This window comes from Primulina tabacum, chromosome 9 (genome assembly GCF_025594145.1).
Source record: "Primulina tabacum isolate GXHZ01 chromosome 9, ASM2559414v2, whole genome shotgun sequence".
Classification (NCBI taxonomy): Eukaryota; Viridiplantae; Streptophyta; class Magnoliopsida; order Lamiales; family Gesneriaceae; genus Primulina; species Primulina tabacum.
Genome location: NC_134558.1, coordinates 27,751,980 through 27,817,496, shown reverse-complemented (window position 1 = coordinate 27,817,496; position 65,517 = coordinate 27,751,980). Strand labels below are relative to the sequence as shown.

The window sequence follows — 65,517 nt, the reverse complement described above, 5'->3', positions numbered from 1 at the left end:
GTCTTTGCATATGAGACATTAAACAATATGCTGATTGTGAGGTGATGCCTACAATCTTGAGTGCTAGGAGTTCAGTTTAGGCTAGTGGGTAAGTCCTAGGTGAATGGGTTTGTACAAGTTGTTGTATAAATCAAAGTTTTTTAGTGAATCATTCCCAAGGGGTAGAAGGGGTGACGTATGAGGGTTTGAAATCTCCGAATATCCATAAACAAATTCGTGTCTATTTGTTTATTGCATTTACTTATCATTTTCATAGTTTTAAAGAAGCATTCTTGAAGCATTTTATATGTTCTTTAAATACCAAAATATTGCATACCAAGTGTTCGATAAAATGCTTCAACCAAAATTATTTTTACTCATTCAACTTGCATATATTTTAAATGCTTTACAAAATATTTAATCGGTTTCTACGAAGATTATTTCGAGTATTTTCCGCTTGGTTTTTAAACCAAACTCGATTTAATTCATCGATATTGAATATTTCAAGAATCGAGCTATTGTAGCTCAACGGTAATCCCCCTAATCGATCCTATCATACATGTATAATCAAAATTGATTACTAATTTTACATAAATTTTTAACATAATAAAAATCTCAAAGAATATGATTTGATTCAACTTTATAACTAAAATTTTACCTAATTGATGCATTTAATTTTATCACTTTTTCATATAAACATACATTTAAATTTTCTTAAGTATTAATATTAAATTTAGCATTTCTTTTTTGAAATTCAATTATTTCAAAATAACTCGAAAAATTTATTTTATGAAATAAAAATTAAGCATTTTCTATTTTGGTTTTTAATATTAACATGAAATAATTGATTGAAATATAAAATAAAAATTATGGATATAAACATTTTTTTTTACCCAAAACGTGTTGATTAAATATTTATACACTATCTTATATTGATTTTTAAATTTTGGTGATAACAAACAACAGTCGAGTTGTTTCAAAATTCATCTTGTATTTCTTTGTAATTAGAGATTTCGAGTTATATATTCTGAACTCAAGCCGGACCACCTAATTCTTCGAGAACCGGATAAAAATTCAAGTCCCAAAGTAATAAAACTATAAAAACCCCAAAAACATAAATAATAATAATAATAATAATAATAATAATAATAAATAAATAAATAAATAAAAATTTAAAAAATCATGAATTTAATTTAAAATTATACCAAAATTTATTTCAAAAATATTAATTAGAATGTAAGGTCTAGAAATTCAAACAATGTAACCTAACTATATACAAATCTAGGGTATTATTAGAAATACTTAATTAAATGTTTTAAATGCATTTAATGAATGGTTTGACCTGATTTTATAATTATATGGCATGATTTACTAGAATTGCATAAATTAGGACTTTTGTAGTATTCAATACTCGAACGAATAACGGAGACAGTTTAAGGAAAATATTTTTATTAAATAATTAATTTAATTATTTAATCTATGATGTATTTATTATATAATTTTTGAAAATGAGCTCTTTGTGGTATTTTTACTTGATGAGAAACGATAGTCAATTTTTAGCAAAACGGTGGACTTTTCGAGGATTTTGGTAATATTTTTGAAAACGTACCAAAATGAAATATTTTACGTGCGTGTTATTGGGCCTAATGAGCTTGTGTTAGTAGATTTTTGGGTCAAACCCATAACACCTAAATATTTTAAAAACCTAGGCCCAAATACTCAGTCATTTTATTATCAAATATTCACACAAACCCTAGCCTCCCTCACCCACCCCTCCCTCTTGGCTACACACCTCCATCTTCAGCAGGTTGTGACGTTTTGTTCCAAGAAAAATCGCTAGGGTTGTGGTCTCGTCCCTCCGGTGTTCGTCCCTCGCTCCGTTAGTTGGATTTTTCGAACATTTCATCACCAAGGCACGCCCGAAAACTTTCGTTTCATCATATTACATATTTTGATCGATCTTGCATGCCATGTTATAGATTTACTAATATACAATTGTTCCACATAGTTTATACATGAAAATATTGAATTTTTCCCACTTGCCTCTCACGTTTCTTTGGCATGGTTGAAGGGCTGCCAGATTGTCGGTTAGGGGACTATCTACAGTAGGTTTATCATGGATTTAGGTGGAAACATCCGAGCTGGAACACGTTCTTGTAGGTGGCCGATCGGATCTTCATGTTTTGGGAAAAGAGTTGACTCGATCGAATTACATGAGAGGTGCAGCGGTGCAAGGGTCGTTCCAGGCCTTGGATTAGACCCTGGTGGGTCTGATCGTGGCCTAGGGTCGCTCGTGTACAGCTGGTCATGGGCTAGGAGAAGATCGAGGAAGCTAGGCGTGGTGGTGGCGCGGTTTTGGGGTGTTCGGGTGAATTGCGCACGACCACATGCATGGGGGTAGGGGCCATGTCTAGGTCAGTACAAGAGGGTCCAGTGGTGGTCTAGGAAGGGCTCGTTGGGGTCTGGTCCAAGCTGGTTTGGTCTAGGATCAAGAGTTTGAGGCAGGGCAATGCTAGGGTTTCGGCCCTTTAAGTGCAGAAAATTCCAGCAACTTCCAAGTGCATTTCGAGGGTCTTAAAAGGTTTGGTGTAGGTTTTTTAAGTTCTGGTAGGGCGTGGTTAAGTCATAGGTTTAAGTTTGGGAATGTATGGTTGCGTTTCGGTTTGATTCAAGTTAAAACCGGGACTCCGGTCCAAGTTTTAAACAAATTATTGAATTTAGTGTATGTGCTCGAGTTTACGTCTAAGAAATGATTATAAGTATGTTTTGAGGTGTTTTGATAAGTTTGGATGGATTCGGGTTTAAGTTTTAAGATCCATGGGTCAAATGGTCAAGTTAGGGTTTCAGAGGCAAAATAGGTCATTTTACACAGGAATCGACTTAGCAGTCCTGATAGTGCCCTAACAACTGTAAATGCACATTTAAAATGTTTATTTGACATGAATATGGAAATTTTTTATATGCTTAATAATTTTTTAAGTTTTAATTTTATATGTATTATTTCATTTCTTATTATAATATTTTGTATTGACTTATTTTTTTGGCAACTTATTTCAGAATGACAGAAAACCGAGACTCAAAAAATCTCAGTGTTCTCTAATTATAAGCAACACATGTCATCAACAATTTCAAAAAAACTGTTGATGATATCATAAGAGTTAATCGATCAGACATTCTGTTTTGGATGTTATATGTTGAAAATTATTTACACAATCATGTCCTTGCATATTTAAATCATATGGAATTTTATGGGGTTTACAATGTGATTTTCGAGTATTTGACAAATCATTTGATTACTGCTCTTGTTGAATGATGGGCGACGCGAGACACACACATTTCATTTTAAATGTGCTGAAACAATTGTGCATTACGAGATGTTTCGATAATTTAGGGTCTAACAATTTATTGTGATCTGGTGACTGGAATAGATGTTTCACATACAGTTGGTCAATGACAACATATATGTTTTGACTTGTTGGGATTTACGACATCATCATGGTATTTTAAAGATGGTCATTTGTCTATGACTGCACTACACGACCATTATATTTATTCCCTTGTTGATGATAATAGTTCGGAATTAGATGTCGTGAAATATATCCGTTGTGTAACATTGATAATTATTGGAGGAATATTGTTCTCGGATTATCAAAGAGGTTTGTCTTGGCTCATGTTTTTATAATGCTGCATGATATTGATAGTGTAAAATCATACAGTTGGAGAATTGTCGTTTTAGCATTCTTATACCGCGAGCTGTGCAATGCAACGCATATAGGAAAATCTAGCTTTATATATCTTGTAGGTATAAATAATATATTTTCATTATTTAATACAACATATGTTTTTTAATTATTTTTATATTATTAGTAGATTCCAGTCACTCCATATGGTTCAGTACTAGCTGTTGCGCCTACAAATCTTATTAATGTTGGTTTGCAACAACTTGTTCGTGATATGCGACCCGAGAGAAATATTATTTCACCTTTCATTTTTTCAGGTTATTCAGATGAGGAAAATTTTATTAATCAAGATATTAGATTGCGTAGAGGGAAGAGAAAATGTAATCCACCTCAGTGTAGAACTAGAAGTCATCTCTATCATTGTAATTTTGATGATGATTCTTCTGATTAAAATTTTATAATTGAGATGTTTCTGATTGGAACTGAAATTCATTTGTATCATTGTATCAATTAAATTTTATGTTACACTAAAATTTCATAATTAAGGTTTTTATATTTTTGAATTATATAAGATATTGATTTATTTTTAAAAAGTCAAATGCAATACTTTTGTATATCAACAACAAAATTTAATATTTGACATGAATATTCATTATAAATAACTTTAAACCAATATCAATACAAAATACATATTCATTGATAAGAAGTTAATTTTGTTGTCATTTCTGTATTCTTCAATTATTGGTATTATTCTGTTATCACATTCATCTTGTTCCTGAAATAAAATTACGAATTAAACAATTATTTCTTGATAAAAATAGAATAAGCAAAAATGTACGTGATAAATTAAAATTAAAGGTATTTTTACATATGCATAGTTCGTTGTTGTTTCTCTCTAACTACTGGCATGTCCATCTTATTTCTCAATCGAGTTGTTCTGTCCCTGCCAATTCTTCTTCTTTCATATCTAACTAGGTTGTAGTGCAACTCAAACGTGGATGGATCCTAGTATTGTCATCTGCAAGAGATTGAAATCCTCCATCGTACGTTGCTAGGTACTCAAACATGTTGTACCACGGATGCACAAGTGTTGTGGTATATAACGAGTACCACTTAATGGTACAAATAGCATGGGAATATGAGATGCCAAAAATCGTCCATTTACCACATGTACAATCGCTGGTTGATATTTTTACCACCTGCATATTTTGGCCACGAATTGGCCTTCATCCAGTCACAACCGAAGCAGTTTGCTCCCGTATATCATATTTGGAACACGATATTCACTACATTCTCTCGCTCATTCCTCATACTTCCGAGATGCATAATCCAACCATAGCTGATTTTTCTGAATCATACGACTACATCTTGTCATACCTTCAACGAAGTATTGTACGCACCTCAGAAGGGTCAAGTGTACTACTGCAGATATAGGAAGTCTACAAGCTCCCTTTAACATAATGTTTTAACACTGCGACATATTAGTTGTCATCACCCCACGATGCTGACCATCGTCATGTGTCATGTGTCATGCTCCATTTCTCTTTCGCAACTCCATCCAAATAATTGTGCGCCAAAAATTTATTGGTCTTGATTGTCTCTATTGTTGCTTCAAACTTACAAATTTGATTTTGTGTGCTTGCTTCCCATCATAAATATTTCAGATGCACATCTTTGAGCATACATGTCTCAAACAAGAACAACACACACTGTGAGGAAGTTGAAAATATGGTAGATCCTAAGCTGCTCGCAAAATTCCTTTATGCATGTTAGAAATTACGCACACACTATTTGCACCACAAACAATATGTCAACCAAGATTTTCCAAGAACAATTTCTAGGAATCAAATGTTTCTTCGTACACAATGGAGAATGCTAGTGATAGAACCTGATTGTTCACATCGAGTGACAACGATCAACATTTTATATATGTATTTTGTGTATAAATTAATGTGTACCATCGATATTAATATTTTTACAATAGTGTCAAATCCCATTTATGCACGGCTTGAATGTCCAGAAAACATAATTCAATGTCTTCATTGCTTCAGTGTTTGATCTGAGATGCTTCCACTCCATAGTTGTTCTCTTATTAAATTTGGACATGACACACATATTTTAAAAGTAATTGCACCGAGCTCTCCCATGTACCGTAAGTAATTTCCAACATACGTTTCAAATTTTGCCATGCTTTGGTATACGGGATTTGATATCAATATTTATCTCTCACATTTTTCATTATATACTTAATCTTGTACGAAGGATCACATCGTACAACTCCCAATAGCGTTTGTGCCGCCATTTCAATGTTCAAGTTGTGATGATCTATATCGACAGAAGGTACACTGACAAAATAAAGAGGCTCTTACTCGAAAAATTTATGGAAAAATAATGGCATTTCTGAAGTAATAGAAAGAAATTATACTACTTGTCTTCGCAAAGTTTCACAAGGTGGTTGATGAGATGATGTCCCCTCATCAGGATTAGCATGTGTATTTACATTTTCATTGACAGTCATATCTTCTTCTTCATAATCGCTATGTGAAATCTCCGATTTCGTATCACTCCTAGAAACTTCATCATTAGTGGTAATATCCGGACAACGAGCCCCCGTATCTAAGCCAGCATTGTTTGCTACACAATTATGTCTTTTTGGATTTCAACTTGATCTATCAACATTTAGGTCCCAACCTAGTGTGGGGGCCCGTGCTCCTAATTAACGTTTAATGACCAAACAAAAGAGCAGAAAACTGTGAAGTATATTCCACCACTGATTTATTGCCCTGCACCAACTGATTGAACTCTTCTTCTTTAGCAGCATAATATGATGGTGGTGCATATTCTTGGGTAAAGTGAGCACGAAAAGCATCCCAAGTAATAATTTCACCAGAGTCCTTCATTGCTTCCTCTGTGGCTTCCCACCAGAGTTGTTCTCGGTCTTTAAGTTGGTAGATGGCAAGGTTCAGTCTAATATCTTGGGAATATTCCAACAAACTAAATAGATGATTTATACTTTTCAGCCAGCCTGCTGTTTTTTCTCCGCTCTCGTTGCCAAACAATTTTGGAGGACGTAATTCTTGGAACTGAGAAATTATAACTACATTCCTCCAACTTTCTGTGTCATCTGTTCCACTTCTTGCTCAATCGCTACCTGTCTAGCTCCAGGTCTTTCATGTCGAGGAGGTTCTTGGTTTACTTCTTCTTCAACATTTTGAGCGACTTGTCCTCGAGGTCGACCACGTCTACCTCTAATGATAACTGCAAGTCCTCGAACATTTTGCGCCTCAGATTCTTGCGCTATTTCTTTTCCTTTTCTACCTCTTCCTCCAGGTGCCATTCTACAAGACACGATGATTAAATCCACAGGCAGATAACAGGTAAAAGAAAGTTATAAACAATTTCTAGACTACATACCATGTCTAATCAGCTAGTCGTTCTAACGCAGGTAAATTCAAGCGAATCACACCAAATAATTCAAATAAGAGCTAACAGTCAGACACATGCACAATCATGTTATATGTGTGTCTAGACTCAAGTGCCCTAGACTCTAATTCGAGCATATCCCAGTTACGCTCTGATACCAACAGTGGGGGCCCGTGCTCCTAATTAACGTTTAATGACCAAACAAACAGGATTTGTTAATGTAAACATCGAAAGCGGTTAAAATATGTTCCTTTTGGGCCAATAAAATTTCGGCATGACCTACCCGTAAGTAGGACATCCCAAAAATTTTCAAACAACACAAACAACATTTATATACTCGAAATAAAGTCATAACTTCAATTCACAAACCTATAGCCGCACTGGCCAGGACTAGCATATACAGAGCCGACAAGGCTCGCTCACACAACAACAATCCAAAACATCGTAAAAATAACAGTACAACTACACATGGCATTCCTGGCAAAAGTATGACTCCATAATATAATATATGGGAACTCTCAATCACAATCCAACTACTGGGCACCGCTACCCGACGCTCCACCAGACGCGTCAAATCCTCCTAGATAACCTGCTATGACATCAAAAACAACCACAACATAAAAAAAAACGAGGGGTCGGGCCCCAGTACGACGAACCAGTAATATCACGACAAATATAACTGACATGAAATAAAATCAAGTAAAATGCGATGCAATGCAATGTAATGCAATGCGTGAAAGGTAACAACCGATAACGGATACCAAACGGAGTCCAAATGAATCGCATCAACAACAGTAACAGTGGCCACCCGTGCCAGGAACGTAGCAACGCAATATCAAGTCGCCACTCATCTATTCACGTAGCATCGAGGGTACGGGAGCTACCCGCTCAGCCCTCATGCAAGTCATCAGGAGTGCTAATCCTACCCACCCGCTCCATCGATGACGCAACAACTCGATAGATCAATAGCAATCAAAGGAGTCAAGGCTCGAAATGCTATGCACTAATAGTATCAACTCAAATAAATGCATGAATGCAATCACGTATTCACAGAAGCACATAAGGCACACCACAACTCATTACAAAGTACTTAACTTCATTTCACATCATATAGACGTCATAATAAAACAGTTCATGCGTACCTCAACTGATACTTAATTTACCACCGAAATATCTTAAGGATTTCTCGTAGAATCCAATCCTGTGACAAATAATACATTTCATATCAAGTTCCATTTATTTTACCAATATTTGACAATTTAGCCTAAAATTCCAAATATTCATAATTTAGGCTTTAATATTTCTAAAATTAATGTACGACAATTTTATAGTAGCTAAACACCTAATTATTGAACACTAAAATTCGAAAATCCAATTATATAAATCTGAATTTTCGAAATTATTCCAAATAAATTCCGAAAATCTGGTAGATACCTCTAATCGGCTCAATTCTTGTACCTACAATCAATAATATAACAAATATTAATTGTTGGAACTCAAATTAATCAAAATACCTAAAATTCGAAACCCTAAAATCTGAATTTTTACCTCAAACGCTTCAAATTTCGAGTACAACTATACAATCAGTTGTCCAAGCTTGAAATAACACGAAATCAAGGCAAAAGAGAAAAATTCGACGACCCAAGGTTCACGGGTTCGAACGGAATCACGATAAAACCTTGCAAAATAGGTATCAATAGATAGCTCTCGTCACGGGCTTTTCGAATATATATTTACTTTAATTTTTGGATGATCGAAACGGCCACAATCGATGAAAAGAGTTACGAAATGGAAGAAGAAGAAAGAAAACGCAGCTTTCGGTTCTTACGGGAAAGAGAAAAGGAAGATTCACGATTTTCTCATTTTTTTTATTTATTTAACTTATTACTGAAATGGGATGAGCTTTGGGGTTTTGTGTTTGGGCTCTCACACCTAGTGTCATATTCGATCAACATGTAGCATGATTTGGTTCAGACGGGCCGGTGATAAATTGATCCCACGATCCACCTCTATTTTCTAAATATATATTACTCAATCCTTCGGTGACCTGTGCAACATATGATTCTGGCTCATGAAAACCCCCATATGAAGAAGTACCGGGTTGGTTATTGAACCTTGAGTCAGATATGTGTGGAACGTATGATTCAGGTTTACCAAAACCAACATGATGATCACTTGGATTTGTTTCCACATATAATTTCAATATATTCATATCGGGACATTGCATTGTAGATTCTAAAGAGTCATCATCAACAAGAATGAATTGAACTTCATGCCAAGACGATCTCTTCGTAAATGAATATTTTGTTGACAACTTCATAATAAACTTCATTAGATCGATTCCTAATATTTTATGCACAACTTGAACAAACTCCAACAAAATAATAGATCGTAATACATTGGTCTAATATAATAAATATTATATTTGACCGATCAATTTCCGACAATAATCTGACCAACAAAATATAAAGGCACATCGATAGTAGCCATTTGGAAGAAGAAATTTCGGATACAAGGAAAATTTAAATAAACTGACGGGATAATTATAGATTGAAGAAGTGTAAGAAATAAACAAACACGAGACAAATAAGTTTATAAATTGTGAATGTTTTGAATATAAGAAACAAACTAAGAATACATTATTTATAGACGAATATAATGCATTTGGTTTTGGATTCGCGCTGGCGGATGCTGCCCACATTGCCACATAGGTAGCATATTGGCAGCGAACGTTGCAAAATACTTTGGCAGCGTCTGCTATTCCCCCAGTGGTGTTTTGCGGGTATTACTGTAAAACGCCACCACCTACACTATTTTTAAAATTATTAATAAAAAACCTCATATACATAATTTATTTCCGATCACTTGAAATTTGAGAAATATTTTCTCGGATTCCAGCTATTTAATTTTTTTGGTTGAATCGGCCAAATTTGAACCGTGACCGATTCACCCATAAAATGAAGAAATTATTTTCTCTTCAAATTCGAGGAATGTCTCGGATTTTTCCGAGCTTTTATTCCTCAAATTCTCTTAATTTGTCACATTTTGATAATATTTAATTTAAAAACCATGAAATCGGGAATTTTGAAATTTTCTTAAAAATAAAATTATGAAAATTTGAGATAATGAGCTTTTTTATGGCCAAATAATATATATTTTAGTAAGAAGTGGCTTTAACTAGGTTACAAGCAAATCAAGTGCGTTCGCACATTTTTAAGCTGATTTGAAAAATATTTAATTTGTATTTGCATTTTTCGAGGTCGAGTTAAACTTGAAATGCTCGAATTTTTTTCGAGTCGGATTCGATTCAAAATTATACTTAGTTCGCAAGCCGTCCGCGAACCTTAATATTTCATTAATATGATGTAAATATATATTAAAAAAATATATTTGGAGACTTTTAAATATGACAGAAACTTGTGTGAGACAGTCTCACGAGTTCATATTTTGTGAGACATATCTCTTATTTGGGTTATCCATGAAAAAATATTATTTTTTCGTTAAGAATATTACTTTTTTATTGTGAATATTGATATGGTTGATACGTCTCACAAATAAAGATTCGTGAGACTATCTCACAAGAGACCTACAGTTTAAATATTTATTTTCACGGAATAGTTCGAATAGCTCCCAAATATATTTGAATCTTTTGAGCCAAATTCTATCTCGAACCCTGATTCCGATCCAGATTCGAATATGTTTTTTTTACATCTTTCAGCTCCGAATAAAGATCTAGATGAATATATCTATCTTTATCTGAACTCAACCTTAAAATTTAATCATATTTGGCCAAACTTGATTCATTTACACACGTAGTTTAACCAAATGATAAAAATATGCAATACTATTTTAATTATATTGTAACATTGATGCAATGTGAAACTATTTTGTTTTTCGTTTATTATATTATTGAGGTGACGTAGTGGTTGTTTGAACCTATGCTTCTATAATGAGGGCGATTTATGTCATTTTACAATATTCTTTTCATTTTTATGCTACTTCATAAGAAATGTATTTTTATTCAAAATAAATGTTTTTTTTAAACATGATAGGAAATCTTTTTGCGTCATAATATATTGTGAAATTATTGTTTTGATTTTCCATTGTGAAAAAATAAATTAAAAGATTTTTTAATTGCATACTATTGACGTTTTTTCGATATCATCTGAAATCGAACTTAAATATATTCTCGGATCAAAAAGAGGTTTATGCACATATACTACACGAGTGACCAAAAGTAAAAAAATTTCAACGTTAAGAATTTATAAATTTTACTATATTTTATATTTGAGTGGATCTCATGTGAGACCGTCTCACGGATCTTAATCTGTGAGACGGGTCAATCCTACCGATATTCACAATAAAAAGCAATACTCTTAGCATAAAAAGTAATACTTTTTTATAGATGACCCAAATAAAGATCCATCACACAAAATACGAACCGTGAGATCGTCTCACAAAAATTTTACCTTTATATTTTTATGCAAACACAAAAAAATAAAAGTATAATTGTTTTGCATCTAAAAAATATTGGCGGGAATTAAAATATTTTTAATTTCGCTTTTCCCTCCAATTACAACCCTAGTTTCTCGGGCACACCTCAATCCATTCCCACCTGCTGGACTTCTATATATACGGAATATATAAACCCTAATTGCCAAACTTACATTTCTATTTCAATTTCCCGCACGAATTTGGTCGGGAAGCTCATTTCCTACTCCCAACAGTGAGAATTCGGGAAGGATTTTTCATATTGATTTCCTTAAAATGTTGGAGCTCAGACTGGTGCAGGGGAGCTTGTTGAAGAAGGTGATGGAGGCGATTAAAGATCTGGTAACGGAAGCGAATTTCGACTGCTCCGCAACTGGGTTCTCTCTGCAGGCCATGGATTCGAGTCACGTGGCGCTGGTGGCGCTTCTGCTTAGATCCGAGGGCTTCGAGCACTACCGATGCGACCGCAACCTGTCCATGGGGATGAACCTCAATAACATGGGAAAGATGTTGAAGTGCGCCGGGAATGATGACATCATAACCATAAAAGCTGATGACGGTAGCGATACCGTCACCTTCATGTTTGAGAGCCCCAGTATGTTTCCTTTCTTCTTCTTCTTCAGGTTTTAATGGGCTGCAGTTTTCTTGTAGATTTAGTTGGTGAACAGTTTTGAGTTTTTTTTTTAAAAAAACTTTTTTCTGGTATATTTTTGGTGACTCAGGTTGCATTCTTTCTCCTTTTTTTTTGGTAAATGAATATATGAAGAGCAGATCAAGTTGTTATAATTTATAACATTTGAAGCTCAAAAACTGATGTATGTTTGGTAAGATCTTGTAATACAATATATGCGTTAATTCATTGACAGTCGAGCCTTGCATACGGGTTTTGATTTTCTTGATAATTTAGTGATGGGAAGCCAGAATCTAATAAAAAATGAAGGAAAAGTCTCCTTTACCTATTTGTACAAAGGACATAAAGATGAATATACGAATAGTATAAACTTTTTAATTGGCTATTGCAACCCAAATCATTAACTTGTTGAATGTTGGATGATGAAATGAAAGGGGAAGTATAAGTAAGACATATGAGTGGCAGAATAAAGTCCACATTTTCTGTTGTAATTCTGAGGTATCATTGTTGGGTTTGAGTGAAGGGATCTGGTTTTATGCAGGTCGACTACGGTGAGTGGCCTTTGGATAGCTGAAGCTCTTAAATTATTCGACTTGTCCAATTTTAGATCATATTTAACACTGTTTTCTTCTCTCCTTTCTGATTTCCTTGTTCAACTTTTTAAGTTAATCCTTTTTAGTATGTTGTCCCTTTTGTTTTTTTCCATCGCAGCACAAGATAAAATTGCAGATTTTGAGATGAAGCTTATGGACATTGACAGCGAGCATCTTGGAATCCCTGAAGCTGAGTACCATGCTATAGTTCGGATGCCATCTTCCGAGTTTGCGAGAATCTGTAAAGATCTTAGTAGCATTGGTGACACAGGTTTGTTGTTTATGTTCTCCAATGCAATAACAAATGTTAGATTGTAAGCTATTTAGTACTTAAATATGGCCTTTGGTTTGACTTCTGAATGCAGTTGTGATCTCTGTCACAAAGGAAGGTGTAAAATTCTCAACAAGAGGTGACATCGGTACTGCAAATGTTGTTTGCAGGCAGAACACGACTGTTGATAAGGCTAGTTCTATCTTTTTCTCCTTGGAGTAAAATAACTAGCTTAACACCCTTTCAGCCATCTTTAGAAAATAGATTAATTTCCCTTGTATCTTCTCCTATGTCATGCAGCCTGAAGATGCAACGGTCATTGAGATGAACGAGCCAGTTTCATTAACGTTTGCTCTTAGGTATTTGAATTCTTTTACCAAGGCAACTCCATTGTCCAGCACTGTCACTGTAAGCTTGTCTTCGGAGCTTCCTGTTGTTGTGGAGTACAAGATAGCAGAGATGGGCTATATACGGTTCTACTTGGCTCCCAAAATAGAAGAGGATGAAGAGAACAACACCTAGTTTTATCAGCATGAACTTTTATAATTTTATTAGGCTACTAGTTACTTTCCAAGCCACAGATCGAGATTTCTCTCCTCAAGTCTCTTTTCTTGATAATGACTGGAATTATGTGAATTTTCTTCTCCTTTCTCATTGCATCTTGTTTTGAATCCATGTATGCGCATCATTTTAAGTACTAGCTTTTACCTTCTTGACATATCTTCCCATGTTCTTTAATTCAAATTGTAACGATGTTTTGTTGAATGGCAATTTCTAGAGGATGGAAATGGGGGCACAGCTGTTGCAGTAAATTCTTTATTATAAAAATTTTCTGTTGAATACATCAGTGATCCAGTGTAGATTAAGAATAGATCAAGGATTTGATTATTTGACCATGAGGCCATAATACTTTCTTATGTAGCACCTTGTATTTGTTGCATTTGGTGCAAAGGTGAGTTAAAAGTTTGTTAACATCAGTCGCCTGTTGCATATTTTACGTGCTTGTACATGCTTTACACTCTTGTGTGAAATTTTTTTTTTATTTCAAAGTTTATCTATCAAGTAATTATTAAAATTGACTAAGGGATAAAATGGTACTTGTAATATTGCTAAGGTTAAAATATAATTACTTAAAATTGCTGAAGTTGTATTTGTTAAAATAGTTTAGTTCAAAATGAATAGATGTGATTTTGCAATTTTTTAAAAAAATACCTAACTTCCAAAATTTTCTCTATTAGGCTAATACTTTATGTATAGGAATAGATTTCACGCTTGAATTTGATAGGATTGCCTTAAAATTTGGATGTGAGTTTAATTTTGGTTTTGATTGATATTGTTTTTGTGTTATATTTTGTTAGTATTTGTAAATGTTTTTTAAAAAAATGATAACAATTTTTACTTTACTAAGTTTTTCAAATTTTCAAAGGAGAAGCCCATAATTGTTATTTTAAATATATTTGTAAACATTATCTAAATATATATGTTTTAATTGAGATTGATAATCATTCCGGACGCTCACCACTTCCATTCAGGATTTCGGTTGGATGGATGCCGTAATAATTTTAGATAATGACATAACAAGTGTTCTGCGTCTATATTTATATCTATATGCTTATAAAAGTGTGGATATTTCAAATGTTTTCAAATTGTGAATGAACGTCATTATTCTTCACATTTTTTATTTATTTCAATTATCAATCAAGTAACCTATCTATATCTATATACCTATAAAAGTGTGGATATTTCAAATGTTTTTCAATTGTGAATGGACGTCATTATCCTTCACATTTTTTACTTATTTCAATTATCAATCAAGTAACCTGTGAAGTAGATTTACATTTAGTCTATTAATTAATAATTAATACTAATTAAACATGTTTTATGGTTATTACCTTTCACATTTTTTAAAGTCCATAAGTTGATTGATTTTTAGTTTATTATACCTTATACTTGATGTTCGGATATATATTTTTTAAAAATCTATATATACCTATAAAAGTGTGGATATTTCAAATGTTTTCCAATTGTGAATGGACGTCATTATCCTTCACATTTTTTACTTATTTCAATTATCAATCAAGTAACCTATGAAGTAAATTCACATTTAGTCTATTAATTAATAATTAATACTAATTAAACATGTTTTATGGTTATTACCCTTCACATTTTTTAAAGTCCATAAGTTGATTGATTTTTAGTTTATTATGCCTTATACTTGATGTTCGGATATATATTTTTTAAAAATTTGTTTCATTTAATTTGATTCTATATATTGTGCTAATTATAATTTATTAGATAACATAAAATTATCAACTTGAATTTTAATTTGACAAAAATTTCGAAAGTAAATTATATAAGTTCTTAATTAATTTATTCGTCCAATATAACAAAGAGATTAAACTCAAATTTCATACTAGTTATAAGAAAAATGGCAAATTCTTTGCTTACCCCCTTTTCTCCCGATGTATAAGAAAAATGACGAGTTCTGTTCTCTCGATGCATTTCGAACCCACCTCAATCCAATGACTATCTTACATAGAGGCTATTTCTCCAATATATGATAGCAGAAACCAAGAACAACATGTGAAGATTGCTTTATGTAATTTATGGAGTACACAATTAATTGGAAAGTCTTTAATGATTTTTGGTGCACAAATATCACGTTCTGTTAAATAGTCTCATGCTACGGTAAAAGCACGGGAAGAGCCTGTAAAATGTTCAATTGATCCCAGAACTCCCTTTGCAGCACCAAAATGTGTGATTCTGTATACGCCGGAAGCAGCTGTTTCTGGTATTCTCCATTCTAAGGTTGCATGACTTTGAGGGCTAAGTTTAGCTGGTCGAGACCATATAAACCGGAGGCAGAAATCATCATCGTCATAAGCTGATTCCCAGGTATTGTTCCCTTTGAGAATCTCTATAAGAGCAAACGTACCTTCCGTCATAAGGTCGTTCCTTGGACACGCCGACCAGAAAACTGCTGTCACTTTGTCGCCTTTCTTGAAAGTGGAGTTCTGTGGTATGTCTGAGCTGACATCACCGAATTTTACGCCGATAGGAGTTGTATCGAGTACGACAGGTGGTAGCAAGCTTATCTGTTTTTGTAGCATATCTGGGGGTGGTGGACCTGGTTCGACTGATGTCCCTTGAACAAGGGCTTCTGCAAGCTTACCGAACTCCTGAATGTAGCCGCTCAGGGTGTGTGGGCCGTACAGCGTAGATGCACCCTGAGATCGATGAAACAAGTCATAAGTTACACATCAGGAAAACAAAATCATTTGTAGGCTACACCTCTAAGAAGGGAGAACTGTGTTACAAAACCTACGGTTAAATGAACATAAGACTAAATGCAGCATCCTTAAATGCCATGGTGAAGTAACTGACCTCATATCTCTGTATCTCATACTCCTCAAAGGTTGCCACATATTGTGAATATGTATTTGTCAACCCAGCTATCACTACATGGACATTGCCACCAAACTCTTTGCTACCTCCGCTTAGCAGGATTGATTTCACCGCATCTCGGAGCCGTCTTCCCGCCATTGTGGTGAATTCTGGCACAAGAAAGCACGGATATCTGTAACTCTTAATTCTCCCAAAACAAGTTAACAAAGATTCAAGCCCCCTCCAACCACAAGGTAAAAAAATAAAGGGAAAACAATTTGTTTGGAAAAGTTTTTCCTTAAATTCACGGAATACAGAAAACAAACGGGATAAAAAGATCTCAATTACAAAAAGTAAACTGTCTAAATAAAAATGAACTTAAAGATGATTGAAATTTCATGATCTATTATCGCATTTTCAAGATCTCGGTGTGACGAGATTTACAAGTGAAAATGTAATTATCTTGAAAAGAAAAGAGAAGCCGAGCCATTACCTCCAGGTACACTTAATATGATCAGCTGCCCTATTCTCAGAATCTGGATTGGAAGTATTGAAGGCTGTAAACATGGAGACACAAGATTACCATTGTTCAGTTCATTATAAACTGCTCCATCACCAAAAGATATACATGCGTGATTTGTGAAGGGGAGTGAATGTTAATGGGTTGGAAACAGGAAACTGATTTCTTTAAAATCTTTAGAATTCGAGTTGGACAATCGAATTTCCGGTGCCTTACTTGTTTACGTGATAATAGATCAATAGCTTCCAAGGAATCTTATAACGAAGAACCAGACTCTACTCAAATCAAAAGAAAATGGCTCCATTCCCTTTCTCTATTGTCAACTGAGAACATTTTTGGTATGAATCAGAGGCACAACTCACTATTTCTAGAAGATGTAGAATATATGTGTTTGATCAATCTATACTACTTTCTTCATATAACTACTAGAAAACCAAGAAAATATTTCGAGGTCATAATCATATAAACAAATACAGTTGAAAATTTATCACTAACCGCCCAATCATAAGGTTCCTTCATTTCACCAGTATCAAGCAGAACAGGCTTTGGGGCATGACAGTCAACTTGTTCCTTCGATGGTGTTTTAAGTAAGTTGCGAACCAATCTCCAGAATGGATTCCCCTAAATACAGAACATTAGTATGCAACGAATGAGAACATTAACTACTGAAAACAAATTCAATTGCATTACCTGGTTGTCCCCTTGTTTAAAGTTAAAAGCGCCGGGTCCATCTGTTGTACCAGCAGCGAATCCGAACCCCAATGCTGCAGGGCAGGTTTTTACAATAGTGGTGCCTCCTCCTTGTTTAGGAATTGCCACCTCAAGATTGGAAAAATTTATGTAAGTGTGGCGATAGTCAATCATCCCATTCAATTGTTCTGAATCCAAATTCAGAAGTTCCACTGCTTTTCTGAATTGTCTTTCTCCAATAATGCGTGTGGATTCAAATTCATCTGGATACCTGCCAATAAGTTGAAAGATTATATTTTAGTCTAGATCTGAATCATGGCAACGTACTCACATAGTCATAAGTACCGAATGTGGAATTATACATACCCTGGTCCTCGTCCATAGCATAACTCATTCTTTCCACCACAGGTGCTATGCTTAAAATCACAAGGTAAGCCTGTATCTATGCAAAAGGCTCCAAGAACATTTGGACTAACATCACCACAGTTGGTTTGGCAAAATGCAGATACAAATCTAGGCCTATCACCCTGACTTAGAGCACCTCTTACACGTCTTGCATTGCTCATAAACTTGGTGGTTGATCTACCCGAACCCACATGAGAAGCAGCAAGTTCTTGTAAATCATGGTCTGCATAGGATCAAGAAAACAAAATGTTAACCTCTAGGAGAATATGCAGAGCTTTTTTTAGTTACCAAAGAACTAGTCCGTAGAGCTGTAGACCCAGAATATGAGTTTAGGTAGGAGATGAGTCTCTGATAAATCTCTCCTAACGCGCTGAGGCAATGACTTCAGGCTCACAAAAGAGCATCCTCAATGACTTCAGGCTCAGAAAAGAGCACAATAAAATGCAAACTTCCCAGCCCACAATCAGTTACGATAACCGCCTTGCGATGATGGTGTTGAAACCTACTCCATGAGCTTCTTAGAAATCTGCCATGATTTTTCTAACAAGCAAACTGTTCTTTTTTTATCATGATGCAGTCGCTAAATATGGACCGGTCGTATTTTTAAGGGCAGGTACTAGAAAAGCTTGGGGAAACAAAACCCAGATTCTATAAAAAACCAACAACTTTTTTTAACAACTAATAATATCATTATCATCATTTCTAATGATACAATAGCATGGTAAGGTTCAGTCATATTTCATCCCTTTATGTTGAAAAGTGAAAGAAAGCCAGGAACAAAGATCCCCTATTATAATTCTTCTACTTGAAGAACACGCATCGAAAAGAAATTCATGTTTTTCTTAAGGGTGCTGCAAAATAATAAACCGAGTACTTACAGCTATCTTCCACTGCTGGTATCATGTTTGAGACTCTGCGAGGAACCTCATTTGCCTCTGCGTTGTCAGAAGACAAACTTCCCTTGCTATTCTGATCAAACCAGTCTTCCGTAAAACGTGCTGCAGCTCCTTTGTTGTCACCACTTAACAAACCATTTGTACGACTCATAGAAGTTCCATGAGTTGCAAACCAATTGAAGCTCCCGACCATGCCCCATTCATCATCAACAAACTTTAAGAGGGTCATATCTTTATCAACATCGTACACATATTTACTGCGTTCTGCTGCTGGATTGTTGATATAAGCACTTGGACTGCGATTAATGGAAGCATCTAAAAGCTCACCTGTAATTTAGTGCTAATATGGTGAATAAGATATGCCTATCCTCTTAAAACAACAGCAGACCACGAACTAAAAAAATTAATTGTGGAGACTCAAGGAAGAGATACAGAACCTTATTCTGTTACTTTTTGCTTAACAACTACAAGGGCTAAGTCGAGCTCAATTACCTTTGTTCACAAATAATGACCCAGGTCGAAGATTGTTGTGAGCTTGAATGATAGTCTGTTCGATACCATCAACAATGGCATCAAACGATTGCCGCACAAAACCAAGAGAAGTTACAAGATACACAACATATTGAAGATAACCTGCTGGACCAGCATGGGTGTGAATGCCACTAATAGCAACATTCTTTTCAGTATAGAGATCTCCGTACCTGGAGAAGCAAAAAAACCTCATATCAGATCGATCCAATAGCACGACATTAACCAAACTACCAGTACAGGAGCCATAAGTAACAATATGAAACCGCAAGTTACAAATAACATTTGGCTTGCACAGATAACAAATACTAAAGAGCAATACTTGATTAGGAAGTGATAACTACCTGGCCTTCAATCTCTCAAGAACTTTTATTGTCACAAGTTGGGATGCCATCCCAGCATCAAGGTTTACGAATGCAACTCTGTTCCCCTGCGGCTGCGCCACGATGAAGGCACGAGCCCGCAACCTAAAGTGGACACCGGAAGCAGTTTGGTCTATATTAGCATATCCCATCATGTTGACGTCAGCTGCTGGTCCGGTCATGTCATAACTTCCAAGCCCAATCAAATAACTAGAAGTTGGTTTCACCCCTTTAAGATCCCCCACCAAGAGGCACAACATAATAGGCAAGCAAATCACCGAGGCGAATGTCGCCATAGTCAGTCCACCAGCTGTCCAGCCGCTACTGTATTCTTTAATCACTTCTCAACATTTCCTACACCAGAGACATAATATTGTTGCTACAAGAAGAATTCACACTCACACGCACACACACACACACACACACACATACACACATTGAGAAAGCAAGATCACATTTCATTTGTATTCTCTGTAAGAAATCATACCACCAAAAAGAAGGGGAAAACACGATTAAATCAAGTTCCATGATAACAATCTCGTTAACCGCCATGAAAAATGTTCAAAACTCTCAAGATCATAATCACTGATTAACTATCCTCGAACCAGTCCATGTACGAAAACACTCTTTGATAATAAACAATCCACTCATAGAATTAAAGCAAAAAAAAAAAAAACAGTATAATCCATATGACTTACAGCCAAAAAACAAAACCCAGAAATCTTCCAACGATTCAAGAGTTCTGAGGTGAAATCTGAGGCAGGGAGTAGCTTTAATTGAGGTTGAGTGAGAAAATGCCAAAATCGGAGAGGCAGGCTGGGTCGAGTTCACACAGGGACTTCCACATATTTGAGGTGAAGGAAATACATAATACATACAAATTAAAAGCCATGAAAGATTGGTTCTATTTTGTTCGGCGTTTGTATATATTATATTTACATACAAAGATCGTATTCACATGCATGGAATGTTTATTTTTCATTTTTTTTTATAATATAATAGGAGAAAACAATATAAATTTAATATTATTGTTGCCACTATTATATCTACAAGAGTCATTTACTATTCAATATATATATATATATATATATATAAATTCTTAAAATTAATTTATCTGATTTTAAGTTAATATATCAAATATTGATATATATCTAAAAAAATAGGCATATTATCTCAAATTCACACTAGTCTAAATATTTTTGTTGTCTCATCTGAGATGATCTCACGAATCTTTATCTGTGAGACGAGTCGATCCTATCGATATTCACAATAAAAAGTAATATTATTTTATGGATGACCCAAATAAGAGATCCGTCTCACAAAATACGACCCCTGAGACATTCTCACACAAGTTTTTGCCATTTTTGTTTCTTTTATGAAGTTTTTTTTTTATTTAGTGGAAAATTTTATATGAGCTCTATATATTATTATATCGTGCGTCAACCCGAAAATTTACCAGTATACACGGGAGTGGATTCCACCATAAAAATAACAATAAAAATATTTCATCGGTAAAATTTGGCATACTTCAAGTATATGACTAAATCTGAATGCTAAAGAATAGATCAATGTTAGATCCGAAATAGCTCCGTGGCGATCGGAGATGATATTTTGAATCTTGCAAAGGAGACGTGGAAATTATATCATGTTAGTGTGGACTCATCATCGTGGGTATTAATTACCCAACAAAAATTATTAAATAATTACACATCTTATGTTTTTTTTCCCTTTTTGGAAGCTGACCAAATTTTTTTTAGTATTTGAGGAAATATTATATATTAAAAATGAATTTATATAAAAAAAATCAAAATACAAAGAGTAGGTCTTTTGTGAGACGGTCTCACGAATATTTATCTGTGAATATTCACAATAAAAAGTAATACTCTTAGTTAAAAATAATACTTTTTCATGGATGACCCAAATAAGAGATCCGTCTCAAAAAATACGGACCCGTGAGATCGTTTCACACAAATTTTTGCCAAATACAAGAGAGTTATTGTCCTAATTTGCCGTTTGTGGCTCTCACATGGTAATACATTTATATAATCACACAAGTATCCTATAATCATGCTTATTTCATTTTTAGGATCCACCTCTATATCATTCTCACGTTGTTCCCCATCGTTTTTTTAGAAGAGTGATAGAAAAATTAATTCCAAAAATTGGTTAAAGAAAATTGAAGAGAATCGAGGCTAGGGGTGGGCATATTTTGGTTAAAATGGAAATAACCGACCGGGCCGAAAAATTCAGTTTAAATGATTCGATTTTATCGGTTTTTCGATCGGCTACAGTTTCAAAATTAAAGAAATTCGATTTTTCTGTTCAATTTACGGTTTTGATCCCAGAAAACCGAAATAACCGAACTGATTATATTATATTTAACTATAGGACTTTTTGTATAATGTGCTTTAGTCATGTGACAAGTCCAATATTGACTACTGATTAATCCTCTCGTTTGGGAGTTAGGGTTGAACTTAATCATCACTCATCACTATACGTCTATACCTCTATAAGCCGTTTTCTTTTCTTCCTCATCTGAATTCGTGCAACTCCATTCTCTGCTTCAAATTTCAATATTCATAGTCCATGGTACTTCAATAACTTATCACTTTGTTTTTCTTTTGGATGATTAATTAATCATTATCTTATTTTATTGGGTTGTTCTCTTCCAAGTTCCCAGTTTTGTTTCTTAGATTATTAAGTCATCAGTGTATATTAATCAATCATATATGTTTTACTCATCTACGGTCATTGCTTCTTTTATATGTGTTGCATCCATTAAGCATCAAGTGATGTATAATTTTATTTCTTAACAAAATATTATAAAACAGTAGATAACCAATCATATAAACCGAACCATATTCAAAAAAACCGAACCGAACCGTAATAAGATGTTAACATTGATATTAATTAAGATGAGCTAAGAGTTCCTCGAGTGACAATTTGGAATAAAGATGCAAAGTGCAAAGAGGAACGTGATAGTCCCGAAACTTTTTGAATTAGAGCCTAACGATTCGGGCATCAGTGTTGATGATTTTATTAGGTTTTATATTTTATTTGTTTTCAATTGTATTGTTTTTCATGTTAGTAATTAAGTTACGTACACATATATTTATTTTCCTATATTTGGACAATTTGAATACTTTTTTTTTTTAATATGCTTGGAAAGATGCTACTGTTAGATTCTTGCGTGAAGAAATTATGGAGCATTTTTATAGTGATCCGAGTTTCTTTTTCGATAATTAAATGCTAAAACATGATTAAAAGATCATTAATTAATCAAATCGGTAATTAAGCACCAACATGATCGGAACCACCAAAGTAAGTTCAGACCATCCGAAGAGTTTGGTTTTCCGAAGTGGGTTCAGATCATTCAAACTCAGAGTGACAGAGAGATGCTTATTTGTCAAAAGTGCATCCGTTCGGACCTTTTGAAGCCAGGTGTCTAGATGGATGGCAAATCAAGCATGAAACGTCGTAGCATGCAGAGTTCCGACCATCCGAACTAGAGTTCGGACCGTCCTAGCTCCGCTAGGTCATTCGGATTTCAGAATTTGGTAAGAATTCGTAGAGGATTCTCTCGATTTAGATGAGTTTTTAGATTTTTTGAATCACATTTATCAGCTAGTTTAGTTACAAAAGGCTTCCGGGGAAGACATCAGCTCAAGGACTGAGCACCGAGGTTCTCATCCCTAGCGGGCTAACGACAGAAGCAGTTATAGCTCCGTAGCATTAGTTATGATTAGGGTTAATGATGGTATGTTAAGATAGTAACATGAGTATGTCGATCTTGTTGCCTAGGACCATCGATTAGGATTCCTAGACCAAAATTAGATGCACATAGATACAGATTGAGATAGCCGGTGAATATGCATTCTTATGTGTTGCATTTTACTTACCATGATATGCATGTTTAAGTGTTATACATATGCTGCATGTACATGTATCATGTTTAGATTGTATCTCCTTTGCGGTAGCTTTTTGACTAGGGTTGCTTAACCTTATATGTTTCTGATATATGATCGGTCACTGGACGTCATCGTTATTATGGAGATCGAGACTACGATGGTCAAGATATTTAATATCCACGATCTCGATGCGAGTGCGTGAGCTACCCAACAGATTTGACCTAGATGGGACTATTCACTCTTGGCACCTAGACCAATCATGATGTTCTATGTTGACTCAATTACCTAGTTCACGTAATTTGCATGCGCATATAGGTTTGTATACTCATATTTATGTACTTGGTGATTTGTTGCTCATGTCATTGGTTTTATCTTGGACACCCCGTTCGAAGGGGCATGTCTCAGTTTGGACAAGATCAGAGGTTCATGGCGTGGTTAGTCGAGTAGCTGACGAGGATCGAAGAAGGTTTATTTTGTTTATTTCCTTTACTGGTTTAAGATAACAAGTTTGATTTGGTTGTATAAAGAATTAAGCTTCTATCTTGTTTTGGTTACCGGGTATATTCCACCAGATTTTCATTTGGGATTTATGCATGTTTTTTCGCTCTTTGTGCTTGTAATAATTATGTTTAACTGACTAGTTAATCTCATGATTAAATAGTTTTAGTAGTCGGTTCGGGTTCAGTCACTACATTTATGATATCAGAGCATGCATAAGATTTTTTGGGACATAATCATGTTGACGAAATTTGTCAATTCAAAGTATAAAATATACTTTCAGACAGAAGACAGCGCGTATCCGCGCACCTGTGCGCGAAGCTCTGTCAAACTTCTTCTGGACAGCAACAAGCACGCGGCTGCACAAGATCTCGCGCACCTGCGCGAACCGCCCTAGCTGCACATCATTTAATGTCGATAAGAATGAGTTTTCCTATAACTTTTTTTTTTTCATTCTCTGAATATGCGAAGGAAAAAGTAGGAATTCAAGTTCTATCGTTCGAATCTACCTCGAAACGTCATCGAAACTAAAAATAAATTATATATTCGGAATCCTCGTGTTGAGAACATTCTTTTAGGGTAATTTTCTTCTCGATTCAGAACTTTTATTCATTGAATTGCTGGGATATCATATATTTGAATTTTAAATCAATATATGTGATAAAATAACCGATGAGAAACTAACTTTCAAAGTCAAAATTGAATAATGTTATGATTTCAATTTTATATGAATTTTCAAAATTTCAAATAATTCCGAAACTTGAAAATTTTATTGTAAATGATTGGATGTATATTAATGATTGTATAATAGGGACTTACTAGGATTTATAATGCAATATAATTATTCTAATAATGTAAATATAAAATCGAATATTGTAGAACGAATTGATACATTCAAATACGCTAATTAGAGTTGCATTTGAATGAATATTTTGATTATGTAGATTGAATTTATGTATCGAAATCCTAATATCGGATAGAGCTACAGTAAACTGGGGACGAAGAATTGAATATTTGAAAATGGAAGAGTATTCTACAAATTTCTCTTCGAGTGTAGGATTTATCTTTGAAAGTTCATATCTCATTTTGTTCCTCGCAGCTCACTTTCTTGGGATTTCTCTCATTTCAGCTCATCTTTCTTATAATAATGTGGCCATGCTTTGATTTCCCATCAAAAGCTTATTTTTAATTTTCAAAGTATTGTATTTATAGTCTCTAAGAGTGATATTAACATTTGAAACTAGAATATGACCATTTGGAAATCTTTTGTACGATTTTCGACATTGAAACTGTCTTATTCGCGTTTCTAACCATTTTATGAGATTGGGCTGATTTTTCTGTTGACATGGCTGCTTTGACTGAGACATTGATCAGCTTGATATGAGTTCAGCTTGTTCTGATCTCGTATAATCAGCTTGGTCTGATATGGCCTATTTGGTCTGTTCAGCTTGGTTTGATCTGATCTGATCTGTTCAGCTTGGTTTGATATGATCTGATCTGTTCAGTTTGGTCTGATCTGGTCCAATTTGAGCTTATCTGTTCTTTTGATTATAAATCTTTATATCTTGATTTCTCGACAAAATGATGAACATGAAGTAGTATCTCTTTGTCTTGGCCTTCCATAGAGTTAAGAATCACTAAAATTTCGAGTTTGTATGAGAGAAACATGCTCGAAATATCAAATTGTATACAAGTTGTAACTTGTTTTTCATTCATTGCAGAACATGTGCAAAATGAGCAATTTCATCGCGGTTGTTATCCTTATTAAGCTCTGATCTAGTCTTTGACTTGTTAATATGATTTGTAAATAATTGTCTTAGCTTCATAAATCATACTAACACATTCAATTTATATTATCGAGCTTATACATATGTCCAAAATATCAGAATTGTTCCTTTAAATATGGTTGTTTCAAATGAACTCAGTTCGATCTTGTAGCCAATATTTCGCCTAGATAACGTCCGAACTAGTCGAGATTACCTTTTAACTTTTAGCTCATTGAGTTGGTTGTTCAATCATCTTGTTTTCTGATTATTTGGATCATCGAGCTATGAGATATGCTCAAAATAAACAGATGCGCCAGAAACTCAATTGTGTTGGAATTCTAGTTCCAGCAAGGTCGCACACTTAAAAATTCTTCTTTCAACTACACAATCAATGAAATATATTAACAACACAATACAAAATTTTGTTATCATCAAAATTAAGATTATATGTGTTTTCGGGCCATCAATAAAATGACCCACCTAATCCATTAATGATGTTAACAGTATCATTATTAATTGCTACAAAATTACAATATATATATACACACACACATTATAATGTGTTTGCACGTGATAGGACAATAACAAATGTAACAAAACCAAGAATTCAGCTTAAAGGACAACCACTTTATCATCATGCAATCCTCATTTATGAAAAGGCGCACGACACACAAGCATTGATCCTTAACCAACCATTTTCCAACAACCTTAGTTATTACTTGATGCCCCGGGATGTCCCGGGTCATGGATAGGCCCTGGGACTTCCCGGACCATGGAGCACATCCATGGTTGGTGCCCGGGCCAGGATGAGATGCTCTCAGGCCGGTAGCATGACAAAATGGATTAATGCCCTGAGTCATTGGACCACCCGGGACATGATTTCCCCGAGATGTGAAATACCCGAGATCTTCTGTAATTACCCGAGAGGCATTCTGCTCGGCCACCTCGATATGAGTGAAGCATTTAATGGTGCCAACTTGGTAGAGCATGCACAGCCGACCTATCTCTGACTAATGACATTAGTTGTTGATAAAATCAAGTGGGCTGGACGTGACTAGTGTAAGATTTGACATGTCAGAATAATAGGGTATAGTCAGCCACCCTACTATCATTAATGCTCAAACACAAAAAACGAGGTCATCATTGCATCCTCTACTATAAATACCAGGTTCTTTACTTGCATTTACTCTGTATTCAGATATTAAATCACATATTTAATACTCTCATTTACTCTCCACACCAATCACACAGCCATCCCTTGGCTACATTGGTTTTATTGCTTGAGTACCCTGCTGACTTAAGCATCGGATTGGTCATGCCGGACACCCCTCCGGCGCCCATTCACGTGGTTACCTTCTTGTACGCAGATCTCTCGGATCTCTCAGGGAGGAAGTTCAATCCAGACGCCCAACTCATATTTCCTTTTAATAACTTGATTGCAAATCCGGCTGAGTACCCGACCCGACTCATCCATTTCGCCCGGGTTGCATCATTGGCGCCGTCTGTGGGAATTCTGAGTTCTAAAGCGTTGATATGGCTCCTACTAGAAGAGCAAACCAAGACACTTCTCGAGTCCAGGAGGAGAACAATACTCGTCTTTCCTCAGCCCACCATTCATTTAACTCCCGAGGAGTTAAACAAGATTATAACTGATGCTGTTAAGATGGACCATGGCAAAGAAGGCCACCACTCATCATTCCAGTCATCCCGAGCAGCAACGTTAGCAGCCGCAAGAGGAAGAGAGAAGGGAGGAGGAGAGGGAGTCGAGTGCAGGTTCTAAATCTTCCACTGTTGCGGAAGAATTAGAGGAGTTGAGGAAGAAAGTAAAGGTATTGGAGGGACATGTTGGTTCTAAGGACAATGTTCATGTTGTAAAAGGTTACCCGTTCTCAGATATCATTGTCCGGGAACCATTACCCGGGTATTTCAAGTCAGCCAAAATCAAGGACTATGACGGGAGTTCTGATCCCGAAGAGCACCTTGCTCGTTTCGAAAACATGGCCATGTTGCATTGCTATGGGAACCAAATTAAATGTAAAGTGTTCCTCACCACCTTGGTCGACTCTGCACAAAGATGATTTGAAGGATTGACGCCACAAGCATTCATTGCTTTGAAGACTTCCAAAAAGTATTCTTGCATCAATTTAGCAGCAGCAAGAAGTATAAGAAAACTGCTTTCAGCTTGTTCGAAGTGAAGCAAGGACAAGATGAAACTCTAAGGGCATATATCAAAAGATTCAACCGAGTGGCCCTGGATGTGCCAGCCTGTGTACCCGCGGACGAAAACTACGGCGTTCATGCAAGGGCTGTGGGAAGGGGATTTTTTCCGATCCTTGACTAAGAAACTGCCCGAGAACTTCGAAGATCTCTTATCCCGAGCAGAGAAATACATTAATATGGAAGAAGCGCAAAATCAGAAAAGAGAGGCCTTGAAGAGATCAAGAGGAAGACCGGGCTGTCAAACCCGAAGAAAGAGCTCCCAAGAAAAATGGCCTGGGACATTTCTCTCATGTACCTTTGAGAATTGCCCGGGACCGAGAGATTCAAGAATGCAGCTCGGATGTAGCCCCGCTTCCTAGTCCTGTGGCGAGGGCATCAAGGCCAGAGCAGAGAGGGTACTGCACCCTCCATAAAGAATGTTCTCACAACACTAATGAATGCCAGACTCTGAGGAAGGAATCCAGTAAGCGTCCTGTGCCAGCATCCCATCCCCCTCGAGATAAGTCAAGACAGCCACCTTGGTTTTCTCGACGTCCTGGACCAAATGTTTCTCCAAAGTCAACAAATATCCCGAGCGAAAGCAGAAGGGGAGAAGCAAGTTCTCGGGAAGAAAGGGGCAGACCAGTAGAGAGGAAGGACCCTTCCCCAAGCCGAGGAGTAATCAAAATGATTTCGGGGGGGGAGGGGGGTCCACCGATGGCGATTCCAACCGGGCCCGGAAAGCCAGAAGCAGGAGGTAATGCTTAGAGGTCGATGGGAGGAGGAGAGACGAGCCAGTCATAAGCTTTGGACCAGAGGACCTCAGAGGAGTTAGTCAACCCCACAATGACGCTCTTGTCATTCAGACCCGAGTGGCTAACTACGATGTGTTGAGGGTATTTGTTGACAATGGCAGCTCTGTCAATGTCATATTTAAGGAAGCCTTGGTCCAAATGGATTTACACGAGTATCAGTTAGATGCGGTTGAGACTGCCTTGTTTGGTTTTGCTGGACATGCTGTGTACCCTGAGGGGGAAATCACTCTACCCCTGACCCTGGGCACTGGAGACCTGAGGAAGACTGTGATGACTGTTTTTACAGTGGTGGATGCCCCATCCTTGTACAATATCATATTGGGAAGGCCGGCCATGAATGAGATGAGAGCCGTGACCTCCACTTATCACCAGAAAATCAAATTCCCAGTGCGAGGACAGGTTGGGGAAGTTAAGGGAGATCAGCCCTTTTCTCGGAGGTGTTATGGGGAGACAGTCCGGGTAGATCAAAAGAAGGCAAGGAGGGAAGGGAAGGAGAAAGAGTGTCAAGAGGGGCCAAGGAGAGAGAAGTGCACTTTGTCGCTGAGGAAGAACAAGAAACGGTGGAAATTGAGCCAGGAAAGAACGTCCGGGTGTCCCGAGACATCAGTACGTCCACCCGGGTAAATCTCTTACAATGTTTAAAAACTAACATTAGTGTTTTTGCCTGGTCTCAACAGGAGTTGGCCGGGATCTCTCCCCAAGTGGCCGAACATAAATTGAATATCCTCCCGGGATCCAGGCCCGTGAAGCAATAGAAGAGGCATTTTGGCCCTGAAAAAGATAAAGTAATTGGAGAGCAAGTGGGAGAGTTGCTAAGGGCCGGGCATATCAGGGAAGTCCAATTCCCTACCTGGCTATCAAATGTGGTTCTCGTCCCAAAATCCACTGGGAAATGGAGAATGTGTGTTGATTTCAGGGACTTGAATAAAGCATGCCCAAAAGATTGTTATCCACTCCCCCGGATTGACCATCTGGTAGATTCCACTTCTGGATGCGAGTTATTAAGCTTTCTGGATGCATATCAGGGGTATCACCAAATCCCCTTAGCTCTGGAAGATCAGGATAAAGCAAGTTTTATTACCTCCGGGGGCACCTTTTGCTATGTCGTTATGCCTTTTGGATTGAAGAATGCGGGGGCTACGTACCAACGCTTGATGAATCTTGTCCTCCAAAAGCAAATAGGTCGGAATATTGAGGTGTATGTGGACGACATTCTAATCAAAACCTGGGAAGTCTCCCATTTCATTGATGATTTAGCTGAAACTTTCACCACTTTAAAACAATATGGAATAAAGCTCAACCCGGGCAAGTGTGTGTTCGGGGTCAGGAGCGGTAAATTTTTGGGTTTCTTGGTAACTGACAGGGGAATCGAAGTTAACCCTGAGAAAATCAGAGCAATAATGGACATGCCTTCTCCTCAATCTGTCCGAGATGTGCAGAAATTAACCGGGAGGATTGCTGCCCTGTCGCGCTTCATTTCTCGATCTGCCCATCAGAGTTATCCATTCTTCCAAGTCCTAAGAAAAGCGCAAAAATTTGGCTGGGATGACAAATGTGAACAAGCTTTTCAGGACTTGAAGAAGCACCTGGCTGATTTGCCTATTTTGGCCAAGCCCGAGCCCGGGGAAAAATTATGGGTCTATCTCTCCGCCACTGAATTTGCTGTTAGTTCTGTGCTTATCAAGGAAGAAGAAGCCGATCAGAAACCAATATATTATGTCAGTCATGCCCTTCAAGGGGCAGAATTAAAATACATTGAATTGAAGAAGGTAGTATTAGCCCTGGTAATGACCGCTCGAAAGTTGAGGCCATATTTTCTCTCACATCCCATTGTGGTCCTCACCAATTCTCCCATTGGAAGGATCATGACTCACGCCAAAGTCTCCGGGAGAATGGTCAAATGGACTGTTGAGCTCGGGGAATATGACATTGGATACAAACCCCGAGCTGCTATAAAATCCTAGGCATTAACGGACTTCTTAACAGAAATGATCCAACCAGTCGAAGAAGAGGTATGGAGGGTGTTTGTTGATGGTGCGTCAAACTTATCAGGGTGTGGAGTGGGGGTGGTCCTAATCGCCCCATCAGAAGAGAAAATCAAGTTGGCTTTGAGGAATTGATTCTAGGGTCACAAATAACGAATCAGAGTACGAAGCTGTTTTGGCAGGGTTACAGGCTGCCCGGGAAGTTGGTGCTTCCCGAGTCATTATTTATTCTGACTCCCAGTTGGTTACACAGCAGATCAAAGGGACGTATGAGGCCAAGAACGAAAAGATGCTCAAATATTTAGGGCTCATCACTGCCCGAGCATCGTCTCTGACAGACTGGAGTATCTAACAAATTCTCCGGGAGGAAAATGCAGAGGCCGATACCTTAGCCAAATTGGCTGCTTCCGTGACAGATATAAATACCCAGGAGGTTCTCTTCTTTACCCGGCTGGTGCTCTCTATTGATGAAGAAGTACCCCCGGTCCAGTAAATCTCATGGATGACTCCTGTCGTTTAATACATAGTACATGAAAAGCTCCCAGAAGATCGAGCCCAGGCTGCAAAAATCAAAAAACAAGCGCCCAGGTTCGTCTTCTTGAATAATGTTTTGTACAGGCGATCCTATCAGGGCCCATTACTCAAATGCTTATCAGAAGATGAGATAGAGTACGTACTCCGGGAAATACACGAGGGATGCTGTGGTGAACACCTCGGTGGAACAGCTCTGTCTCGGAAAACTATATTGGCCGGGTTCTGGTGGCCTCGGATGAATCAAGATGCTGCCCTACTTGTTCAAAAATGTCAAGGTTGTCAACACCATTCTAATTTTCACCATCGCCCAGCTGCAAGTATGCAACCGATCTCTGCATCGTGCCCTTTTGACAAATGGGGTTTGGATATTGTGGGCCCTTTCCTCATAGCCCGAGCACAGAAAAAATTCCTTCTTGTGGCTGTGGGTTATTTCTCCAAGTGGGTAGAGGCCGAGCCATTAGCCAAGATTACCGAGGATGAAGTCATGAAATTTTTTCGGAAGAACATTGTTTGCAGATATGGCATCCCGAGGAAATTAACTTCAGATAATGGAAGGCAATTCCAGGGAAAAAAAATCACCTCCTGGTGTCAAGAAATGAAGATTATTCAATCCTTCACCTCAGTAGATTACCCTCAGGCTAATGGCCAGACTGAAGTGACTAACAGGATCATTGTGCAAGCATTGAAAGCCCGACTCCATGGGAAAGGAAAAGATTAGGTGGAAGAATTACCGAGTGTCTTATGGGCATACCGAACTACGCCTTGGTCATCTACTCGGAAAACACCCTACAGCCTTGTCTATGGTTCAGAAGCAGTCCTGCCGGTGGAGATTGGGCAATCTTCTACTCGGATAGAATCTAATCCGAGCAACATTGATCAATCCCGGGCCATTGAACTTGATTTAGTGGAAGAAATAAGAGATCGAGCAGCCATTCGAATGGAAGCTTATCGCAGCCGGTTGATGAAGTACTACAACAAGAATGTTTGGCCACGAAATTTTCAGGTTGGGGACTTGGTTATGAAGAAGATCAAGCCCGTAGGTGATGTGGGAAAATTAGAAGCCCGTTGGGAAGGACCCTTCAAAATAATTCGAAGAGTCAGCTCAGGTGCAGCTTACTATCTCGAAGATTCTCAGGGACACACTCTCAAGAGGCCATGGAATGCTTTTCATTTAAAGAAATATTATGTTTAAAAACACGTATCTTTTGTTTCTTCATCAAATAAAGGAGGTTCCCAGGAAATGTCTACTAAAGTCTAGGGACCCGTATCCTGGCCCATGGACCCGCACCCTGGTTACCTATAAAGTCCAAGGACCCGTACCTTGGCCCGGGGACCCGCACCCCGGTTATCTACCAAGCCCAGGGACCCGTACCCTGGCCCGGGGACCCGCACCCCGGTTATCTACCAAGCCCAGGGACCCGTACCCTGGCCCGGGGACACGCACCCCGGTTATCTACCAAGCCCAGGGACCCGTACCCTGGCCCTGGGACCCGTACCCTGGCCCCGGGACCCGCACCCCGGTTATCTACCAAGCCCAGGGACCCGTACCCTGGCACGGGGACCGCATCCCGGTTATCTATCAAGCCCAGGGACCCGTACCCTGGCCCAGAGACCCGCACCCCGGTTATCTCTTAAGTCCAGGGACCCGCACCCCGGTTATCTCCTAAATTCGGAGACCTGCACCCCGCTTACATCAAGACATATTCTATTAAACCCAAAAGGCTTATGCCCTGGTTATTAACATGTTTGGTGAAAGAATGACTAAAGTCTACAAGAATATATGAAGTAAACTTTGCAATACTTGGAAATCTCAAATGCAAAGAAGATAAAGAAAAATATTTCATTAAACAAAGGAAAACTTACAGTGTGCCCGGAAGCCCGGGAATGAAAAATAAAAATACAGAAATAACAATAAATAAATCCTAGTCTATCTTGGGGTTCTCCTCCTCCTCCTCTTCCGGGAGGGAAGCTGCAGCTTTTTCCAGATCAGGGAAATCTTCCTGATCGGAGGGGACCAGGCCTGTCTCCTGGATTTGTTCGAGACATTTATTGAAGCCCATGTCAAAATAGACAAAAGCCTTATCGGCTACCATCTTTTTGAAATCCCGGGACTTCAGGAAATTCGCCATGTCCTCCTTCCGGGAAAAATTCGCCTGTTCAAGAGCGGCAGTTGCTTCCATGGCTCGGGCCCGAGCCGATTCTGCCTCTTCCTTAGCAGCCTGCACTTTTAACTTGGCAATTGCAGAATGGTCATCCAGGGCTTTTCGGACCTCAGCTAATTCTGCCTGGACCAAGTCCACTTGCTGTTTCCAGCTAGCTTTCTCCCGGGCCAGGACATGTTCATGAATCTCCTGCACCCTGGATAATTCTCACTGAAGTTTGTCGAGCATCTCCTGGGAGGAGGAGGCTTGTTGATTGGCTTTTTTGGCTGCCAGAGCCACTTGTTCGTACGCAGATATAAGCATCTGCAAGCCCTGCCAGTCAAGGGAAGAATGGTTTAAAAAAAAAGAGAGACGAGGAAAAAGAAAGGGAGAATAATGGTACTTACAGAAAAAGACCGGAAGACCCCTTCGTATAGTTTCTAGTTCGGGTGGAGTCCCTTCAGATGATCCACCTCAACAGGACGAAGAAAACCTCGCACCATCCGAGTAAGATCCGTGCTCACCTCATCACCAAAAAGGTTCGGCAAGTCTAAGGGAGCTCCACCCAGGTGAATGGGCCCGGCAGAAGAACCAGGAAGAATAGGAGTTTGAACAGGTACCTCGAGCTCCTCCTCCACGGTCACTGTCTCAAGGACAGGCTCCTGCACAGCTTTCCTCTTTCGATGGTTTAGGGGAGCCGGGTCCTCTTCGACAGTCAGAGAAGTGGACTTTTCCCTGGTAGACACCGCCTCTTCCCGGGTCTCAGTCTCTGCCTGGACCAGGCGTTCTTCTGTTTCCCGGGCTTCAGCCTCTGCCCGGGTGCGTCGCTCCTCCTGCTCTTGAGCCTCCTGGGCTCTCTTCTCTGCCCGGGCCTTCTTTTGCTCTGCCTTCTTCTTGGCAGCCACCTCAAGTAAACCTGCCCTGATCATGTCTTCTTCGGCTGTATGAAAGGTTAATAAGTTAATAAATTAACAAACAGGATATCAGAAAGAGACTTGAGATAAGTAATTTACCAGCCTGTGATCCGGCCTGGTCAAATTCATCTATAATCTGGTCGACATGGTCTTGAGGACGAGACTCGATCCCATAATGCACCAGGTTATCCCCCCCAATTAACACCGAGGACAGGAAGGATTGGCCTTCTATCGCATCCCAGGCCTGGGTAAAAGGGGGAAGGAGTTTGTAGTCTCAGGGAAGCTCGGGTTGATCGGGAAAGGAAGATAAGAAACCGGTGTCACACGAGGGAAGACTGGGGAGTTGTAAAAAGAAGAATTTAGTTTTCCACCCCTTCAAGGAGGAAGGGATGTCCGTAAAAAATCGATATTTCATGCGAGTCATGAAAGAAAAGACACTGTCGTTAAAACGGCAGGAATAAAAAAAGTGAAAGATGGAGGAATTAATGAGTAAACTCTTCATGCGAAACAAAATGAAGGTAGCCGCCATGATTCTAAAGGCATTCGAGTGAAGATGGTTGATGGGAAGCCCAAAGAACCGGGCAACCCCTTCAAAGAAATGATTAATCGGGAATCGAAGCCCACTCTTGAGCTGTTCCACGAAGAAGGTTTGGAAGCCCAGAGGAGGGGTGTCCGGGTGGTCACTAAGTTTAGGAATTAATATTTTGTAGGAAGAAGGGATGGAGCCTAAGGACCTAATTTCCTCTACACTACCCGGGCGAAGGGTAGAAGTCACGGTAGAGAACCATAAAGGCCCTGCTACCTTGTCTTTCCCTTTACCTTGATGACCAGTAGGCCGGGAAGAAGATGCTTTAGGTTGTATTTGTGGAAGGAGTTGGGATGAAGGGATGTGGATACCTATGGGAAGATGGACAGAGGTTTCAGAAGGGGTCGGGGAGAGATCCTCCGACCGTCCCCAGACATTTTTACCAGAAGTGGAGGATGTGGAGTTCGACATGATTCAAGGATAAAAGAAAAAAAAATCAAAGGGAAGGGAGAGTCACTTACGAAATAAAGATGGTGACGGAGGGTTGGTAGCAGAGATCGCCGGAGAAGATTTGCGCGACGGAAGCTTAAGAAGAAAATTTGACAGAGTTTGGCCATTAGTTTCAATTTGCAACTGATTTTTGAAAAATCAGTGGTCTACTATATATAGGGGAGAAAGGTGATCTACACCGTTGATCTAAAACAAATCGAATGGACCTAGATCTGTCTCGAAAATTGAGCGGCATGATTAGGCGGGATATTTGAAAAGACAGGTGCATAAATCGAGGCGTTATGATCATTTATCTGCTCGGAATACGAACAGATACTGACAACTTGTCAGAAGGGGACGCATCATTCTGACATCGCATTAACTGCCCAGGGAAACCAAACGACAAAATACTATAAGCCCGGGTGGTGCGAGAGCCCGGCACTTTATCTATAAGCCCGGGAGACACGAGGCCCCGGCACTATCTATAAGCCCGGGTGGTGTGAGAGCCCGGCATTTTATCTATAAGCATGGGAGACGAAGTCCCGGAGTTTTATCTTAATCTTAGGAGACGTTAAGTCCTAATATTTCAATTTCACTTATCAATTATATGTTATTCAGTTTATGTTGATTTATTCGCGGAAAATTAAAGAAGCAAGATACGATAATTGAAATTTTATTAAGGAAATTGTCGATGTATTATATCCGATATTCTTGAGGCTACATAGTCTTGCCACTCAGTTATCCAATCAGTCAATTCCTGAATGTGAAGATTGGAGAAGGACTCGGCGGTTGAGATCTTGTTCAGCTGATGCCATTCTTTCCACAGCATCGCGTGCAACAGAACTTGGTCAGTGGCCAGATCTGCAACTCGAGCTACTCCAAGCTCTTGCCTGTATTTCCTCGCCACCTGCCCTTTGCGCGTGGGTAAGGGCCAAACCGTTCTGGTGCGTGTTACTGATATCTTGAATCTTATGCCAGGTAGACATGACATTTACCCAGATATATTCTTCAATAGTCCTCTTCAAACCCTCCAGATAGGGGCGTATTCCGTCTGATGCTTGAGCGTGCGTACCACCGAAAGTGATTGTACTACTGCAAGCACTGAAATCACTTGAACTCGACATATTGAATTGATGATCACCTTTCGTCTCTACCATCTTATTTATAGGCAAGTGGCATTTAATATTGAAGAAGTTGGAAGGTCTCAAACCAATCAAAACGTTTTCCCATTTATTCAGGAGGAGAGTTAATCACAACCGTTGAATGAATACATGAACGTTCAGGATGAATTTTGGAAATAGAGCTGAACAGATGAAAGGACGTGCACGAATATCAATATGTTATAGTTATCAGATTCTCGGAATATGATACGATTTTCGGCGATATAAATATTAAGAGCATGCATCATAGTGACCCCCCGTGGACTGCCCGAGAACACTAACCGACGAAACATATTAGCTCAGGAAATATAAGGTCCTGACACCATATTCTTAGCCCGGGTTGTGAGAGAGCCCGTCATTCTATTTTAAGCCCGAGAATATGAGGCCCCGACACCTTATTCTAAGACCGGGATATGTGAGGTCCCGGCATTTCGGTTTGTCGATTATCCGTTATTTATCTTCGACTGAGGTCAGTCAGTTTTGTCGGTTATTCAATTCACGATATATGCATCAACTGATGAAATTAAATCCTTGCAGGAAAGTAAAGAACATAGATAAACTAGATAAGCATTTTATTTATTTAAGAGCATTTCTGCGGATTACATCGAAATACTCTTCCTCTACAAAGAACATTCACATGGTCATCCACTTTTTTACTTCTCCAGTGGACGTCTTGAGGAAGTTAGCGGAGTCGGTGATGTTCGTCAGAATCTTCCTCTCCTTGTGAAGCATCAGCTGGTAGACGTAGTCATCTCCGAATAGATCCACTGTCTCGGCAACGTGCAGGTGTTCCCGATATTTCTCCAGCTTCGCCACCAGTCGGGGAGTGGTAGCTTCTCCGCACTCGTAGAGAAACTGCAGTCCTTGCAGCTCCTCCCAGAATCGAAGTACTTTGTGGAAGACTTCATCCTCCAGCTCCATCTTTCGTTTTTCCAGAGCTGTTTTCATGAATTCCTCCGCCATATCAGGAGTCTTCGAGCTACTTGAACCTGCCATTAGATTTCTCGGATGATAATTTGCTAATACGGTTAAAAAATAGGTGGGTTGCTATATATAGGAGGAAGGGGTTGTTCACGACTGTTGATCTTTGAATGCATGAACGGTCAGGATGAGTATTGGAAGTTGTACCAAGTAGCTGAAAAGACGTGCACAGATATCGGAATATCATAATGATCATCCTCGGGAATACGAAACGTTTTGGATAAGGTTGAAGTTCAGGGCTCACGTCAGCAATATCCACGTGTCAATACACTACAACCAGCCCGAAAAATACCAAGTGAGAAGGCGATTTTCCTGACCGGGCACACGAGACCAATCGGGACAGCGAGTGGATTCTAGCCCGACTAATTAAGGAGGGAGTGATGATGCCCCGAGATGTTCCGGGTCATGGATAGGCCCTGGGACTTCCCGGGCCATGGAGCATATCCATGGTTGGTGACCGGGCCAGGATGGGATGCTCTCAGGCCGGTAGCATGACAAAATGGATTAATGCCCTGAGCCATTGGACCACCCGGGACATGATTTCCCCGAGACGTGAAATACACGAGCTCTTCTGTAATTACACGAGAGGCATTCTGCTCGGCCACCTCGATATGAGTGAAGCATTTAATGGCGCCAACTTGGTAGAGCATGCACAGCCGACCTATCTCTGACAATGACATTAATTGTTGATAAAATCAAGTGGGGTGGACGTGACTAGTGTAAGATTTGACATGTCAGAATAATAGGGTATAGTCAGCCACCCTACTATCATTAATGCTCAAACACAAAAAACGAGGTCATCATTGCATCATCTACTATAAATACCAGGTTTTTTACTTGCATTTACTCTCTATTCAGATATTAACTCACATATTTAATACTCTCATTTACTCTCCACACCAATCACACAGCCATCCCTTGTGAGACGTCTGCCCTTTTTATTGCTTTAAAAGTACTAATTTTTTTTTTCAATTTCGGCCATGACCAAAAATATTTTTATTTTTCCCTTAAAAATAAAACATCAACCAACTAGCATTTTTAAAATCAAGTGAAATAGTTATAAAATAAAATCGTCTACTGTTTTACCAAAACCTAAAAGTAATAATTTGAAAAGAATAGCCCATATTAAACCTCTCAAAAATCTCTCAAAAACATAAATAAAATGTCATAACAATCTTTAACTTAAAATCGTAAACTTAAATGCGGAAATAGAAGCGCTGGTCCTTGGGTTATGTGCACCGACAGTCCAGCAAAGTCACCTGTCAAGACCTCCAACATCATAATTATACATATCACCTGCATCAACACACCTAGTGAGTCTAAAGACTCAACACATCCTACCTTTAATAACAAGTAATACGTAATACAGCTAACATATAGCAGTGAAAAATATTTGTACTTAAAATATCATTTTCTTAATAATGCATAAACTTTAAACTTTTTCAAAACATAAACATATCACATAAACATATTCATATTCGTATCCATATTCGTATTCATATTCATATTCATGTTCGTGTTTGTTGAATTCAGATCGTGATTGTGACTCGTATTCTTAATCGTATTGGGCGATGGATCCATCTAAAGAAAACCACAGTACTGGGCGGCGGGGACACCAGCAACACTCTCACCGATCAACTGGGCCTTGGCCTACGTATTAACATATTCGTATTCGTATCACGTATTCGTATTCATATCCGTATCCAAGGAAACACGATCGTCGGGCTCCCACTGGGACCATAACCCTCACGATATTTCCAACATGTAGTAGTCACAATCCCTTCACATCCTTCAACATGTTATCATCACTTAATAAAAATCATGTATATGCATATCGTTTTATTTTTGAAACCAAGCATGCAACATATCTTTTAAATGTCAAAGATTAAACCATAAAAATCCATGAACATTTAAAATAAACGTTTTAACATCTTAAAATTGACATATTATCATATAAAAATTCATAAACATCCATAATCATGAAAAATAATCATATTAGCATATAAAATAGCATTTAGGACACTGCCATGACGTTTACTAATTTCTAGGTGTAAAAAGACCGTTTTACCCCTGGATGTAAAATTTCCCGTTTTTGACATTTTCTTAATTTCATTGACTCTAACATGTCCCAAATAATTATTTAAGCCTACAGGAATTTTCTCAAATTTTTATTTAGCTTAATTCGATGACTTTTAAATTAATCTTTAAATGTAACGTATTAATGTGTTTTAAACACGAATTAAACCAAACCTTATTATAAAATTCCCAAATTAAAAACTTAGACTTATAATAATTATTTAATCTTAACCCTAATTTTTCATAATTTTATAAGGCTTAAAACTAGGCGTTTCAGTTAACTCGTTAATTAGCGTTTCGTGCGGCGATTAAATCCCGGTTAAATCCAAAACTCGATAATTTGATCCCAAATTTTTAACATAGCATTTTTATGATTTATCCTACCCTTCGAAGTCATGATCCACCCCCGTGGACCAATGGATTCAATTTTAGTTGTTTAATTTTCGAAATTGACCCTTAACCGATCAACCCGAGCCATCTCCTAATTTACTCGAGCCACGCCCGAGCCACCTTGAGCCAAAACCTAGTCAAACCACCTAGGGACCCTACTGACCAAGCCCAGCCCGAAATCCAGGCCCTGGCCCGACCAAAAGCTTGCTGGAATTTGACCCAACCTTCTGCAGGTGTGCGTGCATGTGTTACCTTGAGCCATTGAACTCCTACCTAGGCTAGGACTCCTCCCAACCCTTAACCATCGAGCCACCCTGACCCTAACTGACCCTGGACCACGCCCAGACCATACCCAGACCAACACAAGCCCCTGGACGCGAGCAGCAAATTCCTGAAGTTTGACAGCACCCTCACGCCACCCTTGTTGCCATGACCCTTCCTCACGTTTTCTGATGCTAAGCCCCTAAGCATCGAGCCAGACCTTGAACCAGCCCATGGTGCACCTTCTTAGGACCCTAAGGACTTACCCTAGCCCAGCCCCAATGCCCCTGACCGAGCCACAAACCTTGCACATTTGCTGCAACCCCAGCCCATGGTATCGAGTCCTAGCGTGGCTAGGACTCTCCCACTGACTCACCCTCGACCTTGGCTAGTCTCTGGAACCAACCAACCGAGCCCTAGCCCCTGCAACAATAAAACCGAATCCCCTTGTTCCCCATGACAGCCAAGTGCTTGTAGGTTGTGTCCAGATTGGTGTGTGTGGTTTAGGTGATGTTTTAAGAGTCTAAAATTCATGTAAAACCATACCTTAACCCTTCCTAGACATGGCAGCCCCTTTTTGCACATAAACAACATACTTTGGATAAAAGAACCTACTTGAAAATTTCATGTTACATGCACAAACGAAAATTACATAAAGTGTCTCTTATTTTGCAAACTTTTCATGCATAAAACAATTAATATGATGTGATCGAGCAAAACTTGCACAATGAAATCCCCAATAAAATATTATTTTGTATGCTCAAAAATTAATCGCAAGTGCACGATGTCAAATTATAATATAGTGTACGTGAGTACAAGTATCGTTCCACTGAAGACTGTGTTTTACAATTGTTATTTTCAATTATTTAACATTTAGCAACGAAAATTGAGTTGTGTGATTATTCCTACTATGCTCAAATAAATATGCAATTAAAATGATTCAACAAGTAATGAATGAGAATTTAATCGAAAATGTTGAGTTAAAATTCAATGAAAAATGGATTTGTTGGGAATCTCGGTTCACCTACCCCTCGTTCATTAATTAATTCGTTCGATCGTGATCTACGCTTCCGACAGGATTTCCTAATCTATTGAACACACTCTCTCGAGCTATGCCAAACTAATTCTACTCAATGAAGTAGTTAAATATCTTTAATTATTTATCAAGAGCAAATCGCATTTCGACCTATGAAATCCCCTAGTTTTCGACCCTAAGGACTATGACTATCGGCACGTATCCAATTTCATACATCTATGTAAAATGTAGATCTGCGAATTATACTACTCGATCCTATCACTCGTTATTCTCTCGAACTCACTCGTGATATGAAAACGTCGTTAAAGTTAGCTACGCTTTAATGACACAGTAAAATTAGTAGTAAAATCAAGAATAACGCACAATCGAAATATAAATTAATTCAACTCAACGTTCAGGGTAGGATCCCCTTTAATCCCAACAAATAATAAAGTTTTAGCTACTGAAATTCATAGTCAAAATAAACAAAGCAAAGTTTAAATGATAAAACTAAATAAGAAATACTAGAGTTGACGAAAAACGCAAGACATGACGCCCGGAATCTTCAAATCTTCAATCCAAGAGCGGAAGTGCTCTCCAAACTCGTTGAAGGCTCAGGAATTCTGTCTGAATGCCCCCAAAAACGTCCACCAAACCTTCCATATCACTCTCCTCCTCAAACTAAGGTAAAGAATCGGCTGCACAAATCTTGCCAAAATAGGTGGCGCTCGGGCGGTAGAAAAGTACCGCTCGAGCGCGGACTCTTCTGTAAAAATCCTTCAGCTATTCATCTTTCGCGCCCGGGCGGTAGTTTTCTACCGCTCAGGTGCCGCTCATTCTGTCCGTTGCCTTCTCTTTTGTACACTTTGCTCCATTCTTGGTTTTCCTGCCACTTTTCTTGCAAATTCATCATGCCCGAGTGAGATATGATAAAATGCAAATGTTTACTCTAAAATGAACAAAATGTAAATGAAAAGCATGCATGCACAATGCAAACACAACTAAAACTAATGCAACAGAATGCGCAAAAACGACACATATCAACCCCCTCATACTAACCTTTTGCTTGCCCTCAAGCAAAATAGGTTGCATCCCACAACCAAAATACGAAATGAACACAAAATAAAAGAATTAAACTAACGAAACTGATGGTGAAGTAGCAAACCGGTATCTCCTGCTTCAGCGGGTGTTTGAGCCACATCCAATTAGTCAAATCACAACATTCACCAATACCCCCTTTTTAAAGCACCTTATAACATTTTGATTTTGACCAGAAAGTGTGGTCGTGTGTGTGCTGTGGGTCTCACTAGCTCGTGCTTCAGACAGTTTCATTTGCAAATCATGCGAGCCACCAAATCAACAGTTCAATGCAAGTTTCCCTATCCCGAGTTCTGTTTCTAGTCGTGAACAACAAGTGAACACAAAACGGCTAATTTTCAAGGTTGTACACCAGGCATTAGGGAGTCCATGTCATGAGGTTTCGAACGGCTAAAGAAGATGGGACGTACACTGATCATTTTCATTATGCACTTGTTAGAATTTTTATCTGACATTTCTCAACGCCTAACTTCTCCATCTATTTAGCCTTTGGATAGGATTTCATCCTTTTTTGGCTCCCCCACACCTTACATCCCCTTTTTTCATTTACAACACTCTTGTTGTAATACTTCTCTTTTTTCTTTTTTTTTTTTCCTTGGTGCATAATTTTCTCAAGTGTACTCCCTAAATTTTGAGTATATGGAATGTTTGTTTAGTTGGCTTATGGATAACTCTTGAGGTATTATGCACAATTGGGACGAAAGTTATTCCGGTGGGTTCAAATGATCTACAGCTATTTCATGTCACTGGTCGGTCGCGACTGTCAACAAAATTCATTCAAGTTCGACTTGCATCGCATGTTATTCCAGTTCCTCCCACAGATTCTTAAACTCGACTATCGTGTACACTACTGATAATACCCACAATGTACGCATATAAAATAAACATTTCATTTCACTGGGGTATTCATAACGTGTGATACGACTAAGTAACATGCAGTTCATTCATCCCACAATCATCATCGGCTACCAATTCACTAATGTCACCATCACTGCTACTCATGCAAGACACAGACGAATGCAAACAAATAAGAAGACGTACAACGACCCCCTCATACTAGACGTGTGCAATGTCCCCATTGCACCAACGACTCAAAACACAGAAATGCAAACACACATGTAGACGAATAAACCTGAAATTAAACACATGCTAGACTGAATAATGATAAGAAAGGAAAAACACGAAACAGCTAAAAGAAAAAAAATAAATGTGCAAAGGAGGGGAAACAGTAAACTCCCCTGATCACGTGTCATCCTCATCATGCTCCGGCGGTGGCACTCCTGCGGCCTCCCCATGCTGAGAATAATCATACTGGAACTGGAATGGGGGAGGAGGTAGCGGAGTCGGTGGAATGGTCGACGGGTCAACGCCCCCGTGCACAAGCAAAGAGCGCATCATAGAGTCAATGTGAGATAAGTGGTCCGTGACATAGGAGTTGAACTGACTCTGATGCGCTTGGAAGGCGAGATTTTCATCCATCTTGTCATTCTGAGTTCGCCTGCGGGGTTGTGGTGGGCGAAGTTGTGGCACGGCAGTGCTTGATCCACCGGCATCCTCCGCCCGAGGGGGAAAGTCCGCCCGTCGTTTCGCTCTTTTCCTCTGCTCATCCTCCTGGCAAATTGGCTTCATCGGTTGAAGCCACTCCTCGTCGTCCCTGAAATGCACCCCGGCCCGTGCACACAATTCGGAAATAATGGTCGGGAAGAAAAGACCTATGTGGCTGTTGTGGGTGCTCAGTGTGATTTGCGAGTTGATAAGTTTTCCCACATCGATGTCGTCTCCTCGGTGCAACGCAAAAAGTAACACCGCACGCTCTTTTTGCACCTCGCTTTTGTGCGAGACCGGCATCATCCGTCGGGCCACAAACAAATACCACAAGGCACTCTCTGCTCTCAAGTACTTCTCATCAAAACAGCTCGGCGTTCCACCCAATGGTTTCCACATTGCACCCGGGTGGCACAAAGTCTCGATAATCAGATTGTAGTCGGGATTAACCACCAATGCCTGGAAATTAGAGTCATCGACCTCGGCCGTCTCCAAGAGGGCGTTAATCGTGGCCGAATCAAACGACACAAGTTTTCTTCTAACAAAAGCCCTACTATCAGTTCGTTCCACGACATTGGCGTAGAATTCCCGAACCACCGACACCACAGCTGCCTTAGGTTGCTCGCCAAATTTGTCCCATCCCCTTCTTTCTAATTCCACAATCGGTGTCATGTATCTATCTTCAAAAGTGCGACGAAATCCCCTCTCGGCTATGGGATTTCTATGTATTTTAGCATGATCATATCTAGCACGAGCCTCCGCACTCACGAAACGTGTTCTATCAAATGAGGATGAAGAGGAGGAACTAGGATTAATATCTAAAATGTTGAGTAAAATTCAAGGAGAAATGAATTTGTTGGGAATTTCGGTTCACCTACCCCTCGTTAATTAATTAATTCGTTCGATAGTGATTATATGCTTCCGACAGGATTTCTTTTACAATTGAACACACTCTCTCGAGCTATGCCAAACTAATTCTACTCAATGAAGTAGTTAAATATCTTTAATTATTTATCAAGAGCAAATCGCATTTCAACCTATGAAATCCCCTAGTTTTCGACCCTAAGGACTATGACTATCGGCACGTATCCAATTTCATACATCTATGTAAATTGTAGATCCGCGAATTATACTACTCGATCCTATCACTTCGTTATTCTCTCGAACTCACTCGTGATATGAAAACGTCGTTAAAGTTAGTTACGCTTTAATGACACAGTAAAATAGTAGTAAAATCAAGAATAACGCACAATCGAAATATAAATTAATTCAACTCAACGTTCGGGGTAGGATCCCCTTTAATCCCAACAAATAATAAAGTTTTAGCTACTGAAATTCATAGTCAAAATAAACAAAGCAAAGTTTAAATGATAAAACTAAATAAGAAATACTAGAGTTGACGAAAAACGCAAGACACGATGCCCGGAATCTTCAAATCTTCAATCCAAGAGCGGAAGTGCTCTCCAAACTCGTTGACGGCTCAGGAATTCTGTCTGAATGCCCCCAAAACGTCCACCAAACCTTCCATATCACTCTACCTCCTCAAATTAAGGTAAAGAATCGGCTGCACAAATCTTGCCAAAAATAGGTGGCGCTCGGGCGGTAGAAAAGTACCGCTCGAGCGCGGACTCTTCTGTAAAAATCCTTCAGCTATTCATCTTTCGCGCCCGGGCGGTAGTTTTCTACCGCTCGGGTGCCGCTCATTCTGTCCGTTGCCTTCTCTTTTGTACACTTTGCTCCATTCTTGGTTTTCCGGCCACTTTTTCCTGCAAATTCATCATGCCCGAGTGAGATATGATAAAATGCAAATGTTTACTCTAAAATGAACAAAATGTAAATGAAAAGCATGCATGCACAATGCAAACACAACTAAAACTAATGCAACAGAATGCGCAAAAACGACACATATCATGATGTGCTGATGGTTTGAAGTAAAGAATAGGCGTGCCTTTGCGTTATATACGCACGAATAACCGTTGACGTCGAAGAATGGATAGCAACCTTGGCTTGTTTCTCCTTTGCCCTTCGAATTTTCTTCAAAACTTGTGTGTATAGTGCCGTGTGTGTGGTGTTTTGGGAGGAGAGAAATTTCAGAATTTTAAAAGAGGGTGGCCGATTGATTGTGTGAGGAGTGTAGGGTTTAGAAGACTTAACATATATTATATACTAATTAATTACTAACAAGGCTTTAGGCTTATTAAGCCATTAAATTAAGCTCATTAGTCTAATTAGGATTTAAATAAAATATAAAATAGTTTTTTGGTAAAATAGTTTGTAGAGTAAATAGCCAGGTTGCTTAAATGTTCATATTTTTGTTGAGAAACCAACACCAATAAAATTTATATCCCGGCGTATTAAATCACCTCAAAACCCCATATTTTCAAAAATAAGAAAAAGCTTCACCCTTATTTTAAATAAGTAAAAACAATTGCTTAATAAAAACATTTTCTATTTTTTTCCAGCCCTCGGTCTCCGTTCCTCGATCGCAACTCGAATAACCTTAAAAAATACGTTTTAATGCAATCATATAAACAAATATATTTTAAACATGCTAATATGCACAACATAATTAATTCAAGCAATTAAAAAAATTAATTAAAATACACAAAGAATTTAATAATTGCATGCATGTGGTTCGCGTGGACTCTTAAATTTTCGAGGCGTTACACCTTGGCTACATTGGTTTTATTGCTTGAGTACCCTGCTGACTTAAGCATCGGAGTGGTCACGCCGGACACCCCTCCGGCGCCCATTCACGTGGTTACTTTCTTGTACGTAGATATCTCGGATCTCTCAGGGAGGCAAGTTCAATCCAGACGCCCAACTCATATTTCCTTTTAATAACTTGATTGCAAATCCGGCTGAGTACCCGACGCGACTCATCCATTTCGCCCGGGTTGCATCATTACTATTTCTCCATGGAATAATAATATTAACTCGGTCACAAACCTTTATATTTGATATGAAACAAATATTTTACCCGCAAATTTTCAAGGACAAAATTGGTGTTCTCTTTGTTTTGTGTGATGTATGCAAAAAAATCCTCGATTTATAAACTTTAGACGCTTTTCATAGCTAATTAGAAAATCATCGTCATCATCATATATCAGAATATATGTGTGTGTATATATATATTGTCGCATTAAATATGTGAAAACAAATAAGAAATACAAATGAAATCTTTTCAATATTTATTTTACAAATTCAAATTTTAATTTGACGTCTCTTTTAAAATATAAATTACATTTAAATGTATATATTGATTATATCATTTTATAAATTTCAGTTATGATTTTGAGTCTTATGTGATATATATATATAATTTTATACGTTTAATTCATCAATCTCCATAATATTAAATAAAGTATAATGTTTTTATATAATATAACATTTTTCAATTTTTAAAAGAATGTCATCGTAAATTTTTGATATATTGACTATCTATAAATTGTTATTATTATGTATTTTAATTAATTTTTAATGTAAATATTTTTTAACATTTCTTAAAAAATAATTAAATTTTTGATAAACAACTCAACCAAGATAAAAAAAATCAATTTAACAGCTAGAGATTGTTATTCTCATTAAAATTTAAATATATCCATTGTATTATATCAAAAAATTTAAATAATTATTCAATTACTAATACTTAATAATTTTAATTATTACCTATATAAAATAATATTTTATACATCAGCGAAATACTAGTTCAAAACTAAAAAACAGAAGACTGTAATATAGAAGAGACCAATGGACAATGAAAAATATTGTCACCGATCATAAAAATATTCAATTTCATTAGGAAATTGGGCTGGGCACGTTGTTCAAAACATGTCCAACTATTTGGCAAAAATTTATGTAAGACGGTCTCACAGGTCGTATTTTGTGAGACAGATTTCTTATTTGGGTCATCCATGAAAAATTATTACTTTTTATACTAAGAGTGTTACTTTTTATTGTGAATATAAGTAAGGTTGACCCGTCTCACAGATAAAGATTCGTGAGACCGTCTCACAAGATACCTACTCCAATTATTTTAAATTTATTTGATCGTTGGTATGAATTTATATTATATTGATTTCAAATTCATCACTTGCTAATACATATATTTACATGATAATTATAAAGAATCTAAAACGTCGACAACTTTCTACATTTAGCACGATCGTTCGAAAATTCAAAACTTTTAACTACGAAAAAATTCAAATTTCACACCTCATGTTATGCAACTTTAGGTTCCATTCCTCCATCAATTCCTCCTGTTGCCTCCCATTCAATGAATAAGTCCACCTTGTTGCAAAGGTATTTGAAACTTTCGGACCTTCATATTCTTCCCGAATCGACACCAAGCCCGGTTCGCTTGGTTATGACCACAGTACAACTTACTAGTGTGTTAGAGTAGATGTCTAGCAAGTCAACTTGTGACTTGAACTTTTATTGACTTTAATTTAAAACAATAGTTAATTTAATAATATTTACGATTTTATTCAATTATATTTTATATGTATGTCCATGCAAGCTGCATAGTTAAAGTTCTTGAATATACAATAGGTACCATGACGTCTGTCTCTCAATGTAAGATCATGAAACTCATTAAAAAGTGTACCGTATATTCTAAACAGGTTCCTAGTTGAATTAACTGCCTTAAACAAGGATAAAAGTCGCTTGAGATCGAGACTAGCATCTGTTATGTAAACGCTATATTTCATTGGCAAGGACATGTAGATGTCCATTCACACGGATGAGTGATCATATGATGATACACTGAAAAACCTCCATCGGACTGTCCAAGTGTTTTCATTTATCGAGTGGAATAGTCCGCAGTTATAGTGTACACCATTAGTCCTTTGACCCGGGACGATGTAAAAGCTATACGTACTAGCATGCACTTTGATCTGTTTATCGACTCCATTGAGGGTCATCAAAGGCGACTTTCATCATAAGGGATTACAAGAGAGGTTATCTCCGCTTAAAACCCAGATTAGTTTGGAATCCAGCGTTTTATATGCGAATGTATAATTCTAATCGCCCCATGAAAGGTTTTAGACACACGACGCCCAAACACCGTCTCGATTGTTGAGACATAAAAATTTTAAACTTCTGCAGCGTCTTAGATGCGAGAATTCGACGTCCCAACATAATGATCGAGTTTCCTACAAGGGAACCAACATGTATAGATACTAAAGGGAACATAACAGATGAAAATGGGGAAGGTTGCCAAGTGGTATGGTCTTTTTAAGGGGGCTTCGAAGGATAGTAATGTATTCAAGTTAACTACGAAACGATCATTCAGCACTGCTGTCCAATAGCCCATGAATCTCATATTTTCTGTTATATGACACATTTCATCATACATATATTGCTAAAAGATTACCTACACTCTAGGGTACTACTCCCCTGAGTGTACTTCATGGGTAATTAACTGTGAAAAAGATACTTTTTGTATGACGACAGACAAGAAAAACTCATATAACATGTAGCGTAAACACGAACTGATGATGATCATAATGTTGATGAAAAAGGTCCATTGATCGACCAAACACCTGTACAAGCTCCCTTCCCACCCTCTAAAGCATTTTCATCACTAGTGAGATGACAAGAGAGCTATCAATTTCTCAAGATTTCAATCTTTGTAAACAGACTGAGATCTAAGTTTACCAAAAATGTGAATATCATAGTCACAAAGCTCTAAAATCAAATTGGTGAGAACATTGAATTGCATCAGTTTGTCAGTTCTATCCATTGGTAGGCTCAGATGCGTGGCTCTGACTTTTCTACCTTCCTTTCTGTGTTAGATGAATCGCAACCATCTTTCATGGATTCAACGTCCATGCTAGTTGTTCTGCTTTTCTTATTTCTTCGATCCTGCAAGTGGCAAAAATTGGAAGGTTTCACATAGATGGTTAGGATTTCAGGGGACCACAATTTCGGTGAAGGTAAGAATAAGTTTCAGATTAATTTTGCGATCTTTACTCTTTGACATGAATCAAAAATCGTGGATAAAACTCACCTCACGGTAAGGGAACTCATCCGCTTCAAGCATCCGCGCAACCTGGCTCATTTTGGGCCGTTTCTCCGAATCTGGATCAACACACCTCAGAGCAACAAGAAGTGTACGTTTCAAGGCACGTACCGAGGGCCCTGGTTCAAGACTAGAGTCCACAACTTCCTCTGCTCTCCTGCTCCCTACCATCATTTTAAGCCATTCAACAAGATTAACCTGTGACATAGACATACGGAACTTATTAACAAACATACTTAGTATCTCAACAAATGAAAACTGATGTAGATTAATTACCTCATTTGCGGGACGTCCGTAATCCACTGGATCTCTTCCTGTAACAGTTTCCAGTAGCAGAACACCGAAACTATAAACATCGCTCTTTTCATTCAACAAGCCACTATTTGCATATTCTGGAGCAACGTAGCTAAAATTCAAAAGTTCAGTTTTTATGGTAAATCCATGGGAAATATAATTAGAAAATAGAAATCAAATTAAAAAAAACTAAGTAGTGTGTATACCCGAATGTTCCCATCACTCTTGTTGTTACGTGGCTTTCCCCAGATCCCAACAACTTAGCCAATCCAAAGTCAGAAATCTTAGCATTGAATTGATCATCGATCAAGATATTGCTAGATTTTATGTCACGGTGAATAACTTTTGGTTCAATAGCTTCATGTAAATAAGCAAGCCTGAAAAAGCAACATGAGTTGATATTTATCAGGTGGATGATTCTTCTTCATTCCATGTAGTTTTGTAACGACATAGAAGTCACCAATGAGATTCACGTTAGCATAATCCAAGTTGAAAGCATAACAAATTTAACAGATTAGTAATTGTTTTAAAGTCCAGATGGTCTACTTACGCTGTTGCAGTACAGAGCATAACCTTCATTCGGTCCTCCCAAGTGAGTGTACCTTGTTGTCTCATAGCCCCATGAAGCCATTGTTCCAAGTTGCCATTATTGACATACTCATACACAAGCATCCTACAGAGAAGAAACATCTCAACTAAATAAGACAAAGCCCGACCGTAAAAAGGGGATAAAAAATCTATGCCACAAAGAAAACTAACCTGTGAACCCCTTCTACACAGTAGCCAAGAAGCCGTACAAGATTCTTATGTCGAACATGGCCAATGGCTTCTACTTCAACTCTAAATTCTTTCTCCGCTTGGCCCCTGCAACACAATTTGGTATTCAAACATGGTAACGATGGAAGCTTTGCGATCAAATGTTCAAATTTTCAGTTAAGTTGGAAGCATGTCATACTCACAGATTGTTAAGAAGTTTCTTGACTGCTACCTCCGTCCCATTGACCAATCTTCCTCGATAAACAACCCCATAACCACCTTCCCCAATAACATACTCCGCAGAGAAGCGGTTTGTCGCACTTTCAAGATCTCTAAGTGTGAACCAATGGCCCCACCCAAGATGAGATGCTTCCGGCAAACCAACTAAAGGAGATGCCATTGCAAGTCCATATGGTGATAAAGATTGTTTAATGGCATTCCCAGAACTTCCTTCCTCTCCGGACTGAGAACTATATGCTCTTTCATGATGATACATGGAACTACACTGGCTGATGTTATCAACATCACTTGATTTACTTCTTCCCAAATAAACTAGCATCTTTTCTGAGTTCTTATCACTTGATTTATCATTCACCGTTAAGGATACACAATCATGATGATCACGCATACTTTGTTCCCCCACTCTATCAACCCGTATGTCTTTCGAAATAAAAGGGATTTGTGAGAGAGAATTATTGTCCCCTTTTCTTTGAGATTTTCTCCGAAACATGACCCATATAGATAAGATGCCAAGGATTAGAACTATAAAAGCGCCAACGCATATTCCTATCAAAACCCACAGTTTCAGAGAACCATATTTCTTCGACAGCTCAGAGTTCAAACTTTCTGACGTCATTTTCCTAAATTGGATACGAGAGACAAATTGTGCTTTGTTCACTAATCCACTGAATCCTGGATCCAAGATATAAGCCACATAACCAAAGAAGCATCAAAATGATATACTATACCCATTTATTATAAGGAGACACAGTGACAGATTTTATATCTAATTTAACACTCAACATCCTGGCATCAGCATAGTAATTATCTATCTTAATATATAACTACTGCTAGACTCAACAAATTCATGGCAAGACAAGGAAACTAGAACAATAATTCAACGGTAAGCATTGCAAGATAGTTTAACATACTTTGTTCCAGAGTTTCCAAAGAAAAAGGATGAAAATATCATTAAGCATCAAGTTTCAGAGAGATATCAAGACTCGAGACCGATATGCCACTATTATCATAAAAGAAATCCATTACAAACAGATACCCACGAACCCACATGACTAAATCAAACCCCAAATCTGAATAGATTAGGCATGTGTAAAAGACAAATAAAGTAAAGTGTGGCGTATGATCCAAGAAAAAGAAAGATAAAGAGGCATAATATAAAAAGAAAGAAAGATCTCACCTTTCCTATTGATCTGCACTCAACCCCATAGATCTACTTCTTCGAGAACCCAAATAGAAAGAGGCAAACAAGGGGCCCTTCTTATCAGCAACAGATGTTCAATGAGCATAGATATGGCAACACAGAGATGAAATGCGGGAAACCCACCAAAGATAAAAACGAAACCAACAGTAACCGAAGAGGGATTTCAGAAGCTGAAGCTAAAGAGGAGGCGTATTCCACAAGTAGAAGGGTGGTATGGCCAGCTGTTAGCCATACAAAAATCCCAAGAAATTGTAAAAATCAGGTGAATGACAACTCAATGTTTCTCAAAACAATGCCAGACAAAAAAGTAATCTTTACAAAGGCGAACAGATTTGAAAGAATAAAAGAAATTGAAGGCATGTGTAATAAAGAGAGAGTTGGGTGAAATGGTAGGTGGGGTTGTGTGAATGAGGTGAGATTCACATCAGTAAAGTTGGAAAGGGAAGCTTGGTTTGCAATGGAGGAAAACCCCAAGAGGAGTGTGCGTTGTTTTGTGGGGTGGGGTGGGGCGTGGGGTGGTGAATAGTGAAGGAAAAGAAAAGCAACAAAAATATAAGCTAGCAAACACAAGCCAAAAAAAATTTATTTCTTGATTTTATAAAATAATTTTGTTTCCTTGCTAAATGTAAAAATATTTTTAGTCAATTACTAAATACAAATTCTTCAAGAAAATTATTTTTGTATTTTTTTTTCTAAGGGTAAATTGGTGAAAAATACCCAAACCCAATAAAAATTTAAATCTACGACCTACACTAAAAAACTTTGTTTCCACTACCTAAAAAACATTCAAAAAGACAAAAATACCCTTGTTTGTCCTCACATGTGATAATTTCAAATGGTTGATTTTTTGGGCCGTAAATGGTATCAGAGCTTATAAAAAGCCCTGAGCTTCTATCGTGTGATCTGACACGAAGCGCAACTCTCCGTAGGCGATGACCTAGGCTCTTCTACAGAGTTTGAGGTTAGCAAGCTGATAGGTACCCTTAAGTGTGTCACCCTATGATTGATCATTGGATCCCTCATCTATTTATCCGAAAGTCGTAGCTCTGAGTTGGGGTACTGAACTTAAATGGTATCAGAACCGAGGTACATTATTTCAAACATACAAATTTATTATTATAAAGTAATTAAATGTTTGAGCAGGATAATTTTCTCAATTAACATGAATCCAAACCCAGGTTCGATATTAACTATTTACAGGATTTATTCAAGAACTCTAGAATATTTGAAATAGGAAGATCTAACCAATGTTAGATATCAAGAAGGAACCTATCAGAATCTTAAGGTAAAATTATGATTCAAAATAACAGGTTCTTAGAAATAGTACCAGATTCCTCTAAACTCTCGGGAGATCTTAGAGAAATTCAAAAGACGGTACAAAATTATGGCAATATGATGTATTATGTACCACAAAATGTGGAGAAAATCCTTGAAAACTAAGAAGAAATTCTTGGAATATTAAAGGATATTCGAACAAGAATTCAAATCATAGAATAACAACCAAGTTCTAGTTAGAGAACTTCAAAAGGAAGGTGTTACCACCATCCTTTGTGTGGGGACCCGGACGCTAATCATCTTCTTAATCATCTTTGGGATTTAATTATCAATTAAGATAAACATGGTCTAAAAATTTTTTCTTTTTTTTTTAAATGTAAGTGCGGAACGTAATGGAATTAACTAATATCCATCTCAGTATATAAGTACAATAATGTACAACAATTATTCAAACTAGTCTAAGGTTCAACCACTAAATTTCAAGTATTAAACCAAGTCTACAATAAGTCCGGAATCACCACTCTAACTCATCTTCTCTCCTCATCTTCTTGACCCCGATCATGTCCCACCTGTTGTCATGCACACATACAAAACAAGACAACAGCCGGATACTCCGGTGAGAATAAATCCCAGTATAAAACATGTATACATGCATGTCATGCAGTTTAATACAAATCACAACACATAATCAGTAATTATGACACATTAGTGGATACAGATAAACCAATTTGACTCTTACTCTTTAACTCGACTCGTATCTAAGTCTAGGGATCCCGGTGTGAATAAGATGTAACAGGTCTCCCACCTACTCTCCCAATCGGGGTGGCGTTACATTTTATTCTTAAACTTCGGTCTGGTCTGTATCGAAATCTACAATCGGAGTGAATCTGATCCGAAGCATCGATATCACCGAACGTTTAGAAAATTGGCGTATCTACCAATGACACTCCTATCTCAGTACATATATATAAATCAATATAAAGTACAAACAGAACAAGTATGTGATTTTGTTGGGAAACTCAAATTGAATCTCATTTGAGTTGTGTCTTCCCCAAACAAAACATGAATTATACCTTTGTCTTCCTGGTCTGACGAAGACGAAGTCTGGTATTCCACTCTGTCCATACCCAGTCTGGCAATGACAATCGCATAAATACAATATCAGTATATAACTCAGTTCAAAACCTGTTCTGATCAATACTCAATCTGATCAATATAGGAACAAGATACAATCTAATTCATATCCACGATATCACGATACAATCGAATTCATTACTGAATCTGATCAATCTAAATCAACTGATGTCTCGACGACATAACAATACAGTCTCGCTAACCCCGTCAATCTCAACATCACAGATATAATACCAGAGCTCATAATCAATATCAATACAACTCGTAATTTCAACGATAATATAAATCTGATATCGAATCTTAATCAAATCGACTCCGAAAATCATAACAATTACATAAGCAGTCTGTTCTTTAATCTGACTTCAAATATACGATGTCTACTGTATCAAAAACACCATATATGATTCATGTTTTCTGACAATATCATAATTTCAAATCGTATTTAAACGTAACAAAACTTACGTCCAGTTGTAGCCTACGTCGATAGGAACTCAGAACTAAAGTCGGATTACAAATCGGATGCTTAATTCTTGTACAAGCACAATATCAAGATACCAAAGAATTTGAAGCTTTCAAAGGTTTTTTTGAATGGTTCTCTCGAGTTCTGCTGTTAGGAATGAAAGCCACAACACCTTATATTGCATGGTTAGGCCAAGTGTCTTATTTTTCAATAAACACGTTGCACCGCGGGTGCGGTGGCTTCTTGACCGCAGGTGCGGTCTGCTCTCGGCAGCCCTATCCAAAATACAGAGCCATCGACCGCGGGGGCGCTCTGGTTTACACCGCAGGTGCGCTCAACCTACTATAGCAGCACCGCGGGTGCGCTGCCTCTGGAACCGCGGGTGCGGTGTTGCTACTGTAATTCTATTCAACTTTCTGTCCATGCACCGCGGGTGCAGTCCTTCTTTAGGCGCGGGTGCGGTCTATATCTCATGCAACACTTCATAATCTCATTTAGTGCCTCTCATTACATGTCATGCATACACATATCTTCCGAATATCACATCAATGAAGACTAATAAATCTCAAGCCTTACATTTCTTCCCCTCTAAGAAATGATTTCGTCCTCGAAATCGCAAACAATCTATCAACTCATATATGAAAAGCACTATATCAGAAGAAATATATAACAGAGTTTAAATCAGAAACTCATCTCAATGAATCCATTTTGAAATCTTAATCTCATGACAAATTCTGTCTTTCAGATAGTCTCTTTGAGGCCCTGTCAACTTACTGTATTTTCAATAATATAATATTCTTCATTCTGAAATATCTTTCTTGTACGGATCTGTGATTCTAGATTGGAATAATAACTCAAGAGCATAATATCATAATACCCTTCGAAATAACTATGACAGAATCAATCTCACAATACTGGCTATACAACATCCGTATATACTAATCAACAGCTCATACCAAATGAATATCATCAGCTGTTATCAAATCTGTTTATCCCAGTCAAGGATATATTAAATCCTCGGCCCCAAATACCAATCGTCACCATCCGACGTCGGCATATTAAGTCTGTCTGGTCTGAGCTATCTTCATTCTTTTCTGAATTAGCTACATTTTCTCTGTCATATCTCTGACCATATCAGATCCTATCTCAGGTATCTCTGAGATATTATTCTTATACCAAAGAAATTTGCAGTACTTACTGTACAACGTATCGTCTGTAATTATTTCATTATCCATCTGGTTATCTGATAACTATTATCGTACAATAATTCACACAGCGACAATATGTCATATCAACTGGTGCTAGCATCCAGCACTGCAACTCTCTGGATATCTCTCAATATCCGTATAGTACACTCTGGCTATCTGTCAGTCGGTGGATAATATTGAATGAGTTCATGGTATGTTCTGCCACAATTACAAACTCAATCAAAATTCACAATCAGACATAATCTATTTCAACATTCTGATCAATCTGACCATTTCTTTGACATCGATCTTTGTCATCTGGTCATGTTTGTACGTCATCTTGTACAAACTAATAGATATAGATTGAACAATCTGTCAATCACAATCATATCATATCACAATCTGGAAAGTATTGCCGTGGTCTCATTACGAAATTCATCGAAATATACTCCCCATAGTCTAGTCTGAATTATATAAATTCTGTAATAACTCTTCTGATTTCTATCTTTCTATCTTCATTTATTGGCGATTCAGACATTTCAGTACAAATTCTGCCAACATTTCAGTACAAATTCTGTAACAACTGATTTAATCTGTCTATGTCAAAACTATCTGTTCGAATATCATACATTCTCAGTCACCAAAATGAAAACTGAATCCATTACGTTGTGTTTCTGACACTATCTGTCATTTCAGATTCGAACTATTTGGTACCAACAAATCAGTTAATAATATAAATTAAAAAAATACCTATCTGGTATTCGGTTCTGACTATCGATATCAAATTCTGTCGTGCAAATCTGACACATTTGACATCATATGATAATCATTCTCATACAGTAAAAATCACATATCTGTCACTCTGATCGATGCTCTGTTCTGATTATCGAGATTAAGTTCTGAACATTCTGGTTAAATCTCTGAACTGCCGAAATTCTCGAATTCAGCTCTGATTCGGTTTGAATAATCTGTATCAAACACTGACTCAGAATAACAATACTATCAAATCAGATTCACAATATCACTAATCTATACTGATATAGTGAGTTCAATAAACTCATAAAACGACAATTTCTGGCAATATCGTCAATTCTGACTAATCAATCACGTCTTCATGTCGTTCTGATCGAATGCTATATATCATCTGCAAATATAATATGCCCTCAAACAATATAAGCTGTCTCAAATATTGTTTTAGAACAATAACAATAATCAAGCAGATCCAAAACAACAATCGTATAAGATAATCTGCCAACTCAGACCAAAATAAATTTCTGACATTCTGAAATTTCTGATCTTTCTGATATCGGTATCGTTCTCAGTCACTGATCACAATCTCAACTGTGTCAAAATCAATCGGTATATTGACTTCAGATATCGCTTATTCTGACTACAATCTGTTTTTAAGCAAGATTCTTATCTGAATAATTTCTGTATACAATAATCACAGTTCTCAGAGTATTCAATACAATCTTCAGATATTCAATTCAATCAATCAGATGCTGCAAATATATCAAAATGTCATAGATACAACGAGCATGAAATCATCAGAATATCTCTGAACATACTGAAATATGCCACCGAGAAACACTAAATCAAATGTAACTCCTGGTCCGTACTCTTCTACTGATCTTTCAATTCTTTCACTTCATTCAGTGACATTCTGCACATTCAATATCATTCTGTACTGAATTCTAAAACACAAACAGTACCTGGTATCAATTCAATTCTGAAATCTATCTTCCTAATACAAAACAAATCTGGAATCTTATCTGGCAAACATCAGCCAACTCGTACATCACCGGCAAATCTGCCAATGCTAGGCTCGATTTCAGTACATCTACTGAATACATAAGGATACCATCTGATCCTTTCTGTATCAATCGAGTCATAAACAATACAGATATCAAAGGAATTCTAGATCTAGAATCCTTATCCGTGAAATTTCTACTCATCAGCCCTATCTGGTCTGAATCTTATATTTTTCTGGAAGGAATCTACAATAATTCTGTACTTGTTCAGCATATTAATATCAATAATGCGGTCAAATCAAAAACACAAGTACATCATAATCTAACTCGACCTCATCCTCATCTTACTGTAGTATACAATATTTCACAGAAATCTCTGATATCAATCTTTCTTTTCCAAAAAGTAAGAGAATCAATACTACAGTACAAACAGACTCAACAGATACAGCATATCTCAATGCAACTCAGTCAAAGATAATCGTAGGGAATGCATTAGTATATATCAATACCTATGCAATATAATCATAAAAGAACAGTACCTGCCACTATATCATCAGGTGTGTCCTGTGTCTGTTCCTCGGTCTTCTGCTCCCTAAAATCTTCGGGAACTTCTCTGAGGACAAACTCTACCAAATTGTCGCGGGTGTCTACAAATATGGCAACTACCAGTCACTCCCTGGCATTGCTCTGTGGGATGTATCCCTCCGCAAGTTCTGCAATATACTCCAGTATAACTCGGGCTAGGAACCACTGGAGCTAGACGAACCACTCAGTCCGCTCCCTAACTTCTTAAACTGTTTCTTTCGAGCTTTCAGCAAATCTTGCTTTCCACTCGTACTGCCTTTATCAAATCTAAGAGGGAGTTGCTGTGTCGGGAGTTGAATCACATCTAACCTTTCTCGTTGTCGAATCAGACTCACCTCAGCTCTCTTTGCCCTACTCAAAGTATCAGCAAAATGGTAAGGTCGCTGCATATTTATCAATGCAACTATCTCTGAATTCAATCCTTTGATGAACTGCTCAGCTACAGCTTCATCATTTCAAGCTATCTGAGGAACAAAACGCAGTAGAGTAGAGAATTTAGCAACATATTCTTCAATATTCAGTTGGCCTTGTCTCAAATTCTCAAACTCTGCTCTTTTATCTTCTCGGTACAAAACTGAAAAAAATATTCGATAGAATTCGGCTTTAAAGACTTCCCACGTGATCACAGTACCACGTTGTTCTAATATTCCTTTGATTGTAATCCACCAACTTCTGGCAGCCTCTCGTAACTGGTTGGGCACCAATTTAATTCTCTGATCATCTAAATACTTAAGCAAATCAAACAACAGTTCTATATCATCTAACCAATTCTGACACTCTTCAGACATCTCAGTATCCCTCAAAATCGGCGGTTGAAACGACTGAAATTTCTTCAACTGTATTTCCATCGGAGTTTCTGATATATCTATCTGTTCAACCGAAGTACTGTCCCGTTCTGGAATTCTTCTAAGAGGTATATCTGATTACCAAAACCATTAGTAACCCAAATACTACAAACCTGTTCCATTCTTTCTCGGATCATCTTACTGCTGATCATGAATCAGATCTGATTCATACTCAATAATACATAATACCAACTCAAATCGGATAATCAGGTAAACATGTGTTTCAAAGCAGTAAATCATAGTATCATGCTAGCATACATAATGTAAATCAACATTAAAATAAATCTCATGCTAGCAATCACATGCAAGGAAAAAGAACTCAATCTACCCCGCTCATTCTCTTCTATCTCAGTCTAAAGGATCTATCGCTCTGATACCACCTGTTGTGGAGACCCGGACGCTAATCATCTTCTTAATCATCTTTGGGATTTAATTATCAATTAAGATAAACAGGGTCTAAAAATTTTTTCTTTTTTTTTTAAAATGCAAGTGCGGAACGTAATGGAATGTAACTAATATACATCTCAGTATATAAGTAAAATAATGTACAACAATTATTCAAACTAGTCTAAGGTTCAACCACTAAATTTCAAGTATTAAACCAAGTCTACAATAAGTCCGGAATCACCACTCTAACTCATCTTCTCTCCTCATCTTCTTGACCCCGATCCTGTCCCACCTGTTGTCATGCACACATACAAAACAAGACAACAGCCGGATACTCCGGTGAGAATAAATCCCAGTATAAAACATGTATACATGCATGTCATGCAGTTTAATACAAATCATAACACATAATCAGTAATTATGACACATTAGTGAATACAGATAAACCAATCTGACTCTTACTCTTTAACTCGACTCGTATCTAAGTCTAGGGATCCCGGTGTGAATAAGATGTAACATGTCTCCCACCTACTCTCCCAATCGGGGTGGCGTTACATTTTATTCTTAAACTTCGGTCTGGTCTGTATCGAAATCTACAATCGGAGTGAATCTGATCCGAAGCATCGATATCACCGAACGTTTAGAAAATTGGCGTATCTACCAATGACACTCCTATCTCAGTACATATATATAAATCAATATAAAGTACAAACAGAACAAGTATGTGATTTTGTTGGGAAACTCAAATTGAATCTCATTTGAGTTGTGTCTTCCCCAAACAAAACATGAATTATACATTTGTCTTCCTGGTCTGACGAAGACGAAGTCTGGTATTCCACTCTGTCCATACCCAGTCTGGCAATGACAATCGCATAAATACAATATCAGTATATAACTCAGTTCAAAACCTGTTCTGATCAATACTCAATCTGATCAATATCGGAACAAGATACAATCTAATTCATATCCACGATATCACGATACAATCGAATTCATTACTGAATCTGATCAATCTAAATCAACTGATGTCTCGACGGCATAACAATACAGTCTCGCTAACCCCGTCAATCTCAACATCACAGATATAATACCAGAGCTCATAATCAATATCAATACAACTCGTAATTTCAACGATAATATAAATCTGATATCGAATCTCAATCAAATCGACTCCGAAAATCATAACAATTACATAAGCAGTCTGTTCTTTAATCTGACTTCAAATATACGATGTCTACTGTATCAAAAACACCATATATGATTCATGTTTTCTGACAATATCATAATTTCAAATCGTATTTAAACGTAACAAAACTTACGTCCAGTTGTAGCCTACGTCGATAGGAACTCAGAACTAAAGTCGGATTACAAATCAGATGCTTAATTCTTGTACAAGCACAATATCAAGATACCAAAGAATTTGAAGCTTTCAAAGGTTTTTTTGAATGGTTCTCTCGAGTTCTGCTGTTAGGAATGAAAGCCACAACACCTTATATTGCATGGTTAGGCCAAGTGTCTTATTTTTCAATAAACACGTTGCACCGCGGGTGCGGTGGCTTCTTGACCGCAGGTGCGGTCTGCTCTCGGCAGCCCTATCCAAAATACAGAGCCATCGACCGCGGGGGCGCTCTGGTTTACACCGCAGGTGCGCTCAACCTACTATAGCAGCATCGCGGGTGCGCTGCCTCTGGAACCGCGGGTGCGGTGTTGCTACTGTAATTCTATTCAACTTTCTGTCCATGCTCCGCGGGTGCAGTCCTTCTTTAGGCGCGGGTGCGGTCTATATCTCATGCAACACTTCATAATCTCATTTAGTGCCTCTCATTACATGTCATGCATACTCATATCTTCCGAATATCACATCAATGAAGACTATTAAATCTCGAGCCTTACACTTTGGTACTGAACCCCCAGTTACATCAACAAGGGAAGGCCAAAGTAGTGTTAAAACCCTTGACTGAAGAAGAAAAAATGATCAATCTAATTAAATCTGTCTCAGAAAAGAAATTAATCTGATGACAACTTTAGAAATGATAGGTCTAGAGGATCTTTAAGAGCTTGCGGAATCTTTCGCAAATCTCAAAGTCGTAGATCTGAAGATGAACACAACGGGAGGAGAACCACCTTCTATAACCTGGTCATCTTCTCAGGAACCACCAAGGGAAAGTGTGTGATCTCAAAATATAAATATGAGAGAATCTCAAACCGATTTCCATACTGGTGGAGAATCACACCCAGCGGAAACAAGGACAAGGAGAAATCAAATTCCCTTGCACCATACGCCCGATAAGAAAACTGTTTTAGAACCTAAACATCCTTATGGGGTTATGCTTAACCTTGATGTCCTAGATTTCAAAAACAGAGAAGATCTCATAGATGACTTGACATCTGCTATGAGAATCGCTGCAGGAACACTTGATCTCAACAGAAAAAGATTCATTAAACTCCTAGAAATGAATCTTATGGGATCAGTTAAAATTGCTTGGGACATGACTTCATTAGAAACTAAAGAGTCAGCCCTAGCTGGAGAATCTCTTAGTAAGATAGCTGGAAAAAATGGTTACCTTATTTAAAGCACAATTTATAGGGGTATACTATTTTAATAGTCAAGATACTAGAGAAAAGGAAGAAATATACTCAAGCTCTGTATAGCCTTGAATTACATGACATATGTTTAGTGGATGAATATATTATATTGTTCACTAAATATAGATTGAATTCAGGGGTTGAAGAAAATATAACTATGTAGCTTTTCTTCGCCAAAATGCCTAGTCCCTGGAGAGAAATGCTTATAAGGGAATATATCCCTGCCAATCCAGATACGTTGGCACGAAGAGCGTCTTTTCTCAAAGAAAAATTGGCAGAATGGTGTAATATGGACAGCATTATAAAAGAATTACAAACTATTAAGGGGTATTAACAAACGTACTCCTTTGTGTTGTAAGGAAAATGATCTTCCAACAATCATTGGAAGTAAACCAATAAAGCATAAGAGGAAAAGTTTAAGGACTCATCCTTATGCTCGAGGTGGAAGAAGTTCTTGGAAACCAAGAACAGTTTGGTATAGACAAAAGGCCAGATCTTATAAATCTGGACAAAGAAGTGGACCATCAAAAAGTATGATATCATCCCAAGCCTCGAGTACATCTCGAAGCACAGGAAGAACACCTACGAAGAAAACTTTCAGAAAAGCTCACACTCGAGCTAATAAAAGTTTTAAGGATTGTAATTGCTGGACATGTAGAGCAAGATGTAATATTTCGACCAACTGTCCAGAAAATGAAAAAAGAGGTATTAAACGCTTCGATCCAACTCCGGATATTGAAGAAGCAGTTTATTACCAAGATCTTAGTCAGGTATACCGATTCGAGGATATTGCCTCAGATGAAAGTATATATGAAGAAGAAGAAATCTTGAGTCAGGGAGAATCTGATGGAACTGAATCAGAATCTGACTGAAGACGAGGTGTTTCGACAAGAAACACATGAAGATTTGTCTGGTTTCTTCAGTCAGACAACAATATCTCATAACATGTTTCGAAGAATCACGAGAGAAAATCCTAGCCTACAAAGATATCAAGGATTCTCTGCAGGATAGATAGAAAAGTTCTTAAGAAATCTTGGTCTAAAAAACAGAAAACATAATCTAATCTATAAAGTTTTTAGAAGGGAAATGACAATCCGTTGGAAATGTCCTGGATTCATATTCAGAGCAATACAGATTATGATAAAAGCTACTTTCAAAGAAGGAATAGATTCACCCATTGATATTGCTATATGCGATAAAAGAATGAGGAATCTTCAAGATTCAGTACTGGGAACTATCTCAGGAAATCTCTGCGCAGGAAAGATTGTAGGAGTAATTTATCCGAGAATTGCCTACAACTTAGAAGATCGAGGTTTTAGTCGAGCCTTGACATTACATCAGAATTTCAAGGAAAAAATACTGATGGAAGAAGGTAATAGACCATATTCTATTACCTATCAAATTTCATATGCTCTATCTAATATACATCATTCAGAATTGTTTATTAGAAATGAGTTCATTGAAATACCCGAGATATTTGAAAAATTGCCCAGGTAATTTATCCAAAAGAGTCGAGTTTTCTTTAATACAGGAAACAGATATCCAAATACAAGACAAACCGATTTTACAAAGGAATCAAAGTCTTAGATTGGAATCAAGGAAACTATCTTTTCAGGGAGGTAAAATTACAAGTTACAGGTGGGGAAAAACTCATGTCCAAGAAACCCAACAGGAGCCAAAAAGCTTTTCTACCATAGGAAAGCTTAGATGCCCAGAAGGGTAGAAGGAAGTAGAAATAATATTTGATATTACAAAATAAAGGAATCAATTTCCTTGTAATACCATATATTATTTGGAACAACTTATGATAGGAACATACCAAGGAATGATCAATATCGGAGAATTGGAATTTCATATCAAAGGAATTCCAGGGAAAGAACCTAGATCGACTGGTTCTTAGACTAGAGTTTCTCGAGGAACACAAACCTTGGAAACGTCTAGAGTATGGAATGAAGTTTATGACAGATGATATGATGTGGAAAATCCAATGACCACAAGCCCATTCTCGATATACATTCCAGTAGGAATGCTATATGAACAATATAAGGCAGAATATTTTGTTGCTTATATTGATTAAGGTGCTGGAATCTGTACATCAAAACAAGGAGTTTTTCCAAATAATTTGGATGAAGAATTACCAAAGATTGCTGGAAGAGATTTTTTCAGAAGAATCTTAATCTTATGCAAAGGGATTAAGATGACTGGAATCGTAATTGGAGGTGCTGGACAAACACCTTGATACAAAGTAAAAACACCAACAATTTATTTTCATGATACAGAAGTTGACATTTTTCTAGGAAATAATTTCCTACAAATGTTTAAGTCCTATACGCAAGAAAATGAGACTAGAAGATTAGTATTCACAACACCTTGTGATCACAAAATTATAGTCCAGAGACTAAGAGAGGCATTTTATCGAAACTTGCCAATTCAGTTTCGCAGCAAGCGTGGTGATGAAGGAGAACTTTTGAACCAAAAAATGAAGGATTCTAGACGGTTTGGAGAAACAATCTCAAACTAAGAGCAGATAAAGAGCTCCAACCAGAAGAAATAGAATGCTTTAAAATAGCTCTACATAAGAATGAGGTAGAGTTTAAATCTAAGGTATCCTTAGAAGATGTCAAGAAAATGATCAAAGAA

At 37.7% G+C, this 65,517-nt stretch overlaps 3 protein-coding genes and 1 long non-coding RNA gene across 5 annotated transcripts; 1 reads left to right on the top strand and 3 right to left on the bottom strand.

Annotated features, from left to right (window-relative positions):
• Nucleotides 1-7,401: 7,401 nt before the first annotated feature.
• LOC142556484 (uncharacterized) lies at nt 7,402-8,911 on the bottom strand. Its single transcript, XR_012822634.1, has 2 exons — nt 8,631-8,911; nt 7,402-8,540 (listed from the first exon to the last, which is right to left on the bottom strand). It is a non-coding gene; the product is annotated as an uncharacterized LOC142556484 (long non-coding RNA).
• Nucleotides 8,912-11,720: 2,809 nt separating this feature from the next.
• On the top strand, nt 11,721-13,910 carry LOC142555085 (proliferating cell nuclear antigen). Its single transcript, XM_075665749.1, has 4 exons — nt 11,721-12,168; nt 12,916-13,068; nt 13,163-13,260; nt 13,369-13,910. Exons 1-4 carry the CDS (start codon nt 11,850-11,852, stop codon nt 13,588-13,590), a joined length of 792 nt encoding a protein of 263 aa, XP_075521864.1. The 5' UTR covers nt 11,721-11,849; the 3' UTR covers nt 13,591-13,910.
• Nucleotides 13,911-15,636: 1,726 nt separating this feature from the next.
• LOC142555084 (neutral ceramidase 2-like) lies at nt 15,637-20,743 on the bottom strand. 2 transcript variants are annotated; one of them, XM_075665747.1, is made up of 10 exons: nt 20,552-20,743; nt 19,836-20,207; nt 19,456-19,664; nt 18,946-19,290; nt 18,029-18,290; nt 17,663-17,933; nt 17,468-17,593; nt 16,946-17,009; nt 16,453-16,622; nt 15,637-16,295 (listed from the first exon to the last, which is right to left on the bottom strand). In XM_075665747.1, exons 2-10 carry the CDS (start codon nt 20,147-20,149, stop codon nt 15,747-15,749), a joined length of 2,310 nt encoding a protein of 769 aa, XP_075521862.1. In that variant the 5' UTR covers nt 20,150-20,207; nt 20,552-20,743; the 3' UTR covers nt 15,637-15,746. The 2 variants fall into 2 exon arrangements, with proteins under 2 accessions (XP_075521862.1, XP_075521863.1); XM_075665748.1 differs by lacking the exon at nt 20,552-20,743 and having other exon boundaries at nt 19,456-19,510; nt 19,597-19,664; nt 19,836-20,074.
• Nucleotides 20,744-49,664: 28,921 nt separating this feature from the next.
• Nucleotides 49,665-53,171, bottom strand: LOC142555083 (putative receptor-like protein kinase At2g42960). The gene is made up of 8 exons (XM_075665746.1): nt 52,644-53,171; nt 51,430-52,138; nt 51,230-51,334; nt 51,021-51,143; nt 50,677-50,847; nt 50,453-50,582; nt 50,165-50,374; nt 49,665-50,019 (listed from the first exon to the last, which is right to left on the bottom strand). The coding sequence occupies exons 2-8, from the start codon at nt 52,080-52,082 to the stop codon at nt 49,906-49,908; spliced, it is 1,506 nt and encodes a 501-aa protein (XP_075521861.1). The 5' UTR covers nt 52,083-52,138; nt 52,644-53,171; the 3' UTR covers nt 49,665-49,905.
• Nucleotides 53,172-65,517: the final 12,346 nt, after the last annotated feature.

Bases quoted from the DNA above. Each gene is read 5' to 3' on its own strand.
- LOC142555085 (XM_075665749.1), top strand. From the start codon at position 11,850: ATGTTGGAGCTCAGACTGGTGCAGGGGAGCTTGTTGAAGAAGGTGATG. The intron at 12,169-12,915 runs GTATGTTTCCTT...TTTCCATCGCAG, and splicing joins CTTCATGTTTGAGAGCCCCA to CACAAGATAAAATTGCAGAT. The intron at 13,261-13,368 runs GCTAGTTCTATC...TATGTCATGCAG, and splicing joins AGAACACGACTGTTGATAAG to CCTGAAGATGCAACGGTCAT.
- LOC142555084 (XM_075665747.1), bottom strand. From the start codon at position 20,149: ATGGCGACATTCGCCTCGGTGATTTGCTTGCCTATTATGTTGTGCCTC. The intron at 18,291-18,945 runs GTAAGTACTCGG...GATCCTATGCAG, and splicing joins ACCAGCAGTGGAAGATAGCT to ACCATGATTTACAAGAACTT. The intron at 17,934-18,028 runs GTATGTATAATT...ACTTATTGGCAG, and splicing joins TGCTATGGACGAGGACCAGG to GTATCCAGATGAATTTGAAT.
- LOC142555083 (XM_075665746.1), bottom strand. From the start codon at position 52,082: ATGACGTCAGAAAGTTTGAACTCTGAGCTGTCGAAGAAATATGGTTCT. The intron at 50,583-50,676 runs GTATACACACTA...TTTGAATTTTAG, and splicing joins AGAGTGATGGGAACATTCGG to CTACGTTGCTCCAGAATATG. The intron at 50,020-50,164 runs GTGAGTTTTATC...TGCCACTTGCAG, and splicing joins ATGAGTTCCCTTACCGTGAG to GATCGAAGAAATAAGAAAAG.